The 52,825-nt window shown below is 42.2% G+C and overlaps 5 protein-coding genes across 9 annotated transcripts; 4 read left to right on the top strand and 1 right to left on the bottom strand.

Annotated features, from left to right (window-relative positions):
• Positions 1-322: 322 nt before the first annotated feature.
• Positions 323-5,608, top strand: LOC119736544 (alkaline phosphatase-like). Its single transcript, XM_038210558.1, has 8 exons — positions 323-521; positions 909-1,083; positions 1,286-1,458; positions 2,469-2,667; positions 2,884-3,027; positions 3,343-3,531; positions 4,624-4,758; positions 5,235-5,608. Exons 1-8 carry the CDS (start codon positions 384-386, stop codon positions 5,606-5,608), a joined length of 1,527 nt encoding a protein of 508 aa, XP_038066486.1. The 5' UTR covers positions 323-383.
• A 2,664-nt stretch (positions 5,609-8,272) lies between these two features.
• On the top strand, positions 8,273-15,706 carry LOC119738137 (alkaline phosphatase-like). Its single transcript, XM_038212882.1, has 9 exons — positions 8,273-8,427; positions 9,166-9,404; positions 10,080-10,254; positions 10,469-10,641; positions 12,477-12,672; positions 13,238-13,381; positions 13,974-14,162; positions 14,655-14,789; positions 15,125-15,706. Exons 1-9 carry the CDS (start codon positions 8,358-8,360, stop codon positions 15,391-15,393), a joined length of 1,590 nt encoding a protein of 529 aa, XP_038068810.1. The 5' UTR covers positions 8,273-8,357; the 3' UTR covers positions 15,394-15,706.
• Positions 15,707-16,508: 802 nt separating this feature from the next.
• On the bottom strand, positions 16,509-28,637 carry LOC119738135 (alkaline phosphatase-like). 4 transcript variants are annotated; one of them, XM_038212876.1, is made up of 9 exons: positions 28,413-28,637; positions 23,745-23,980; positions 23,154-23,328; positions 22,100-22,272; positions 21,140-21,338; positions 20,389-20,532; positions 19,380-19,568; positions 18,186-18,317; positions 16,509-17,627 (listed from the first exon to the last, which is right to left on the bottom strand). In XM_038212876.1, exons 1-9 carry the CDS (start codon positions 28,489-28,491, stop codon positions 17,275-17,277), a joined length of 1,680 nt encoding a protein of 559 aa, XP_038068804.1. In that variant the 5' UTR covers positions 28,492-28,637; the 3' UTR covers positions 16,509-17,274. The 4 variants fall into 4 exon arrangements, with proteins under 4 accessions (XP_038068804.1, XP_038068805.1, XP_038068806.1 ...); XM_038212877.1 differs by lacking the exon at positions 28,413-28,637 and adding an exon at positions 26,884-27,021; XM_038212878.1 differs by lacking the exon at positions 28,413-28,637 and adding an exon at positions 26,582-26,625.
• LOC119738136 (alkaline phosphatase, tissue-nonspecific isozyme-like) lies at positions 27,809-40,347 on the top strand. Of its 2 annotated transcripts, XM_038212880.1 has the most exons (11): positions 27,810-28,077; positions 30,949-31,272; positions 31,954-32,034; positions 32,148-32,383; positions 34,077-34,251; positions 34,945-35,105; positions 35,528-35,723; positions 36,733-36,864; positions 37,472-37,663; positions 38,020-38,169; positions 39,260-40,346. In XM_038212880.1, exons 2-11 carry the CDS (start codon positions 31,200-31,202, stop codon positions 39,454-39,456), a joined length of 1,593 nt encoding a protein of 530 aa, XP_038068808.1. In that variant the 5' UTR covers positions 27,810-28,077; positions 30,949-31,199; the 3' UTR covers positions 39,457-40,346. The 2 variants fall into 2 exon arrangements, with proteins under 2 accessions (XP_038068809.1, XP_038068808.1); XM_038212881.1 differs by lacking the exon at positions 30,949-31,272 and having other exon boundaries at positions 27,809-28,077; positions 39,260-40,347.
• Positions 40,348-41,680: 1,333 nt separating this feature from the next.
• On the top strand, positions 41,681-49,240 carry LOC119738697 (scavenger receptor cysteine-rich type 1 protein M130-like). Its single transcript, XM_038213625.1, has 4 exons — positions 41,681-42,647; positions 43,543-43,706; positions 46,818-46,965; positions 48,211-49,240. The coding sequence occupies exons 1-4, from the start codon at positions 42,539-42,541 to the stop codon at positions 48,711-48,713; spliced, it is 924 nt and encodes a 307-aa protein (XP_038069553.1). The 5' UTR covers positions 41,681-42,538; the 3' UTR covers positions 48,714-49,240.
• Positions 49,241-52,825: the final 3,585 nt, after the last annotated feature.

Here is a 52,825-nt window from a genome sequence, read left to right as displayed (position 1 = left end):
TCTTTAAAACACCTTGAAATTAAAACCACCAAACAAACTCAAGAAAAACAATATGCATTTTGAGACGCAATGTCCTACATATTACCGACTTGCTTTTATATACTACGAAGACAAACACTTTATATATTATACAGTCAAGCTTGCACCAAGCGTAAAATAACTGCAGTCAAGTCTAAATAAGTGGTTTTAAAGTAAATGTTTCTAGCTTAAATACAGTGTCTCATTGGTGGTGTTTGACTGAGAGTGTTTATTGCAAACCAAAATAAAAATCTCCGATTTTAGCTGTTGAAACGGATCCCCAGTATTGGTACGACAGAGGCCAGGATGAGCTGAATGCCGCCCTGACCGCGTCCGAAGGCCTGAACACTAACACGGCCGATGGAATGATCTTGTTCATCGGTGACGGTATGAGCGTGGGCACCGTGACTGGAGTCCGTATCTGGAAGGGACAGAAGGACGGATTCACCGGGGAAGAGTCGGTGCTGGAGTACGACAAGTTCCCACACTTTGGCTACTCCAAGGTACATTTGTCAGGGAAAAAAGTGCAGTGCTTTATGATCCCGAAATTGATTTGTCAATTTGCCGGATGAAAGTCAGGGGGCTCTGCTCGATTAGCTTGCCTCTAGCTGAATTTACTCGATAAATCAAGTTCTGGTTGGTAGACATACGAATAATGCATACATGCTGATGAAAATGAGCCATGTTTTAATCCTATTTCGCATTCTGACGAATTTAATATGACCCCAGCTGTGGATTCTTGGTATGGTTTTGCTTTCCCAATGCACATAAACTGACACAAACGATTCTTGAGTAAGCCAACGTTGTCATGAGCTGCATCAGTGCAGCAGTGACGACATCTGAAGTTATTTAGATTGAATACTACTTCTTTTCGTTGTTTCTTCTCCTAGACGTTCAACACCAACTCGCAGGTGCCTGACTCCGCCGGGACCGCCACGGCGTACCTGACGGGCGTGAAGACCAAGCGCCGAGTCCTGGGCTTGGACGCCGGTATCAACGTCGGTGACTGCGCGTCGACATTCGGTCACGAAGTCGACTCCATCCTAAAAATGGTTAAGAACAATGGTAAACAAAAATTCATTCAAATAACAGATGGGACTTGAAATACATGTATAACAAACCAAAACTTATAGCTGCGATTCTTAATGAATTTTACTTTATCATTTTTGGGGTTGTTTTGGAGGTTTTTTTTTTTTACCAGGGATGTAATATTTTTTTACAATTCACACGAGTTTAACGGTCGGTCTTGATGCTGCATCTCATGTAGGAATGCCAGTGGGAATCGTGACGACGACCCGAATCACACACGCCTCCCCGGGCGGATGCTACTCCCACGTTCCAGAGCGGGACTGGGAGGCCGACACGGAACTGCCGCAGGAAGCCGTGGCTAACGGCTGTAAGGATATCGCCAGGCAGATGGTGGAAGATAACGACATCGACGTGAGTGTAACATTTGCAAAACTCACGGCTCCGTTTCGCCCAGCTACAGCCCGGGATTTCAAGGAATCATGCTACGCTCAAACCAACTAAAATACATGAACCAATGTCCTGGTGTGACAGGATTTGGCTTCTATAGCTCTATAGCATTAATCAAACCACTATAATTGTACTTGAGTCAGTGTTGTTGTCGAGTCACCAACGTCGAGTCCGAGTCCGAGTCCCGAGTCACAAGCCTCGAGTCCCAGTGAGTCCGTATCTCGAGTCACAAGCCTCATGTCCCAGTGAGTCCGTATCTCGAGTCACAAGCCTCGAGTCCGAGTCACGAGTCACTTGTTCTTATAGTTGTTCAACAAACTAATTTTTTTTTTCAATCATCCATTCTGTCTTTTAAGTAAATCACAGTGTACTGTATATACTTTACCTTGTGTGTACATAATTTTGTTTAGACCCAAAAGGGTTTTCCTTTTAACTCCCATCCCTACAAAAATCCCTTCTTCTTCCCTTCCCTCCATGTTTTATCATCAAAACATTATTCCTCAATGATCCTTTCCCATCCCTACGTTATGTTTTTTTCTTTTAATGAACATACATGACTCGAGTCACGAGTCACCAAGCTCGAGTCCGAGTCATCATGGTCGAGTCCGAGTCCGAGTCACGAAAAATGTGACTCGAGTCCGACTCGAGTCCGAGTCCTAGACTCGAGTCCTACAACAGAGAGACGAGGCCGATAATTCGTAAACCCCGACTTGTGATATGTACAAAGATGTGGGTACAAACTAGATGGATTCAAAGATGTATCCTGAAGGCAATTATTCCGGTAATCTATTTGGCTCAAGAACACAAGCAGTATTAAACAACATTAACTTTCTTTAGGTCCTCAAGAGTCGAGGGTAATGCTTTTCATGGAGTCTTAGATAAATCTCAGAAAGCAATTGTGGTAAAGTATCTTCCTCAAGAACACAAGGGCCTAACTTCACTGTTTGACCTGTGATGTTTTTTTTTCAATGAAGGTCATGATGGGCGGAGGAAGATACCGATTTTACATGGAGTCTCAGACGGATCCTGATACAGGCTTGCCCGGTGCGAGAAAGGACAAGGACCTTATCGCCGAGTGGCAGCAGAAATACCAGAACCGAGCCAGTGCAGAGTACATCACCAAGAGGCAACAGTTGCTAGACTTGGATATAGAAAACACGGACTATCTGCTCGGTAAGGATCGATTAGAGCGCCACCGGAAGGTTACACCTCATTCGGGTCTGATTCGCATTGCATTGTGGGAACGGTCAACATCCCTTTCTTGAGCTTGGGTTACATGAATAATACCAATTCCAATATTGAAATTTGTTCCGGGTGTGATAATTATTAAGGACATCGTCTTTTTATTTTTATTTTTTTCTTGTTTTATACGTATCCTTTTCCCCACAGGGCTTTTCAGTTTTTCGGAAATCAACTTTGACATCGAAAGGACTCCCGACGAACCGACACTGGCCGAGATGACGGAGGTTGCCATTAAGATTCTGCAGAAGAAGAGCAAGAATAGCGGCGGACGATACTTTCTCTTTGTTGAAGGTGACTTCTTCATTTTTGTTGAAAATGTAAAATAACCATTTACCCAAACCATCAATGTTATTGAGACCAGACGCGCGCGGATATAATTGTCGGCCTAACTGTTATCTACTTTTCAGTATAAGTCCTCGTATCATTCGTCCGTAGACTTTCTGAATGCATTAAAAAAAGACAGGGGTAAACGAAATGATTGATACCTCCAATTGGGAGGAATCTTTCCTTCCTGAAATGGTTTTAGAAAGATACGAAATAAATCACATGTTTTTGGTTCTTAGGGTGTGAGTTAATTGTTCATTTTCGCACCTGTCCTTTTTTCAGGTGGTAGAGTCGATCATGGGCACCATTTCACCGAAGCCAAACACGCCATTACAGACGGATTGGCTCTGGAGGTAGCCATAGCAAAGGCCAAGCAACTTACTACATCCAACACCCTCATGGTTCTGTCATCGGATCACGGTCACACGATGAGCTTCGCCGGTTACCCGAAAAGGGGCAACCCTATCTTTGGTAAGCCTTGTTTTTGATTGTCTTGCTTTGTTGCTGGTTTGATCACTGTGTCGGGTTGGCTGGCTTGCTTGTTGACTGGCTGGTTGGCTTGTTGGCTGGCAGCATGGTTTGTTGACTAACGAACTTGTTGTCCGCCTTGCTGACTGGTTGGTTGGCTGGTTGGCTGACTGGTTGGCTGGCTGTTGGTTGGTTGGTTGGTTGGTTGGTTGGTTGGTTGGTTGGTTGGTTGGTTGGTTGGTTGGTTGGTTGGTTGGTTGGTTGGTTGGTTGGTTGGTTGGTCGCCTGGTTGGTTGGTCGCCTGGTTGGCTGGCTTGCTGACTGACTAGGTGACTGGCTGGCTGAGGTGACTGGCTGGCTGACTCCCCGGGCAACTGACTGGCTGGCTGGCTTGTTGGCTTGTTGGCTTGTTGGGTGGCTGCTGGTTAGTTGGTTGATTGGCTAGTTGGCTGACTGGTTGGCTGGTTGGTTGGCTGGCTGGGTGACTGGCTGGCTTGTTGGCTGGTTGGCTGGCTGCTGGTTAGTTGGTTGATTTGCTAGTTGGCTGACTGGTTGGCTGGTTGGTTGGCTGGCTGGGTGACTGGCCAGCCGGCTAGCTGGCTGGCTGATTGGATGGCTGGCATGTTGGCTGGTTGGCTTGTTGGCCGCCTTGCTGGATGGCTGGCTGTCTGGTTAGGTGGTTGGCCTGCTGGCCGGTTGGACGGCTAGTTGGCCGGCTGGCTCCCCGACTGTCTTGCTGGCTGGCTAGTTGGCAGTTTGACTAGAAGGTTGATTGACTGGCTGGCTGCGCGTTGTTAGCCTGTTGACTGGCAGGGTGGACTGGCAGATTGGTTGTCTGTCTGTTTAGGCTGGCATGCTGGCTGGTTAGCTTACTGGGTGGCTGGCTCGCGGACTGGCTGGCTCCCCGTCTGGCTGGCCGCTACTTGGTAGGCTTGCTGGCTGGCAAGCTGGCTTGCTTGCTTACTGGCTATTCCCAGGTTGGCCAGAAAACTATATTAAACGAAGCTCACTGAATTCCAGATGCTCCGAATTGAATTAATTAAATTATGGATTCGGCACATATATACATTTTCTCTTGCTGTCTATCCTCCTCAGGTAAAATCTTCGAGGATGCTTTCAAGTTGCCTTACACCACACTAGGGTACTACACCGGAAGGAACGCATACACACACCTGATGCCGACCTTCACACTGAAGAAGCATCGCACTGATATAACCAATGTCGACACAGGTACACAAATTTCCTCGTTTAGTTCCAGGTATAAGTACAAATTCCGGAGTTGTATCAAGTCATCATACGTTAAACACAAGCCATCACAAGACATCACAAGACAATCATTATCAGTCACAATTCATCAGGTGCCAAGTCAGGTGACGGGCTATTCGAATGCAACGTGACAAAACAATATCGATGCGTTATTCATACCGTGTTATTTTGTGAACTGACTTGTGGAATCGACCTGGGATTAACCTGCGATTGACTTGCTATTGACTTAAATTTGACTTTGGATTGACTTGAGATTAGAACTCAGTGCCGAATAATGATCAAGAGCGCAAGCACAGAATTTCGTTGTGGAGTGCGATACCAGAACAGCGTCTTTGGTCAGTGGGTTCAAACACCGCACTTTGTATTTTTGTGTGAGAATGAAAATTTCAAAATGACTCATTTTTTCGGTAACGGTATTATTTTTGATTTTGATACAACAGAGGCAAATGAGTACGAGCAGCAGTCCTTCGTGCCTTCTGTGTACGAGACTCACGGCGGCGAGGACGTGGCTATCTTTGCCACGGGGCCCTGGTCCCATCTCATCCACTCCGTCCACGAGCAGCACTACATCACGCACGTCATGATGTTCGCCGGCTGCGTCGGGGACTACTTCGACACCTGCCGCGACTCGCCGTACATCAGCGGAGCTCTGACGGACAAGGACGCGGACGTGCCGGCCAGATTTCGCGCCAAGTCGCAGGGTCAACCCCCTGTCCCTACCGAATCGAGCGCTTCACTCCCATCCCCGCTTTGGCAGACAATTTTCACTGTTGTACTTCTTTGGAAGTTCACAGTCAAAACTCTCATTGAATAACTATCTCCATCCTTAGAATGATTAATGCAACTACGAATATTTATATAACTGACCCAATTTACTAATGTTATAACGCACCAAAATATATTTCAGGACCTTATATAAGCACTGAGAACGTCATTAATGATACTATTGATAAACTGTATGTGACTGACAAACTTTCAACCAGCTGTGTACATTTGTATTATATTGGGTCAGCCTACATGTTTTAATGTCACATTTGTTGGAAATACAAAACATATCATTCACTGAATAAACACAGAAAACAATATTCAAATGCTGCATGTATTCCCGTTATCTGTTTCAAAATTATATGAATATTCACTTGTTCTGTAACCAATTAATTCTACAAAAAGGTTACTTATATGTTAATATTTTTTTTTAATCTTACTGCATCTCCATTCTTGTCAGAATTACCAAATAATCTATGCATTTTACACGATTTGACAGCAGTATAATTTATTCTACAATCCATTATCTTATTTTAAAAAAACAACTGCTTGTAAACCAGAAAGAACACCAAGCAGTATTATTACCCGCCCTTTTTGAAGTCAATGAATTTGTATATAAAACAATTTTAATGATGTTTGGGTAGCGGCAAATGTCACGTGGGTGCAAAGTGCCGGTGTAGCATGAGTTTAGGTTTTATGAAATACGGACCCATTGGTGGTATTGCGCATGCTCATATAGGAGAGGGACCGGTCACGTGAGAGGGTTTAACCAATAAAAGGGAATCAGAGTCCGATTTTCATACGAGTCCGATTTTCATATGACACCGGTGTGTTTTTGTGCTGCAACATTACAAAGGGTCGGTGCATATTGTGAAACAAAATAACCGATGATTTTGCCAAATGCCGATTATTCTTATAGAAATAACACTCTTTCGCTTTAATTCAAAGCTTTGATAAACATGGCGATTGTACATGTATAGTGACCGTTTTGCTGAAAATTAAGATTAGCAAGAAATATTTATTAATTTCTATATGTCGCCGTTTCTGACTTATTATTTGTGAGTAGTTCTTTTTGTTGCGGATTGTGAAGCGCTTGTAGGAAACCCCTTCCCCCTCCCCCTTTCTGATGTAAAAATAACGTTTCTTCAAAACAACATAATTGTACAACTATAAAAATGTACTTTCCTATAAGATGACACCATTGTAAACACACAATTTGTGCATTGGCTAGAGGTCACATAAGAGTGTCGGAATAATTCATTTCTCTAATAGAAAAATGCCAATGCATTTCACAATTCTCGCGTTGCAATGATACGCGAGAGGCTTTCCAAATCTTGGCATTGACTGAGGCTTCGGCTTTAGGCGTCTGTCTTCATGATTTTGAAACCCCACATTTGAGAATCTTGAGTTAAACGAAGCCTCAATTTTTTTTTTTGGATTGATAAATGGTTTATCAAATCAGCTTTCTCGCCACCTGTAGCGGAATTGTGTGAAGCTGTAACAATATATATTAAGAATGCATTAATTTAAAAATACTTTTCTGCCACAAAATAAAAATATCGTATCATCAGAATTGATAAAAACAAGTATAAGAAAGTTTTCGGTTGTCCCAACACTTCAGGTTTGTTTTAAGATTGTGGAGTCTGAAGCCCGAGATTAAGCCAAAACGCTGATGAAGCCGTGATATCAAAAACGGCCTAATATCAATATCCAAGCTTCCCATGGACCGTTTCACGGGATACCGCCATCTTTGTGATCACGTGGTAATCTTTGGGGGCATTTCATTGAAATGAAGTCCCATCATGTTGTGGATACAACGCAGAATGGGAGGCATTTTCGATGAAATGGTTCCAAAAGATTACCACGTGATTGCAAAGATGCACGGTATCCCATGAAACAGTCCACATCAACCTCGTTTCCAATAGTAAACCCTGGATAGGAAACGTTCTGTATCCTGATTCAAAACCGCAATTGGCAAGTAATGGATTTATAAATTGGTTGTTATTATTTCCAACGTGTATTACTTGTTTTTCACGTTCATTGTAATTATTACGTCCACTCCTAGGCCTACTCAGAAATAATCACTTCCTTTCATATTTGCTCATATGAATATGAAATGTGATATTAAAGATTGTAACATGTTAACTTAAAAACAATCGTGTATTCGTAACTCATGCCATGCTCACGCCGCGACGAATTGATTCCGTCTTTACCCCAGACACCTAATGCAAAAACAAACGCTGATGTAATTAGCACAGGACGGCACCAGACCTTTCCTCATTTACATACGTCTTCGAAAATTTTGGACATGCAAATGATCCGATACCAGGGTGAGAGAGCAGGTAGTGATGGACGCGTACTGCTCGACACCCTGGGAACGAGGTTGGCTGAGCTTTTAATTGTTACCATAGAGGGCGCCATTCGCAAAATTCAGCAAAACCAAATTAATCCCGTGATGTCTCGAGTATTTTGTACACACCCCCCAGTAAGAGATGACCTCAAGACTTGACATACCGACACTGAACAGACTTCGAATCAATTTTAAAATCGGATTTAAAAGCAGATAAAAGCAGATAAGATTTAGATGACAATGAGCTGGCCAATATTTATAGAAACTTTTGACTTGTTTGTTTACATAGTACATGTGTTTATCACTATCACGGTAATAGCAAGATACCACGTCAATTACCCCACTTTGCAGGAACTTTGACATCTCCAAGTTTGGACTGATTTTGGAGCCGAGTTTAGGCCTATCACTAAGCCAGTTAGACCGTCGTTTAGCTTCTTACGTCTCCATCATGGCGCTGCCCTGGCTTCGTTTCGGTCTTGTGGCGTCTTTGATATTCCTCGTACACCAAACAGCAGCAGGTAAGATTTGGTACACAGAGTTACCATTTCAAGCCTAATAGTAGGTCTGTTCGATTGATGATTGCATCAACTTGCATAGTTCAAAACGTAGTTTCTACATCAAACAGTGCTTTTGCCAAAAGTTGGCAACAATGATAGGTTATCAATTATAGGCAATTATAAGTTTGTTAATAAATGAAATAAACAAATCGACAAATTAAGAAGAGAATACGAGGTCTTTAAATCAGGAATATAAGTGCCTGTGTTTACTTTTTTTATGTTTTTTGTGTGTGTGTAAAATATAAAATGAGACCAAGCTCCACAAATTTGAACATGTTGTGCAGCTTTGCTGTGCAAATTCTGTCATTAGTCAAAATTTCAAACACTAGTGAATGTGAGCAACATTGGATGACCCGCAACAAGCGTTTCTGAGCAATACCAATCAAACGTAACAATAGTCCACTCGTCTTGTCCTATTTCACTTATTTACGGGAATCAAATTCGTTGGATAGGCATACGACCATTGGAGGCCTAAATGTTAGTATATTGCAAAGTTTTAGTCGAGTCAATCGGAAGTTCAATCACAATTGTCAGGGGGCGTAGGCTACAAAAACAAAGGATTTTATCATATACGGAGTTAACTTAGATAACTGAATATCTTGACTTGACACTCGGACCTTTGATTGACTTGTGAGGACACGACGACTTCAACCGACTCGATTTTTAACTCTCGTACTAATTGCTAAAATCTTTCTCTAGTTGGTGAAACGGATCCCCAGTATTGGTACGACAGAAGCCAAGATGAGCTGGTTGCCGCCCTGACCGAGTCCGAAGGCTTCAACAAAAACACGGCCGATGGAATGATCTTGTTCATCGGTGACGGTATGAGCGTTCCCACCGTGACTAGTGTCAGGATCTGGAAGGGGCAGAAGGACGGATTCACTGGAGAAGAGTCTAAACTCGTCTACGATGACTGGCCGCACCTCGGATTCTCCAAGGTACGTCATTCTCACCATAGAAGGAAAGGCCAGAATGCCAAAAGGAAGTCTCTTTGATTTGCCCTGTTGACTAGACTCCTTAGCTGCAGGTCCAAAATTGAATCGGCAAACATTACGGTTTGTCAGGCACTTTGACCGACAGTCTTTCTTGGCACATTGAGTTAGAGGCGTTGTTCTCCTCTTGATCTTAAGATGGGCGTGTGAGCTTACGAAACTCATTTACTGGCATATTGAATTCAGGCAAATTTACTTCTGTTTGGGGGCGTTTTTATGAATGTTGTGATGCGGAATTTGGCTCACTTCATCTTCATGTGCACATGACCGTTCTATCAGAGTGTGTTTTCAACTTTTCACTGCATACACAAAACATGGATTATTCAGTAATAGGCTCAACTTAGCGGGATTTGAACTTCAAACACACGGGGCACCGACCATTGCTCTACCAACCTTGCTCTCCATCATTATGTTCGTGTTTTCCAAATTTCTTAATATCTATTTGTTTTTCGAATGGCGCTCTTAAATCACACGTTCAACGGACAGTAAAAACTTGCAACAAAATATTCTTACTGTAAGCGTTGAGAACTGACTTGCCCAAATGACGAGAATATTTCCGGGTGTAAAAACAAACATTGTTATTTTGAAAAATTACTTTGTACTTCTACTTTGTCTCCGTAGACGTACAACACCAACTCGCAGGTGCCTGACTCCGCAGGGACCGCCACGGCGTACCTATCGGGCGTGAAGACCAAGCGCCGAGTCCTGGGCTTGGACTCCGGTATCACCGTTGGTGACTGCGCGTCGACATTCGGTCATGAAATGGACTCCATCTTAACCATGGTCAAGAACAATGGTATATACCTATCTATCAAGCATTTATTATAATGTTTCAATTTGATTTAAGGGCAACCGTGGTTATAAACAGCTTTTTCCATTATGCAGAATTTGAGACCCTTGCATATGCTGAACTTGCTGATATATCTCTAGCCTCTGATGCTTTCTTATTTGCATACGCGCATACAATTGAATTTAATAGCAAACTTGTCTGTTGGTCGGCTTTTGTTCAGGTATGCCCGTAGGTATCGTCACCACGACCCGAATCACCCACGCGTCCCCAGGGGGAGCGTACTCCCACGTACCCGAGCGGGGGTGGGAGGATGACAGCGAGCTAACGGAAGAGGCCAAAGCGAACGGGTGTAAAGACATCGCCAGGCAACTGGTGGAAGATACCGACATTGATGTGAGTATGGCTTCGGTAAAAAAATTAAGAATAATTTAACAACTGATGTCTTAAGTGTTCTTTTCTCTGTCAGCTAATGTCTTATGTTCATTTTCAACAACTATAGTGCTAGAAAATAGTACCCATTCGTAAGACAGAACACCTCCAAGCGCGGTTACCACAAACACTCTACATATAGTTTAATGTCTGCTCAGCAGAAAAGTAGCATTTCCAGAATAAAATGCCTTGGAGTTCGGACATATCGTTTTCTAGAAATGGCACATTTTCGAACTCATTGCGTCACAAAACATCATTTTTTTTTACCACCAAGTGGTCTTTCACTACGGAGCTTTTAAAGGGACATAGATGAAAAAAAAAAATTGAAAACATCTTCGTTAGAAAGAAAAAAATCTGCGTTCGAACGAAACAAAATCTGCGTTCGAACGAAAAAGCTGTTTGCTGTTTGCTGTAAGCTGTTTGCCCTCCCTGTGCTGCCCCACCACTTATGTGGGTGATTTTTGTGGGTCAAAACATTCTTTGCCCTAAAAACTGTTGTACCAAACATGTAAAACGTATCAATCATGATGGGACTCAAATCATGCTCTTGTAAGTGCAACAGTTTCTCCACATTTAACTGGTTATCCATGGGCCACCAAAAAACATGTCGGGCTAGCCATGGCTATCAGAATAGCCCAACATGTTTGTCGATTGCTATGAGTATGAGTAGGAATCAGTTAATTAGTGAATCCCGTATCTGAAAGTGAGGAAGCAGAAAGTACATGTACATGAACTAGTGTTAGACTAGTAAAATAGGCTTATTGAAAGCCAGAAATGATCAAACAATATATACATGTCAGTCGCTTCTAAAGTTTGGAACTATTACAAGGATTAGGAACGAACATTTATACTGTAAAGGATTCGTGGATAGACAAATTTCTAAAAATCACAATGACGACCAGTTATATTTTATTTACCTGAAAAATTTGAATGATAATTATATAGCCTTTTTTAATTATTTTTTTTAAACTTGCCTCACTTTATAAAAAGAAACCAAAAAGGCAAATTACTTTTAAAAATGTCTCATAAGTGTGTTGCCTCAGCATAGCATAATGGGTGGGACTGATGGGGTGGGGGGGGGGGTTGTGTTGTAGCTAGTATTGTAACAGGATAGGGACTCTTAAAAAAAGAAGGACAATTAGCTAGATCTTCATTGCAATGGTTAAACTTCATGACCAACTAACAGCAAGCCCTAGTAAGACCGTTTGAAAGCTCATAGACTGCTTTAAGACCAGTTATTGAAATCCCTGTACTTGGGCCACGGACCTACATTGGGCACATATGTCATGCATGTTGGACCTGAAAAAACATGACCAAATCACCCACATAAGTGGTGGGGCAGCACAGGGAGGGCAAACAGCTTACAGCAAACAGCAAACAGCTTTTTCGTTCGAACGCAGATTTTTTCGTTCGAACAAAGATTTTTTGCGTTCGAACGCAGATTTTTTGCGTTCGAACGCAGATTTTTTGCGTTCGAACGCAGATTTTTTGCGTTCGAACGCAGATTTGTTTTCATTCTTACGATGGATTTTTTTCAATTTTTTTTTTCACCTATGTCCCTTTAAAAGCTCCGTAACAGTAACAGTAATTACAAAACTCTTAATTCCATTGGCCTTAAACTGTGCAGATATACAAAAGCATATCAGTAACTTTTACTAAATTAATTTCAATAAAAACAGCAGGAAAATTAGCTAGTTTGGACAGAATCCATCCTTCGACGGTAAGAAGGTAAAAACTGCCGTTGTATTTTGGATATTTGCCCTAACCCCAGCGATGTTACTATTTGCTCGTGAATCAAGGTGCTCATGGGCGGAGGGAGAAACAGATTCAGGATGAAGTCCCAAAAGGACGAATCGGGTCTTCCTGGCTCCAGGGATGAGTTGGATCTGATAGCTGCCTGGCAGGATAAGTACACGAATAAAGCCAGTGCGGAGTTTCTGGCAACCAGGGATCAGCTGCTGGCCCTTGACCCTGATAGTACGGATTATCTCCTAGGTAAGCCGATTCATCCAGGCAGTCCAGAAAAAAAAACCTCATTGCCCTTCAAAAACGTTACTCTTAAAATTTTCAAAAACAATAAACAACATTGTGTTTGCAAATTGGATGTTGTGGTCACGTGGTGCCAACTTCCAGCAAATTGTTCTCTTCTGCACTTCTTGTTTATCGCTTGGAATGTAATTGGTGTAAAAGTGGCGACATAAAATGTTTAATACGGGAAAATATGAGGTTCGGCCGACGGTTATCCGCTGGTATGACGTCACAGGGCACGTTTTGTCTATACGACATGTGAACGCAATTCCGGGTATACAAAAAGTAGAAACTAATTTTACCGTTTAGGAGCGTTTTTTTTCAGGAGCTTTACTTCAGTCTACAAATAACAGATTGTAAAGCTTTTATTGTTAAATTACAGCAATGTAAATGTAAAAATAACATGGACTTCATGTACGTTTTGTTCTCCCAAAATAGTGGCGCACAACAGCGCCCTCGTTCGCCCAAAATATGACCCATATTTTTTTAACCATCTCATTGATTGAGATGCCCTTGCTTTTCTTTGCTGCAGGTCTGTACGCGTTTTCAGAGATGGCATATGACATCGAGAGGACTGCTAAGGAACCCTCACTGGCCGAGATGACGGAGGTTGCCATCCGGATTCTCAAGAGGAAGGCTCAGGAGAGGGGCACACGATACTTCCTCTTCGTTGAAGGTGAGACGACCTCCAACTTCATCTCTAACCCTATCGCCAGTTACTTGTATCTGGCTCTAACTTACACTCAAACTCAAACTGTACTTATTGCTCTGCCTCTTGCAGAGTTCGAAACGCTGAGTTTCCACCGTTTTTCTTCAGAACCTCACAGACTCACAAAAGATATTTGGTACATGGTGTTACTGTAATCTTGTTTATAACTCAGCCTCAATTAACTCGAACTCTAACTCCGACGGTAATCTATTTCTAACTTAAATTCGAAATCTTAAAGTAACATTTTGACTCCCAATATAACTCTAGCTGTAATTCTAACTGTACGTCCAACTCTTACTGTACAACTTGTGCTGTATAACTCTAACTTAATTTCCAATCAACAAGCTAGACTTATTCTACAATTATTGAAATTGAGCAAATTACAAATACAATTTTCAGAACTGTTTCCCCTTCGAGAGACACATCCTGAAAAGTCACGCCAAAAGACGTACAAGTGCATTCTGATATAACACGGTTGAAAGCAACTTTTTGTGAATTTTGCGATTCTTTAATTTTTTCAATTCTCTTTCACGATTTTTTTTTTGGCTTTCATTTTTAGGTGGAAGGGTCGATCATGGCCATCATTTCAATCAAGCCAAACACGCCGTGACAGACGGATTCGCTCTGGAGCAAGCTATAACTAAGGCCAAGGAACTGACTACCTCTAACACTCTCATGGTTCTGTCATCGGATCACAGCCACTCCATTAGTTTTGCCGGTTACCCTAAACGTGGAAATCCTATATTTGGTAAGATTTCTCCCTCCTTTATTTATTTAATGAACCATTAATCGATGAATGGTTCATTAACATATCAAGTGGGCGGGTTTAATAGTAGGTTGGCTGGTTGGCTAACGGGTTAGTTTGTTAACTAGCAACTGGGCTTGTTGAGGAGCGCGCAGATCAGGTATAGCAAGCAGGTTGGCTGGTTAACGAGCAGGTTGGCTAGTGCACTAGGAGGGTTGCTGGTTGGTTATGATTAGTAAGCATGTTTTGTTGTTGGACAATGGGCCGACTTGTTGTCAAGCGGGTTATCCGCGTTAACTAGCAGGTTGGCTGGTTGGCTAGCAGTATCAATTAGTGTGATGCACCTGATTATTTTACTGTGCCTTTACCTCATTATTTCATTTGCTTACGTAATTGTGGAACGAGTCCATGTGCTTTCTAATCCGAATTCATTGTATCCCTTGGAATTCGATTATATTATGACCCTGCCGTATTAATTCTTTCACCTGCTTATAGGTAAAATATTCTCCGACACGAAAAACTACCCATACACAACGCTCGGCTACTACACAGGAAAAAATGCTTTACTGCAAGTAGCGACATCGTTCAAGTTTAGCGGACATCGCCCCGACATTACTAACGTTGACACGGGTAAGATGGGTTATGTTTCTACCACCGATTTTTGTTTTGGGTTTAGGTAGTTGGATAATATTTTTTCCTGATAAATTATGGTTTGATCCATATTGATAAGTACATGTATTTGATACATTACATTTTTGCTGAATGCTGATAATTTTTTTTTTCAGAGGGAGATCGCTGGTTTAAATGTTCAGGATACTTACCTTAATACGATCATAGTGTAGGTTGGGGGCACGGGGGAAGGGGACAAACTCGAGCGAAGGGGTGCGTGCTAAGACAAGTGACACTTTTTGATCGGGGACTCAAATTGTGTACTTGTTGCCTTACATTTTTGTTTTATTCAACAGAGAAATCGAACTACGAGCAGCAGTCGTTTGTCGCCACCCTGACGGGAGCGCACAGCGGCGAGGACGTGGCCATCTTTGCCACGGGGCCCTGGTCCCATCTCATCCACTCCGTCCACGAGCAGAACTACATCCCGCACGTCATGATGTTCGCCGGCTGCGTCGGGGACTACTTCAACACCTGCCGTGACTCGCCTTACCTCAACCCCCGTCTGACGGACGAGGACGCGGCTGTGCCGGCCAGGTTTCGCGCAGGTCTCGGGCTGAAGTAGCCCTGGGTGGATCCTCGGGCGCGCACGGTCCGTCACCCCGTTTGTCAGTTATTCGCACTTTTGTTTGTCCCTTATAAATCATACCTTCTAAACACTTGACTTCATACTAACGATATATTCATGCATGATTATTCATTCTGTAAAATTGTGTCTTCAGACAAATAAGTAAACAGGTCTTACCATTTTTTACACTAATTTTTAATACAAAACAATTTTTCGAGATAACAAGCGACTAATTTGTATTGTGTATTTTTATTTCCAAAAGTTGTATTGCAATATATTATGTTACCATTATTTTCTAATCAGTATTTTTCAACGATGTTTTTTTTTCTTCTTGTAATGACATTTGCCAATTTCGAGGGGATGCCTCGTATGAATGAGTGTAAAAGAATATGCCAGAAATGTCATAAATAATGGTCTTGAAATTGAATTGTTTTGCTCACCAGGTATTAAATACTAATTGAAAAAAAATAACCGCATTTTGTAATAAAAACTATCCGGTTCATTTATCTTATTTCTTAAAAAGTGCAGCTGGAGTTTTGGTTTAATTATTTTTTTGTGTTCTTTTCTGCAGTTCCATCCCAGGGCAATGATTTTTGTAAGAGGGCGGTGTTACAATATGCCATGCCAAATTGAAAAAAAAAACACGCAAAGGTGTATTTTGCAGCAATTAACATTAAAGGGAAGAAATGATCAAATTATCACAAAATATCTCACTGGGTTGTTAGGGAACGACAGCCTAAAGCATCCTTTAAAGTTGCGGCTCCTGGTGTGCTGACATTTTCAAGAAAAAGTGTATTTTTCCAACGCTGGTCGGCCGACCAGCGTTGGAGAAAACTGGCTTTTTTCAAAAGTGCTCCTATTTTTTCATATTTAGTTCGTCTGCGGTTTCTTTGCAATTGATTACACACCTGAGAAGACTACAAGCCTGCTAGACTAATTCTCATGATCCCAAAGTCTACAAATTGCTCCGGTTCATCTTAAGTGGCGTCAGGGAACCAGACTACAAGAATATGATTGGTTTTCATGGTTTTTCCAAACTATAAATGCAAGGTCAAATAAATTATGTGTTTATGTGACGTGGTAACAATAAATGAAGGGAGTCGGAAACAAAAACACACACAAAACATCTGGTTTGCAGATTTTGTTGTCGTTTAATCAAAATTTGCAAATCTTTCAGTTTAATGTCTATCATGTGCGGCTTTTCAGATGTGGCGCTTGCCGGAGTTTATAAACTGATTTTAATACAAAAGTATTAAGTATAACAATGCATCCGTAGAAACCATTCATTAGAATGAGGCCATTGCGGCGAATTATTGTTTCACCTCTTAAAATGCAACTGACTAAATGGCATTTAAGCATTTCAAATTACCTCAAATCTTTCCGAATACTTTGCGGAAAGTTTACTGAAATGTTGGGAATGCTATCGAAGACATTGCTTCTTGAAACCATTCATCACAAAAGTGACAAAACAACAAATGTACTTTGAAAAAAATCCAATTGCAATTTTAGAAATTTATAAAGCGCATCGTAAACAAAATGAATTAAGTTAACTTTAACAGCAAAAGCTAATATTGTTAGAGTTCCGTATTAGATGATTGTATTGCTATATTAAATACTAAAATCATAATAAAATACAATAGCATCCTCTAAATTCTGAATGTAAATTGTATTCCTGTCATTTTCTCCAAGAACGTATTAATGATTACTGAGCAAAAACCTTCGACGTACATAATATTCTAGACATGTTTCTCACAGAGTTTTTCTTTTTATTCTTTTAGATTAACTGCCCTTTCTACTAAATTTATAAGGTATTGATTTCGGGAATTTTATTGCAAACATATTTTTGTTCAGGTATGTGACGGATATAAACGAATTTTATCACAGAACTTGATTCAGCTTTGCGAGGAGCAAAACTACGAGAACGGTTGGCCAACTCGGTGTCTGAGCGTACGCAGCTGATGTTCCTTCCGGGGCTATTTGGGTTGGTTGACCCGCCGACTTGCCGCGGATCCTCCCTGGCCTCGCTGCATCGAGGTAAGGTGAATCTCGGCAGCTCGTCTGGTAGTCTCCGAAGCAGCCGGCGAACATCATGACGTGCGGGATGTAGTTCTGCTCGTGGACAGAGTGGAAGAGGTGGGACCAGGGCCCCGTGGCAAAGATAGCCACGTCCTCGCCGCCGTGCGTCTCGTAAAAAGTCGCCACAAACGCCTGCTGGGTGTATTCCTTATTGTCTGCAGACAAATCACAGGTAAACGGAGCAATTCAAGATGGAGTCTGGTTCCCTAACCTGATGATCCCCTGTGGTCTCTATAGATCGTAGGCAGGAAACCGTCACATTCAAAATAAAACATGAAGCAGCAAAGCCCTGCCCTCGTCTGTGTACACATTTCAGGCACAACACATAAATGGGCTTTTCCCACTGATCATTAGGCCTACGCACGGTATCGAATATCGCAAATAGAAGCTTCGATGTAAAATGAACTCAACGTTCTGGCGACTGATAACAGGGATTTGTAGATAAATACAACCATCCACACCTGGAAACGGCCATGCTATCGCGAACACGTCCGTGTTTAGTAAACGACCAAACGGTAACGTGTTCGGAAAGCTTCGGACATTTTCGGAAACGAGCAGAATCCTACCCGGTTTAATCACAAGATAAAGACAACCGCTTATCATTGGTGCTCTATTTGATATCACCGAAATTACAAGGCCTCACGTCTTGCTAAATCGTGTGGCTGACAAAATCATGACAAATGGCCGGTAATAATATGTTTGCGTTAACATACCTGTGTCAATGTTGGTTAAATCTGGCCGCTTTTTCAATTCCCTTAGTCGTGCTTGCACACTGAACGCTTCAGGCCCAGTGTAAAAGCCGATGGTTGTGTACGGCAAACCGACATCGTCAGAGTTCACTTTACCTGCATATGGTAGAAACAAGAAGCAAAAACGGTATCAACTATTATTTTGCGTAGTGACAGGTTCAAAAATTCATAGGAAATAAGTGTTTAATGCTGATACTATTTGGGGGATATTTTACATTATCGGGGAGAATACAAACCGTCGTCCCAACAAGTATGTCATCGAAGCAAGACAGAACATGCGAATGATAGAACATCAAGTGAAAACAGGCAGATATATCATTTGGAGAGGGGGAACATCAAGGGCACAAATTCTGGGGGATGGGGAGTGTACCCATTGGATCATCTCCCCCCTCCCCCACACACACACACATATTTGTTTGTGGTGAAAAAAAACGAGTATCAGATTATTTTCTAACTTTCCAACAGACCAAAAGTATCAAATAGTAATGAAAAACAAAGCACGAACAGCACAAAAGCTCTAATGGTACCGTCTTGATGTATTGTGAGCAAGCCAGTTTGCATAAGATGCAAACGCCCCCTAGTGCCATATGGTGTCTAGCTCCCCCCATGAAAATGTAAGACAAATATGGGTCTTCACTCCTACCGATTACACACACAAAATCGTGGGGGCATGGTCCCGCTGTCCCCACCCCCACACCCCCCTCCCGGATCCGCCAATGAAAGCAGACAGGATCATTCCAAAAGTAACCTGCTGAACTATCACAAAAAGCTTACTTGGATTACAGATCGTACTGGTACTAAACACCCCGTGATATCAATTCATCTGGCTTGCTGTCATGTAGAAGAAAGCAATACAGAAATGAAGGTGATTTAAAACGATCAGTCAATGGACTGAGTTTGGTGAATAAAGAGTGGCATTGACGAAATCGTGTTTCGTGATCAAAAGGTTCCGCGTTGTTTTTCCACTTTCTTCTTGAAAAGTGTAATATCCGCTGAGCTGAAACCTAAACAGGTTAGGTTTTAAACGTTCTTCTTTGGATTTTGAGTGATGTTATTATTGGAAACGAACAACATGATTATGAAAATCAAATGGTCCCATATGCCTTTCACAAAAGAGGAACAGTTTTGGATGCAAACGTGTTTAGTTGTTGTAGTTACCAAATAGCGAGTGTCCTCGTTCTGGGTAGCCCTGGATGGTCATGGTGTGCGCGTGGTCAGACGACAGGACAATCAGCGTGTTGTCGTCGGTGATTTCCTTGGCCTTTGCGATAGCCTTCTCCAGAGCCAGCCCGTCGTCGATAGCTTTCTTGCCGTTATTTATATGTTCACCGTGATCAACTCTTCCACCTGAAGAGATGTGATACAAAACACAGTAAATTATGCGACCACAAATTGTCATAAACAGTCCAAACTTATAAAAAGCAGGAGGTCGTGGGTTCGAGTCCCACCCGAGTGATTTTTGTTCCAACTTTCACTCGGGAGGTAACACACTGAGTATACAGTGTTAATACGTCGGTGAAGGGCAAATCCTAATTTGATTTACATCACCCCGACGCAAAATGTCATATTATGAATAGTTAATGCGGTACCCGCTGCTATGTGAATCAGATTCGAACCAGCCAACCGATCCCGTTAGCTCGGTGGTCGAATGGTAAGACGTCTGCACTAGAAAGCAGGAGGTCGTGGGTTCGAGTCCCACCCGAGTGCACTCGGCAGGTAGCACACTGAGTATACAGTGTTTATACGTCGGTGAAGGGCAAACCTAATATTGAGTCCAAACCTCTATGCACATTTAGAGTTTTACCCACCATACAAACGGGAATAAATGATATTGCGGGCGTCGCCAGGATTTTTTTCGGGGGGGGGGGCAAAGCAAATTTTCCCCACAAATCCTTGTACTTTCTCTAGCATATTCTCAATTTATAATTTTTTCGAGGGTGGGCAGGGAGACATTTACCCACCCAACCCCCATTGACACCCCTGCAGACGCCCATTTTTTGTTGAATGTGTATTAAATCAATAGCAAATATGACTTCACACCTCTTCTTTTTTCCTCCACTTTTTTTATTTTTTATTTTTGCTTTTCCAAGCGCCCCCCGCCATTGTCCCCCCGCCCCGCCCCCCGGTGGCGTCCTTTACATATTAAATCGTTTCCATTTTCACCAACCTTCTACGAAGAGGAAGTAGCGACCATTTCCCTTTCGTTTCAGGATCTTGATGGCTGCCTCAGTCATCTCGGCCAGTGTCGGATTGCCCAAAATGTCATCGGCGGAGTCCAAGCCAAAGTTGAGGTGATTTCTGTCAAAGAGTCCTGCATTAATTAAAAGGACGGAAAATTCCAACAGTTTATCTGACTGGCGCGTCTCAGATTGTAATGTCCTCGCAGCATGCTCTCTGCAGTCAGCACCAATGGGCCCCTACACTCATCACAATACGCATGCGTGAGATTAGGCAAATCAAGTGAAATGTTGTCGTCCTCAAAACCTGGGCCCAATTTCATGGCTCTGCTAAGCACAGAGTTCTGCGCTTACGATCACCATTCTGTGCTTAGCACAGACATTCTATGCTAACCCTGTAAGGGAAGAATCCTTACTTACGGGATTTACGCATGCGCACAAGCCACACACGTTTTGATAGGACTTTGATCCAATCTTCAAAGAAGCAAAGTCCGTAAAATAGTCCGTTGCCTTAAAGGTCGCAAGTTCTAGGGGGAAAAGGGCCATACACCCCCAACATTTTTTTTTTTTTTTTTTTAAATTTATTTCATGATCAAACCTGCAGAGAAGGAACGACAACGACTTTTGAAATGATTGATTGATTGATTGATTTGATTTATCAATCGACATTTGACCTCTTCCAAACTGAAATCATTATCATCACCATCCACTTGCCCATTTTAAACATCATCTACAACTCACCCAGTAGAAAGTCAGTATCGTCCGTGTCCAGAGCATCGAGCTGTGATTTAGATACGATGTACTCCGCGCTGCCCATCTTGCCGTACCGGTCCTTCCAATCCTGAATCAAGTCACCTTGATTTCTGATTCCCCCGGTTCCCTCCTCCTCGTCCGGTATGTCAGGTGTCCGGAAGTACATTCGACCTCCTCCCATGATGACCTTTCGAGTTCCATCAAAAAGGGGGGGAAAGATTTGGAGACTTAGCTATGACATGAGCAGACTCCAGGCCATCTCAAGTTCTGCCACACTCCCAGGCAAATCACAATTTCTTCACAAGTCTGGTCACAAGTAAGTTATAATAGAGGATGAACAATGAAGATGAAAAGCTTGTGACTCGACTATAGGACTGGATGACTTATGATGATGAACGTGTGAGGACTTGTGATTGATCGGACTTCAACACTGGAACGTTTATATCACTACCATGTTTGTTTGGCAACTGGCGGACGCCGTAGTGCCGCTAGTGCCAGGGTTGTTGCCAAGTGCGTCACAAGGTCATTTAGTTCAAGGTCACGTGACAAGAAACTCAAGTCAGCTGCGTCAGAATAACTTTGTCACTCCTCGTCCAATGTTACTTTGTACACCATATTGTATTATTTGGCTCCTGATAAACTTGGTTGTTTTTGACATGAGATCAAAAATTCTTGCAAAACTTTGAGCATAAAATCATGATACCCTGATAGTTCGAAATCAACCACATCATTTTGGTCGACAGTCATCAAAAAAATCTTCCCCAGCCTCATATCAGTTCATGTTACCCACAAACCTTTGTCGGCTAATCAGCCTTTACCAGACCGTGGTGGACAAAAAAATGAAGCCCAATCTCCCAAATAAAAAACACGAAATAATACTTAGGTCACGCCCCCTCATAGTCTGGTGCCAGAAGTCTTGGAACCAAGGGTTACCAGTGAAATACTTACGTCGATGACTGGGCCGTGCATCAGCTGCCAAGCTATATCTCTACACCCATTAGCCTCTGCCTCGGGCGTCAGGCCGCTGTCTGCTTCCCAGTCCCTCTCTGGCACATGCGCATAGGCCCCCGCCGGGGAGGCATGCGTCAGCCGAGTTGTGGTTATTATGCCAACGGGTAGTCCTGGAAGTAGATTCAAAAACTATTGGGAGTTTCTGAACTCTGCGAAGTAAGAACTGTGTGTCTGTAGAGCGCAAAGCTTCAATGCTAATATTTGAGTTTGAAGCTCTAAATTGCGTATTAATGACGTCCGACCACTACCCTATCCCCACTATAAAGGGCAAGAACCCCAAACTAAGGCATGTGCCCCCTACCTCACTCAACTCCCGCTCAGAGTTGAAAAAAAGAAGAAAGTCTTGATAATGTTAGCAGACCCTCAGAATAGGTGTCCCTCGCCACCCCCACCAATCAATAAAGAAGAGGACCCTAATGCACTCAGCAAATCAGACCCCGTGAGTCGAGTACACCACTGGGTCTGGGTTTCTTCGGTGTATATTAGTGTTATGATGACAGCACATGGTCACTTTTGGGATTAATTAACAGAAATACAGTATTCTCGGTGTAAAAGATATCCTGAAGCCATAAGTCCCCGCTTTGAGTATATTCCCCAGGACAATATATTAATGTTATAGCGGAAAGAGTTTTCCATAAAATAAAAACAATTTGAATACGGGGAAAGCTTCAAAACTTAGAAAAAGATTCCCATAACCCCACCCCAAAGGAAATTATCCAAATGAATTTAAGCCTTTTGAAAACAACCATTCTCAGCCGCGAAATTGCGTGGTAACCAGGATCCCATTTCATTGAGATGCTAAACAGAAAAATAATAATTGCTCAGAAAATGTATTGCTGAGCAAATTTCAGCTGAAAACAAAATAGTTAGCAGGTAACCTTTTTATGTTATGCCTAAATTTTGTCTCTGTAACCTGTTTTGTTAAGCCATTTTTTCTGTGCTTAGTACATTCCTGTGCTGATAAACTCATGCAAGTGGCCTCATTAAATACCTGAATTCTTGGCCCTAACCAGGATGGAGTCGAGTTCATGACCGAATGTCGACGCGCAGTCACCGACGTTGATACCGGCGTCCAAGCCCAGGACTCGGCGCTTGGTCTTCACGCCCGTCAGGTATGCCGTGGCGGTCCCCGCGGAGTCAGGCACCTGTGAGTTGGTGTTGAACGTCTAGGAGAAGAAACAACGAAGTAGAAATGGAACTAGTATTTAATCTAAATAATCAGACGTCACTGCAACATGCAGCTCATGACAACGTTGGCTAACAATCGGTTGTGTCAGTTTCTATGCCTTGGAAAAGCAAAACCATATCAAGAATCCTAAGCTTGGGTCATATTAAATTCGTCAGACTGTGAAATAGGGTTAAAAAATAATTCCTCTGATGTCGGTCATTTTTTGTAAAACATGGTTCATTTTCATCAACAAGTATGCATTATTCGTATAATTTCCAACCAGAAGTTGATTCGCAGTTAATTCAGCTACAGGCAAGCTAATCGGGCAGAGGCCCCCTGACTGTCATCCGGCAAATTGACAAATCAATTTCGAGATGTAAAGCACTGCACTCTTTTTCCTGACAAAAGACATACCTTGGAGTAACCAAAGTGTGGGAACTTGTCGTACTCCAGCACCGACTCTTCCCCGGTCTTCCCCTCTGATTGCCCCTTCCAGATCCGGACCCCAGTCACGGTGCTCACGCTCATACCGTCACCGATGAACAAGATCGTACCACCGGCCGTGTTAGTGTTTAAGCCTTTGGCTTCGTTTATGGCTGCAGTGAGCTCGCCGTCTGCCATCTGAAACCAGTGGTTGGGATCCCCTTCATCTGTAGAAAGCATTTGTAAGAGGATTAATAACTTATTATTGCTGTCGTAGTCGTCGTTGTCATCTTTTGTCTTGAATCGTTCCCTTTCATGGCACATAGCATATAAATATTTCCAAAACGCATTCTTTTACTCGGATTATGATCGTACTGGTACTAAACACCCAGTGATATTAATCCGTCTAGCTTACTGTCATTTAGAAGAAACCAAGAAACGCGTGTAATTTCCAACGATCATCCAATCGACTGATTTTTCGAAATAATTAACACCCTCCTGTGACGTCACACTATTATCTTTACTCGCCATTATTTTACACGAATGGAGTGCAGCGCACCATTCGGTATCTTTACGAATGGCGCGCTGCGCTCTCCGTCAAGGAGACATTGACAAAGTTGCAAATTACGTACAGTTGTGTATTTTCAATTTTATTTCACACTCTTTTCAAAACCTTAATTGTCAGTCATTGTTACATATCCATTTCAAATAACCCATTACAATCGCAGTCTTTTATTAATTCGTACACATAACAGCCTCATCAATAAATAATAGGTGTGTACATAATTAATTTTTTTCATTAATAGTATGGCCTTACAATTTATCATGACATGAATACGAGACGAACAAGCAGTTAACCTTGACAGCACATGCATACATTTAACTTTAACTTGCACAGGTTTCCATAATAATTTGTTTTTCAGTATCCATTAAATTAATACACGAAATTTTAAATTTTATTCAACACATGTTTTCTTACTTGACTTCAGCAATTTTAACACGACATGAAAACGAGACAAAACTTTTGTTTAACTTCAACCAACACATTACCTTAAGAGTGCATGCATACATTTAAACCTGCACATATTTTCATAATCATTTTTTACAGTATCCATAAATTAATACATACAATTTTAATTTTAACCAAAACATGCTTTCATACTTAGCTTAAGCAGTTTTAACTTTAGCAAGGAAAATGTTTATATGTAACTTCATTTAACTATACTTGAAGTACAATTATTTTCAGAAATGGTGTACAAAATTGACAAAACCAAACAAGTGTGACGTTCACAGTGACGGTGAAATTCCTCGGAGAATCCTTAGTCGAGTCTGTACCTGTCCCCCCGGAAGGTGTTGTGGCGGTGCTGGTTGCAAGTTTCTTGGCTGATGGTGTACAGGCAACGGTACCAGATGCACGCCCTTGTATGACTGAGTTGATTTTGCGCTTGAGATTTTCCGATGTCCTCTTGTAGTTTCTTACGGTATTTGACCTGTGGCCAGTTACTTCGCAAATTAGCTGTTCGTCGACATTCTCCCTGTAGAGGCGTGAAGCTGCACTGGCTCGAAGAGAGTGATTTGTGCGGTAACCGGCGAGGCCACCTTGCCTGCACACCTCTGCAACAACTTGGGCCAGTTTGTGACGTCCAAGAGGCTGAGCAGCATACCAAACCTGCCCTCTCGGTTGCGCTAACGGACGTAAATAGAAGGCGTCTGGTCGTTGGTCTTCAGGGGGACAGTGACGCTCGTACTCCTCAAACAGTGTAACGATGCACCGCTCTCTGACCTTGCTCTCGTACGCGTCCACGACTTTTGGCTTAATGTGACGATGTTTCAAGTCTCCTTGGTTGGTTTTAGATGCATCCTCTGTGTATCGCAAGAACTTGTCACCATTACCGTCAATCAGGATTTGAAGTTGCGGAGACTTCCAGCGCAAGTTTCTGTGCTCCTGACCTCCACGTAGGGCAAAATTCAAGCCAATCGAATAGACCAGCGTGTTCAGAAGCTGGCTGGGACTGGAACTGCCCAGAATCTGCTTTTGCCACAGTGACTCCTCCTCTTCAACTGTTATCTCCTCAGCTTGCTTGCGACGTATTCCCAAACCCGCCTTCGCTCGTTCTTTCATGAGTCCATCAAGAGTGTTTCTCAGCTGTAGGAAGTCCGGGTCCGACAAAAACTTGTAGCTTTTGCCCCTGAGATCAAAATAGAGCTGAATACTGATGACAAGCTCATGAAGTGTCTCCCCTGGGTAGTCGTCACCATTCTTCTTTTTCACCTCGCATATGAATCTTGCCAATGAATAATTCACCTCATCCTTCGTCATAAAATTCAGATCCACGTTGATGGGGCTGATGTTCAGTGAAACATCAGACACAGCTTTCTGGTTGCGACACATCTGCCAATCCCGAAACAAATCGACAGCCCATCGGATTTTGCGCTCCGTACTCTCAGCAAATCTGTTGTGGAATATATAAACATATACAATTAACCGTTTGTAAAATAACAGGCAATTTGGAGGGTCCATACTCGCACTTAACGTTTATGTTTTCTAGTCTTGTTGGATTCTTTACTCATTTAACAGGACAATTCTCAAAACATTTGTTTTCGTTTCTTTCTTTTTTGTGATTTTTCCCCCCGAGTGCTGGACACAATCCCATAATCTCGCATGCACTTGGGATATTTGTTCTCAATAGGCACCACTACTTAGGAAGTACAAAAAAGGACGAGTAAAAACATTTGCGGAAAAGCAATTATGTCTATACACTGACAAGAAACAAGACACCAGTTAAAATAAGAAATAAAAAAGAAACAAATGTTAAGCTGACACCTACCTTCTTCTACCAAAGTCCAGCAGGTCTGAGTCTGCTTTCGGCTCCTTGAAGCGTTTAGTGTTTGCAACGTTGGCCAATGCAGTAGGCCTACATTTCGCTTTTTCTTCTTCTTCAATGACAAGGGTTGCCGCTATCAGCTCGTCGTCGGAAATGTCAGACACTATAGGCTCATATTTAGTTTTCACCTTGGGTTGAAGCTCATCAATATACAATAAGCTATCTGACAAGTTTGCTGAATCGTCACTAGTATCGGAACGAAATGTATTTTGTGTTAGAAAGATGCTGTCACTATCAGAACTCGCCATGTTTCCACCTTGGTGTTTAGAAGACAACTGACATGTTTACTGTTTAAATTCCCCTATTTGACATCGCACACTATTTGAGGACAGAGAATCAGACCACTGACCCAACAAGGTAGCTTACGTAACCACCAATACAGCTTAATTAACACTTCTATACCGGTGTCACGGTCTCACTTCTCCGGCGTGCTAGCTTCTCCAAAAGGGAAATTTCGCTTCAACACGCATGCATAAAATTGCGCAGTAGTGTACATTTTCGTCACTGTATTAGTGTGCTGAGTTTTTCGGGGCTTTACTTGTGTACGTAAGATATTTGTATGCATAGAATGTTCGTGGCGCGCACTATTAACTCCAAATATTAAAGACTTGAATTTGAAATGCACATTTATTTTAATTAAGCCGTGGTTGCAAATATAAGGACAACATGGACCACGAACGAGCAAGGAACACGGAGTTCGTTCTTAATTATTCCTCCATGAACACACACACATGCATGACGCTGGGAACACAAATCAGAATGCTTGCAAGACCATGGAATGACTTGACCCACAGGAAGTGTTACATAACACATTCTTGGGTGTCCCTCACTGTGTTCAGAAAACAGCCCGAGGAAAAGTAAGCACAGCGGACACATGAGCATGAATCGTGCTCATGTAACGTGCACTGTAACGTGCTCAATTATCCGCCGAATCAACCCGGAGAAGCTAGCACGCCGGAGAAGTGAGACCGTGACACCGGTGCTGGTTGACATACCAAAGTATTTGTTTGAATTCCCCCATTTGATATCGCCCACTATCGGGGCACAAAGAATCAGAAAGCTAACTCCGACAATGTATATAGATTACGTAACCACCACTATGGGGGGGGGGGGGACACACAATTGCATTGTCAACATTCCTTTACTGACTTTTCTTGATTTTAGAAAAACACAACATTCGTTTATGAACAATAGTGAAAATTTCTTGGAGGGTGTTAAGTAGGTTAATACACTCGGAAGCGCGCCGTTCGTGGGTGATGAATGGCCCTCGGGCTTCGCCCTCGGGCCATTCTCACCCACGAACGGCTCGCTCCTCGTGTATTATCCTTAACGGAATGCTTTGGACGAAACTGTGTTCGTGAGCTGGTGTATGAAGCTGGTGTATGGTTTTTCACTGTGTTCTCGAAATGTGTAATACCCACTGAACTGAACTGAAACAGGTTAGGTTTTGAGCATTATTTTGAGTGTTGAGTAGTGTTATTATTGGAAACGAACAAAACGCATGTAAAGTAAATGACTCTATACGCCTTTAACTTAGTGTTATCTGAAATGAGCTACCAACTCCAGTCTTCAATATTAAAGAAAACGAAGAATGTACTTCACACACAAAAATGCAGAAAAATTCCACTGTGCATTTTATGTCAGATTCGTGGAAATGTGAAACGGTCAGTCAGAATTACTGGCCATGGCAAATACTTATCTAGTACAAAACCACAACGATTGGTTTATGTTTTTCGATGAGAATACATTTTTAACATCGTTCGACTTTACTCACCAACAGTTTGGGACTCAATCTGGTCAAGAAGTAGAATTACAAATACCAGGAAACCTGTGCGGAGAAAACTAATCGCCATGACGAGACACTCAGCGGATAAACTCTTGGTCGAAATGGTGTATGTCGTATGAGCACCAGTCAAGACCTAACAACTAAATATCCATACAATTCCCTCGCAATGAATTCACACGCCAACTGAGCCTCCTCCATTTACCATTGAACTCCATGCCCAACCCACTTGGGTAAAATCCACTAAATTGCAATGATTAATTACTTTGGGAGAAGTTCGCTCACTCAATGATAAGGCACTCAAATTCAAACCTCGGACCTCCTAGTAGCTTCCAAACTGGAACTGGTGTTTAGCGCGGCCAAAGTTCGTGGTAGTCAAAAATAAAAACAAGACCTGATTTAGTTAGCCGCCATAATAAATACTTTAAAGGGAACAGTGTCCTGGGCTACGTCAAAAACGCGCTTTTTCAAGAAACGATATTTTTGAGAACAACCTTATAAATAGAGAATATAAAAGTCCACCCACCATACCTTAAAAATTGGCCGTTTTCGTGTTGTTCTACCGGTAAAAAAATCGGGGGTCAAACTTTTGACTCTCAAAAGTCAAGCGGTTGGAGTGCTGGTCGTAATTCCAGTCGCACGTGTTCATTACTTTCAGGTGTTCACTTAACATGAGGGGCTATTTTAAGTTCAAAAACTTCCAGCCATCGTTTTAAATTTATCAAATCACCGCAGCTTTGTCGGTCTGTTTTGGAGTTTACTGGCAAGCAAAATAACTTATCTATACCGCACTGCCGTATATACCGTGCGCGTCCGCCGTGCGGGCCGCGACGCCTGATGCATGCCGAGTGCGGTATCGGTGTGGTTAGCTAACTTTATCAAGATCAACTAAAGGTGATTTGGGTCGCTTAAAACAGATAATCTGTCACTACAACTTTGATAATTTTTTTCATAAATAGAAGCGTTATACCTAATCTGTGTACAAATTAGCCACTTTGTGTATGCTTCAGGTCGACCTATGAAAAAGTTTGCCTATCCCAAGGGCGGATTCAGAACACAATTTCTTTTTTTTGGGGGGGAGGGCAAAAACAAATGTGGTCCCCAGAAAAAGGGGTCAACAAAAATTACGGCGAGGAGTTCGGGGCCTGCTTAAGGACCCCGAATTTTTTTTTGGATTCTAGGTGTGGTGCGATCTGAGGCAATTTTTTACCACTTTAACTAAATTATTTTGAGGGAAATGATGGTGGTGTACGCAGTGCCTGCCTTTATTGCGACGTCACTTTAAAACAAATGGGTTCTTTGGGGGGGCATGGCTCCCGTTGCCCCCCCCCCGCCCCCCGATCCGCCCTTGGCCTATCCCCCCCCCCCCCCCACCGTCATACCTCAAAATTGCTCCAAATACAATAAAGCTTTCGCCATCCACCACAAGATACCTTTACCGTTTCACCTATTTACCCCTTTGTTTATCCAAAATCCACAAAAAAAACTCCTCGAGATTAATTTATATCTCAACTTCATCTCACAAACATCAGTTTGTACCATCACAATGCAATAAAATTGCTGTGTTCTATAAAAAGACTAAATTTGTTTGTATTCAATGTGCGGTTATCAAAAGGTGTTCGGTGTGACAGCAATTACCCTATTTTGGATATCGAAGTTCCTGATCCCTGAGTCTCACGTTTGATGTTGTTTCACCTGATGAAGTCGACTTTGCTGAACCAAATCTGTCAAGAGTCGAACGATTCTGACATGTGGCGTAACTAAAGGGGAGGGGTGGACGAGGGACAACCCCAACCTCCTGCTAAAGGTCGGTGCCCCGTCCCTCGGCCCCCCCCCCCCCCCCCCACTTGAAATTGGAGAAGGAAATACAGTTATAAACTCCAATCCTATAGAATGTCCCGTCCGGACAGCGAGTTCCACCAGTTTTACCCGCCGAATGAAATGTATAGAATCGCCACCGGTACAAAACTTCAACAACAATGCCAGAAAATTTCGCACTTTTTTTAAACCGATATGTTTTGTACAATATTATTAATCATAATATAATCATAAATATTAATAATAACAGGTTCTTATATAGCGCTTTTAACTAAGATCAAAGCGCTTTACATTATTATTACCCCTAATCATTGGGCCAATTAAACATTCCATATACCATCTCAGCTCCCTGGGGAGTATACAGCTCGATGCTGCCTGTTAGGCACAAAGAAGCTAATTCAATCACAATAACCATCACTGCCCTCATAGGTACCCATTTCTCCTGGGTGGAGAGAAGCAATGAGTGACAAAGTACCTTGCTCAAGGGCACACGCACCATGACCCCGCCAGGACTCGAACCACGACCTGCAGCTTTACCCACAGATCACGAATCAGTGCCCTTAACCACGAGGCCACAGCACTCCACAGCACTCCACAATAAGTGCTTCAATCATTTTATATTCCCCTTGAATTTGACGATTCCTTACTCTTCATGCCATCAATTAATGATTCACCCACAAGTAATTACCCCTAAAATCCTGATTTTCAGATTTTTTGGATGTCGCTGCAACGTCAGACTTTGTCTCCAGTGTACCCGTCAATCAACTATAGCCCCGCCCATAGACAAACTTTCCTCACTTGCTGCCAGCTACAGCGGCAACTCTAGAACTCGATACAAAGATCTAAAACTGAATCGAGCTCCGACAAAGGGTATTACCAAAGAGTTGCCAGTTGTGTTGGAGAGTATTTTCCAACTCGTCACGGCATTTTTGGTCCAAGCCGGCTCACCGTGAAGAAGACATGGCGTACATGTTTTGGAGTTTACTCCTTTGCATAGTCGTGGGATCTCACACGACCTATTCCTGGACCGCACGTAAGTTTTTGCTGGTCAAAGAGGACTAGCCTAGAGTCCTCTTGGTAACAATCTCACTCACTTACTGACTCACAATGACTGACTGACTCAGTGACTAAATTTCACTTGTGACTTAGCCTGGTTGTTGACGGTAAATATAGCTATTGTATAGGATTATTGAGCTGAACCTGCCCATTGTGTAGACCACATGCATGAAAAGACTTCCAGTGAATAGCCATTCTGAATCAACTGAGTGTAATTTTGTGTAGTCCGGAACCAGTTTTACTAGGCTTGCCGTGTTTCGTTTGAAACACAGACCAGTGACGGTGTTCGTTTGTGTTATAACCCCCGAGGACCGAAACCGGGAGAGAGAACAACAAATCCTTTCAGTCCTCCAGAGTTGGGTCTTTTGTTGGAAACGGTCCTCTGTAGTAAGTTTGTGTGCTTAGTCCATGGGAGAGTGTTATATTACAGGGACAAAGGCAAACACAAAGCATTGTCCTCGAGTATAGTAAAACAAGATTGTCTGTCATTAAGGTGTTACCTTTTTGTGTGCCGCACAGAGTTCAGTTTGATTGTTGCTGTGTTGTGATAACAAGAAGTCAAAATTAAGACTTTTTCCGATATTTTTTTTTATATAATATACTTTTTTTTTTCATTATGAAATATGTTTTGATTCCCGTTCGTCCTGTTTGTGCACAGCTGGCGGTGTGTGCGACGTGGACATTAACAAACCTCGGACGGCTCAGTTCCAGTATAACCTTGACCAAATCGAAATCCGAGGTAAGGATCGATATTTCTCAATTTTGCTCGGTCCACGTTTGAAATTTGAAACTTAATGTAATCAAGCGAGAAAAAAATTGTGTGTTTAATCTCAAATACTGCAACCAAATTAGATGCCGATCGGGAGTATTGGAGGGACCAAGCCCGGGACACCATGAAAGACGCCATTGACCTCGCCAAGAAACTTGACACCACGACCATGGCCAAGAACATCATCTTGTTCATCGGTGACGGCATGAGCCTCCCGACCGTGACAGGAGCCCGGATCCTGAAGGGTCAGAAAATCGAAATGCCCGGGGAGGAGAAGTTCCTGTCCTTCGAGCAGTTCCCTTACGTCGGAATGTCCAAGGTACGATACGAGTTGTCCGCTGTTTTTGGTAAAAAGTGTTAGTTGGACAAGCCAGTCTTTACACATTAAGGCATACAGGATCAATATGCATTTATCCTAAAATTACCCTGTAGCGAATTATCATCAAAAAGCTCACTTGGATTAAAGGGAATGTACAACATTGTCTTTTGCTGTAATTTTCAGAAATAAATGAATTTGGAGGATTAGTATGTTATAGAAAATATTGTTAAACTGATTTTTTTCACGTTTTGGGCTTGTAGACGCTGGAAAAACCAAGAAACCCTATCATGTTCTTGTAGTCTGGTTCCCTGACCCCACTTAAAATGAAACAGAGCAATTAATACACTTGGGGAATTGTAGGCTCAGAGAATCAGTCTAGCAGGCTTGTACCCCTTCACATGTGTGTAATCAATTGCAAAGAAAAGGCAGAATAACTAAATATGAAAACTTAGAAACACTTTTTGAAAAAAAGCCAGTTTTCTCCAACGCTGGTCGGCCGACCAGCGTTGGAAAAATACAGATTTTCTTGAAAATGTCAGCACACCAGGAGCCACGATTTTAAAGGATGATTTGGACTGTCAGTCCCTAACAATTCAGTAACGTATTTCGTGATAATTTGATCATTTCGTTTATTGATGTTTGCAAATGTTGTATCTTCCCTTGGATTAAAGATCGAAGTGGTACTCAAATTTTTGCCGGCTGGTTTGCTGTCATTTAGCCGAAATCGAGATGTGAGGTGATTTCCAACGATCAGTCAATTGATTTATCGTTGAAAATAAAGAGGGTGGGTGAATCGTGGTTTTTCGTGGTTTTAAAGCTCTCTCATGAGCTTCTATATAGCACTTGGTGGTCGGTCGGTCTGTCTGTCCCGAAAAATTACCAAAATTAGTATGGTGTTCCATATGTGCCGTCGGCGTCGCATTTTCATTTCTGGCAGGGATCATTTTGATCGATTTCGTGCAAGACTTTCATGCAACACGACCAGAGCTTATTGTGCACTCGCACTTGTTCATTGACTTCTCTAAAAGTGTCTTTTCCACCGATTTACTGAAACTTCAACAGGTTATGTTTTGAACATTCTTCTTTGGATTGTGAGTGATGTTATTATTGAAAACGAACAAAAACGAATGAAACCAAATATCATTTATGCCTTTAATTATGGTCGTCACTGAAAACGGCAAGTTAACCAGCACTTCAGGGACAGACCACACAACTGGACGGCAAACACCAAATATAACTACCTGGGTGCGGCATATACACAACTTACATGGGATCCTTTCAAATGATAGTTCTACCTTTCCTTATAGCTATGACTACAGATTTGCCAAAAATCTTGTTGCTGACGAAATCCGCAAAGAACCGTATCTCGTAAAAAGCTATTGGCGAGTCATTAATTGATCGTTTTGTCAGAAAACTTCACCCATCAGCACGGACGCACTCGCCATAGAAAATGATACCTGTGAGGTCATGTGTGTCAGTTGCCGACCACATAATCATCACTCAGGTATCTCTCTCATGCTTTATTAGCCAATTTTTAACAGTAAATGTCAACTTTTAACAAGATACAAATGTAGTGTTGAATAAACCATTTGGCTGACAGTCAGCACCACCTGATTCAAACATCCAATTTTCTAAACAAGTGCAAGGGGTGTACATACTTATTTGAATGAAAGATTCCCCATTTATGCTCCAGACGTACAACGTGGACTCTCAAGTTGCCGACTGTGCCAGCACGGCAACGGCCCTACTGACTGGCGTCAAGACCAAGAACCGCATGATCGGGCTGAACGGCAAGGCGATACCCGGTGACTGTACCTCGGCAGCTGGGAAAGAGGTGGATTCCATCCTGAAAGTGGCTAAAAACGCGGGTAAGCAATTAATTAGATTTCGCAATCTTTGCTAACTTTCCTGCTAACTTTTGAGATTTTGGGGGTTTTTTTTATAGGGAATGACCGCTTTATATCGCCATTTCATCCAAATGCACTTTTTTTTTTAACTATTGCGTCGTCCCTGCTTCGGCTTTATCTCGGACTTTAGAATTATTAAGAAGCCTATCTCTAAATTAATGGAGAATCTGATACTACGGATTTTGGCCTCATGTTATAAGATTCGATGTTTCTGAACAAAACAAAACTTATGGGGCCTATTTTTGGCCAATTTTCGGGGACGGACATATGCAAAATAAACGCGCATGCGCATCCGAAAACCGTCGTCAAGAGTGCAATGTTATGACTACGGCATGGCATTTGGTCAATTAGTCAATTATTTTTGGGCAATTTTCCGGGAACAAATAGACAGACAGACAGACCGACCACAAAGTGACAAGATAGAAGCAGAGCTTAAAAACCGCCAAAGCAACACAGAAGCTTACGAGTGTGTCTCCTGTGTTTTGCGTACGGTGCCGAGAAGAGCCAGTTAAATCGATTTTTGAACCGTGCACCCTGCACTGCTAATCTTCATGACAATGACGGACCACCGGAGTTGCAAAACTTATTTTGGTTTTCAATTATAAATTATTAGTAATACCTGTTTGTACAATATTTTTGTCACCGTGTTTTTAGGTTGGAATGTAGGCATCGTCACGACTGCCGCCCTCGTGAACAGTACGCCGGCCGCTGCCTACGCCCATACTCCGGAGGAGAAGTGGACATACACCGTGCCTGGTGGATGCGCAGTGCAAGACATTGCCACACAGTTCGTCAGGAGCGATTTCGATATCGACGTAAGACAGCTATACCAATACTTCTCCACCAGTTTGATTTATTTATTATCCTCATTCGAAAAACAAGTCAGATGCAACATTCATTCCCAGGGTCGGCTATATTTCATTAACCTTTCATAAACCCTTCACCCAGTATTAAAAAAGGGTCAAAGTTGAAGCCTCCATAGAATCATCTTCGCTTCAGCATCGGATCCTTCTAACTCAAGAATAAGTTTGGAGGTTTTGGGATAAACAAATTGAAATCCCTCGGCATCACTTACATTTAAAATCCCTGAAGCATGTACATGATGGGCACATAATATTGAGCCACAGCCCCAGGACAGGGATATGTAAATCTCCTTAAACCGAAAACGAAGACGAAGCCAAGGCTTAAAAAACACCTTTTTCAACACCCTGTACTATATGGACCCTTTCATTCACAGGTTGCCCTCGGTGGAGGGCGCTCATTCTTTATGAGGAACACTGACACCGACCCGGATTCCGGAACCAAAGGGAAACGAACGGATGGCGTGGACCTCATCGCGGAATGGAAGAACAAGTATTCATCCGGCACCTCGAGATATGTCACCAAAAAAGCAGATCTGTTGGCGCTGTCCTCTTCCACTAATTACGTACTTGGTAACGTAAACTTACAGTTCTAGAAGTAAATGCACATATCAATTGTTTCCTCAACCCCTCCCCGGGTTATACCCCATCCAAGATTTCACTTTTGAAGTGACCAGTCCCCACCCGTGGCGCAAGCACAGTGACAACCTCTAAATGCATGGGTGGGGGCGCCCTAGACTGGTTGCCTATCCATCTAGTTCGCTGATGGTAAAAACGTTTGTGAGTGACCAAAATCCCCATCCTTGGGCTTGAAAAACCTGACCAAACCCAGATATAAAACCTGGGACAGCGTTGGAAGGAGGGACAATGGAAACAATTGATAGGTGCATGATGCTTATCAGTTTTTATTTGACTCTGAGTGACATCCTATACTGTCCTCTGACTGACTGACTAACTGACTGAGTCACTGACCAAATAAAATGTACCAATTTCCTATGCCCCAAGTACACTTTCAAAAGCCTAGATAGTAGATCATGACGCCCATAGTCCTCTACGTGGACCTGGCATCCTAAATCCTCAAACCTAAATCATGACGCGAAACTCGTGAAGGTTGTCTCACTATACCAGTTACATTTTGTTGTCAAGTTATGTTTGACTGTTGTAGAGTTGTTCGGCTAATAAAAGACTGTCCAACTATATGACTTACCAACTGAAGCTGTCACTGACTGGCTTAACAATTTATTGTCAAACCTTTGCTTTGGGTTCCTGCTCGGCTAGGCAAACCTAGCCTTGTATGGATCAATTTAAAGAGAGTACAGCTTAGCAAAGGTTTTGCAACTCAAGAGAATATTGTGTGTGCTTCTGAAAAGAACAAGAACAAGAGAGTATAGACTTGACGTTTCGGCCAAGATTCATCCCAAATCTTATCGGGAAACACTTCTTCTCTAGCCTACCTCTGGTTCTTCACAAAACCACATTTACACCTAGTATCCACAACCAAGATAATGTCCTATAACGTACAAGTGCAAAAGAATGTTTAATCGAAGGCGGAAACGTGAACGTTTCATCTTTTCAACTGCAGGGATGTTTCATCCAGATGACATGTCATACAACGACAGGAAGTCGTCCAAGGAACCGAGCCTGACAGAAATGACTGAAACGGCACTGCAACTTCTACAGAACAAGAACAAGCAATACTTGCTCGTTGTGGAAGGTTTGTGCTTCGCAAATAATTCTAGTCAACACCAAAAGTATGGGCTTTACATGTGCCAAAGAAGATAATAAAAAACAGACTCGGTCAGCTTCACACAGTTAAATACACAAAAAATGTTCAGTAACAACTTTTGATCTCATAGCCAAAATAAGAGTGTAAGACTGCATCGCGTGTCGAAAAGGACGAATGAGAATCCTTTCCGTCAAAGTACAGTACCTAGACTCCAGTGTAAACAAGATTTAAATATTGGCATGTAGCTTTATGAACGTGAAATCTTATTTGGATTGTTCTATAAGATATGCATGGTAAATTCTTTTTATTTTTTTGTATAGCGTGCTCTGCACTGTGTGTCTATTGACCTATCTGACAACAACATTTAGGAAACATTACTGAGACGACAAAACGCTCGTGTGCAGGTGGTACACACGCACTCCGTGCTCCGTCGACCAATAGGATTCTCACATTACACGCGCGTCTCAAATTAAGAACGCGTGCGACTTGTGCGTGAGGCTGGCACTCCCTCAATAATTGCGATAGCCGGAATGGTCTATAGAAGTGGTTGGTAGGTTTTTGTTCGCTATTCTTACTTTCCGTTCTCGCTCGGCAGGAGCACATATCAACACGGGACACCGCGAGAACAAGGCCGGCCAGGCACTCCACGAGACACTGGCCATGGACGCGGCCGTCGAGAAAGCGATGGTCATGACAAGCGACGATGACACCATGGTGATTGTCACCGCAGATCACGGCCACACCATGACCATGGCCGGCTACCCTTGCAGGGGACAGCCCATTCTAGGTGAGGACCCATCTGAGAACCGTGTACCATTCTACACCATAACTGTGACTGATATACCCTAGCAGATCCACCCCATTTGGGGTAAGGGCCAATCAGAGAATACAAACTTTTCACCACCCTACAAAACAACCGTGGCTTCTTCTTGCAAAGTCTTAGCCAATTTACGTCTTGACCCACTGTAGCTGCACTAAGTTGTTACCCATGTAGAAGCAAGCCCAATCGAGGTTGATTATACAAACCATTAACTACTTTATAGAATTTGGGGTGAAAACTGAGATTTGCCTTGTCTCCAAAAGTTCTAGAAATGCAGTTGCATTTCATGTCTTATAATTAGCTCTTTGAACCAACTCCAACAGGAAAAGTTTATGCGAAAGAAGATTTTGCACAATACTGCGACGAACTGCCCTACACGCAACTTGGCTATTCCAACGGTCCATCAGCCCCTCAAGTACAGCAGTCCCTAAAGGATGGCAAAGGGCGCCCTCGTCTGGACAGCGTGGACACAGGTAAAAGTGGACAACAGTGACTTACATGTTCTGGGGATATAATACTTTTTTATATAGGGCTACAAGTTTGGACATGCTGTGTAGCCTACAAGCAAGTTTTGCTTACACTCTCAGGGTCCTGCAGAACTCATCAAGAGGCGATGGGGAAATGAAACAAAAGTTCCAGGGGAGAAATACAAAAAGGGCCAAAGAATCTTGAAATTAGCAAGTTTTTCTTCTTATTATGTCAAGCTAAAAGGGAGGTCGAAAGAAACTTCTCCCGACCAATCAGTAATGTAACGTGGATATTATTTTTGATATATTATAATGGCAAATAATTAAAAGCAAATATTATTGCTCCACGTTGAAACCGCGGAGAAAGAGCAGGGATGTGTGATCGAGCCCACAAAAATGTGTCACAAATCGCCAGAGCTACTTGAGTAACTGGTCTTCTATCAGAATTTTACACGATGGAAATTGGTACGAATATGTCAACCTTGTCACCACATGTATTATGATGACACACCGAGTGATATAACAACATAGTAAGTGTGGAGATGGGCTCGCCATTACAACCTCATTCCCAACGTAGCCTGTCCGTTGCTTCCTCTGTTGGTTTTACAGATATTCCATTGTCACTGCTCCGCTAGTCTATCAAGCCACATTTCTCCTATCACAGTGTGTTAGAGAGACACCATGGTGTTCTGTTCTCATCCATACACTGTTGCTATACCTAGATGTGCAATACTACAACCCAGCTTTTTTTCCCACACATTCCACGTGCTGCATCTCTTTGGAATTCCTTACCCGCTGTTTGTTTCCCTACAACCTATGATCTGTCCTGTTTCAAGAGGAATGTTAAATCCTACCTTCAGTTTTCCTGAGTTTTATTTCCCTTGTAGCCCTGTACCTTGAGCGGCTTTAGCCTTGTTCAGGGCGAATATGTATAAAATAAAGAAGGGAAATTTGCTCCGGCAAAAACTAATCAGTACAAAAAGCAAGCCTCATTTTGTGCAATTCGTCACATGATGTTGCTATTACAACCATTTTTTTACCTATCCCTTATCTTCTATGTCTTTTCTTTACCTCTGTCTTGCTGATGTACACACAGAGGACCTGGACTACCAAGCCCAGTCCTTTATCCCGTTAGCGGCGGCAACACACGGTGGGGAGGATGTCCAAATCTTCGCCAGCGGTCCGATGTCCCACCTGGCCCAGGGAGTACACGACCAAACCTACATCAACGCCTTGATGCTGTACGCCGGCTGCTTGGGACGACACAGTCACGCTTCCTGCAAACAATACTGATTTTATTTCAACCAGTCCTTGAAAAAAATAACATAACTTGACTTGAGCAAATTTTCGGGATCCGGCTTATCAAACATGATAACTTTTTGTTTATAATATTTCCAGCGCCGTGTTTGAAACTTGAGATCAACTCTCTGCTCGCAGTAAGAAAAAAATATTATTTTTTTTACTTGCTTCATAAATTCCTGTTAATGTACCCTTAAGGAGACATTTCTTTCGTCATTAGTTATACCTTAGGGAGACACCGGACATTACCAAGACTTTTTTAATGTCTCTCTCATGTCACAAATCCTTTTAGAGGCAACATTTTGCCGTCGCAAACAGGCTACATCGATTGCTCGTGGTCCATAACATAAATATAAAAGAATTTGTGGTGGTAGGATAAGGTAAAATTGGGGTATAGGGTCATTAAAGTTGGAATTATTTTGTGCACAATCCTATGGGAATGTTTCCCTAAAGTACCATTTCCCCGTAATAATAATCATTATAATTGTTAATGTTCTGCTTTCATGCGGTTTGTTTTAACAAATAAAGCACATGTCCTTCATGTGTCCATGAAGGACAAAGTGTTTTATTTGTTTGCAACAATTTGCAGTCGATCATTTCAGAAGCAACTATACGTTTGTTGTTATAACAAGAATACTTTAAAAATACGAAATTAATTCAATAATTTTCGAGGTATAGGCCTATCAGTGCAATGATCTTGGGGAAAGCAAACAAAATAAAATCCTTTAACATGAAATAAATACTTGTTGACAACATGTATAAAACTGATATTTTTGGTGTACATGTAATTGTAACATGAAGAAAAGTCAGGCACGTACGAACAAGTTAACAATTAGTCAATTATGAATATGAATGAGTAGAGTCATGAACATGTACGGGATAATGAGCCAAATTGAGGTTTCGCTTGCGCATTAGGCCAACTCGCCTTAATATATGTGCATTTTTTTGATAAACAAAACACGTCATGCAATCCTAGTCCAAAGATGAATGGCTAGCTTTCAGCATCACGTGGGTTTGTTTATCCAAAAAATTGTCGCAGACAAATGATTTCTTACACGAAACTTTGATTTGTCTTATTATATACACCGCTTAGCGACAGAATTGACTCGTTCATGGAGAGCGCCCCCTACGCGCCTGCATGGATTGGAAGAACGGTTCGGTGGATGAAAGTGGGAAACTGTGTTGCGATTGTGCAGTCCTTTAATACTGTAAAAATTATATTGGTGTAATGGATATGCACTCCACTAATAGAAATCTCAACGAAGCCGATAATCAACTGCGTAACATGGGAATTGAATTTGCCTTAGTTGACTTGGGAATTGAAGGGTGTATCCTGCACTATTTAAACATGTCAGCCGAAAACCCAAGTCATATCACCGCACCGGCTCAAAATAAAAACCCCAAATAATCTGGTCAAGTTTCGAAGATCCCACGTGCTTAAAACCATCCGCACGAAGGCCTCAGAAGACATGAAACTGAACACTTTCCGGCCTGCAGCATTATACTGTTCTCATTTCGTAGCCTTCGAAAGGCGCACGGTGAGAAATCGCAGAAATATGCCGCAGAGGTTACATATACGGCTTGAAATTGAATAATCGTGGGCATGTACACGACCGTTTAACACCTGCATTGGACTGCAGGCACGAAGGATGTGTGCTATCCATATAAAACAGTCATAGGCTTATTCACTTCCAGAATATCAACTTTACAAATTAGAACGATATGGAAACCCTTGCTTTTTTAAAGGGAAGATACAACATTTGCAAACATCAAAAAACGGAATGATCAAATTATCACGAAATACCTTACTGAATTGTTAGGGACTGACAGTCTAAAGCATCCTTTAAAATCGTGGCTCCTGGTGGGCTGACATTTTCAAAAAAAACTGTATTTTTCCAACGCTGGTCGGCTGACCAGCGTTGGAGAAAACTGGCTTTTTTCAAAAACTGTTCTTAATTTTTCATATTTAGTTATTCTGACTCTTCTTTGCAATTGATCACACACCTGTGGAGGGGTACAAGCCTGCGAGACAATTCCCGAAAGTGTATTAATTGCTTCGTTTTAAGTGGGGTCAGGGAACCAGACTATAAGAACATGATAGGTTTTCTTGGTTTTTCCAGCGTCTACAAGCCCAAAACATGAAACAAATCAGTTTAACAATATTTTATATAACATACTAATCCTCCAAATCCATTTATTTCTAAAAATTGCAGCAAAAGCAAATGTTGTACATTCCCTTTAAGCTCTGACAGGAGCTTCTACTGTACATGTCACTTGATGGTCGATCTGTCTGTCCCGAAAATTGACTAAAAGTATGGTGTTCCTAATTGTGCCATCGGCGTCGCATTTTTTTCGGCGTCGCCCTTTTCAGCTCTGGCTGGGATCATTTTGATGCAAGACTTCTTGCAACACGGCCAGGGCTTTTTTGTTTGCACTTGCTATAGTTTATCCTATATCCCTTTTCAACTGATCTGAATTAACATAGCTCATATATACACTTTAAAACAAGAAGGAAAAATGGCCCTATATAGTCAGATTGACCAAGACTCCGCGTTCTATTAGGGCTAACCCTTTTCCGGGTTTATAAAGGACAATTTTCCGGCACAAAATGACACTTTTTGCAAATGTTTTCGGGTCAAAATAGAAAGTGGTATTTTTGACTCGGAAAGGCCCAAAAAAGAACGCAGATTCCGGGTCAATCTGAAAAGGGGATTTGTAGAGTGAATACTTATAATTGGGAATGCCGTCATTATGATTTGTAATTGTCCCTATTCGTTATTATGAACCGCATTGTTGTTAGGATTTAATACCGGACCATAAATTGATAAGAGTATTATGATTCGTTATCACATCATTTACTTTGAAGATTACCGCGTAAACGTTATGTTGGCTCCAGTCAGTATCAGGCAGATGCAGCAACATAGCGTATTAAGCAAACTTATTATTTAACAATGCCAAATTGCTTTGGCGTATTCGCCATAAGACTAGAGGTCATTCAATTAGTTGTATCGCAGTTGAATAACAGGTGAATGGACACATTTTTGTTTCGTCTGGAATTGTTCTGAAGGTCAAAAAAATGAGCACATTTTGGAAGATTCGTGATGGGAACAACATTAACAAGAAGACACTTCTCGTTTCGTTACTTCTCTTGTTTTCTGTCACACCAGCAGTGAAGGCCAGCAAAGGTATGAATAGTATAATTCTTGTGTTATTATGCAAACAGGGAATACTTAAACGACGGTAGAGTCCAAAATTTGACTGCTTGAGCTTCGGAATTTGAAAATCGAAAATTAGTTAGATGTCACAACTGATGAAAGCATTTCATTGGACCAAACTGTGTCTTCCTCCAGATCTTATGAAAGTCGAGATTTCTCATAAATTATGAATTAATGTTCGTTGTCTTTTAGCAACGGTTTTGGCAGTTGTTTTACACATGGCTAGCCAAGCTTTCTGCTGCTTTAATGTCAATTATCTATACTCTCTCTATTATAATAATTATTCCCTATTCAACTTACGATTTTAAAGTTTGACTCTTTGAATTTTCTTGTTTTATTCGAACGTTTATTTTTATTCAGATTTGATTGTTGCATGTATTCAGGAATATTAATTCAATAATTTAAATCAGAATTTTTAACGTCTAACTTGTGTTTACGGTCACACTATGCTACTTATTTTCTATAGTGCCATGAATATGAAATAGCAAGATCATAAAACTTGTGTGGATCTTGTTAACATAAGCTTGCGTTTTACGTGTCCAAAGGCCGCCGACCTTTGACTTACATATTAATACCGTGCCTGTCCTCTATCAGTTAAAGGCCCTATTGTTAATGAATACGGGCGCAAATTTTGGGTACAAAAAAACCCCTAAGACGTGAATCCCACGATATTGATATGAGTTTACATTTTGCTTAATTTATGAAGTTATTTAGAAACTTATTTATTTTTAGATTGATTAAATTTAGCTTCTAAATTGCATCAATAAACGTGATGTTTATACTGTCGAAAAACACATTGCCTGTGATGACAGTTTTCTTGTCAGTGATAACGTGCGTCGATTTCTACACCTATTTCAATTCGCAGACGGTGATTTGCGTTTCGGAGGTTCCTCTAGGCACTACGAGGGCCGGCTGGAGATATTCTACGACGGCGAATGGGGCACGATATGTGACGATGATTTTGGCATCTCGGAGGCTAATGTGGCGTGTCGTCAAATGGGATACGAGTATGCGCTGGATTATACAGGTGTAAGTTGCTCAGTGTGGAAGACGGCCAGCAAATATACTGCCAGTGTGAATACCCCTACCTCTCAAGATCAGGACAAATACTCACAACTCAGTCTCCAAGGTGTCTGAGACACCCGTCTAATCGTAGGCCCTATTTCGTCATTTTTCATTTTCTGTTCATTTTTTGTTCGGTGGGGGGGGGGGGGGGGGGTTAACCCGATGACTTTTTGAAGAAAATACCATCCAAAGATTATCACCCCCCTGGTTACTGGCCTGCACCTTAAGCATCGTCAATCAGAGAACCAGACTATAGTATGGTTCCCTGATTGACGATGTCCTGACGTCTCTTAATAGATGGTCGGTCACGTAGGCGTCACGTTCCAAAATAGAACATGACGCGACAAAGCCCAACCCTCGTCCGTGTGCATATTTTGAATACTGATCCAGGGCATTCATAATCCACTGGAATTAAATCGGCAAATGCGAGCTTCGATTTAACAAATTCAAAATTTTCAGGACTGATGACAAGTATATGGTATAGGCATATTTTGTAGCAAAATCAAGAATTCTGTGCCCGGATATATCCCAAATATCGTAAACGTTCCTGAGAATGAATGGAACTTGTTTCGCTCGTACCCCCGCCCTGCAAACAGGACGCTGGGAAACTCTGATGAGCTTCACAGAATCTTGTGAAGGAAGTGGCCCATGACCTATGTATAAAGCATCTGGCTGCAGCTGTTCAAGACCGCCGTTAGACAATGTGCGCAAATGCTATCCGAAAACTTCCCATAGAATTGCGCACATTCCATACCGGATGTGACTTCTGTTTCATTGCAGACCATGTGGACAAAATTTTGAGCGTCGCATAATGCAATCCGACCGGTCGTGATTCGAAACGGAGCCCGAGCGAGTGACGGGAATTGTAAATTTACAACATAGATAGGTTTTACAGAATTTCCTACATTATTACGCTTTTCAACGAGAAAAAAAATCTCTAAACTGGAATAAAAGAGTAATGAATCAGTCTTACGGCCGTTTCAAACCTTGCAGAGTCATGAACTTGATGACGCGCAGGTCACTGGTCACGCAAAATCCAACTAATCAGAGCGTGAATTCATCAGAGTATCCCAGCGTCCTGTTTGCAGGGCGGGGGGTACGTGAAGAATTCTGCTTTTTAATGGAAAAGTATTGACTCCTAAAGTATGCTTCTTGAGGTCTTGGAACCACACTAAGTGAGGTATTGGGCTGGAAAGAGCGTTTTGAACGGAAGCACTTGCCTTTTTTGAGAATTTGAAAGTCTTAAAATTGAATAAACCTGTACTATCACACATGCACTTAGCAATTTTTAAGAACATTTAGGCCTTTTCGGAGATTGTACCTATTTTTCTTTTCAGAACCATTCTCTTAGTTTTAGAAATTATTCCAACATGGTGTTTCCGCAAACCTTTCATTCATTCATTTATGCAGAAAATACAACTTTGGGGTCACCTTTTCAAAAGAGAAATCCAATCTTGCGCCTTCGGATCCTAAACCTGAAAATGCCACCGTGTGACTCCAACTCAAGCCGCTCTTATTGTCAGATCTTTGTACGATGATTCTCTGTTCATTTCCATAAACAACAAAATTGTCGACGCCACAAAACCCTGATATTGCCCTTTTGACAAGAAGTAAACTCCGCCCACAGAATGGGGATCGAACTACTAAGCCTATTAAATTGTTTTGGTGGACGTGTGAGAATAAAATCTAAGCTTCAGATGTGACATTTCAGAGTGGAACGTTTGTTTTGAATGTCAAGACTAATGTTCCAATCACATCTTGAATCCCCTGTCCAATTTGCAAAAAGAAAACAAAATCCCACCTCTTGCCTCTCATCATAATGAAGAATCGAATCCCCAGAGGGAAACACTTCCGTCTCTTACATAGTGCCGTCGGTTCATAACTTGGGCTGTTCGTATTTGCTGGAAAACATGTGTGTGTATCCTGAATACGGTCGCAAACGTAAACCCGATAGTACCAAGCACTGGCCTCACCATCTTGAGTTTCACTCCAGAGAAAAAGACAAATATTGCTGAGAATGTTTGTCTTGTCTCAGGTTAACAGGTGTCTGGTTCCGAGCCGAAATAACATTTTGAGAAAGCAGGGGATGACATGCTGGCGTCAAATATTCGTCGGCGTCAAATATTTCGCCTGGCGCTGTTGTAAGACTATAACACTAATACTATGGCTTCGGGTTGAAAATCAATCTTGCTCTTCAATAAACGAAATCATGAAACTTCAGTTCCCTTTTTTCCTAAGATAAGGCTTACTGGGGAAAAGATCGGTTTGTGATAAAACGAAGCACCACAATTAGCATAATTATATGAAAAGTATTGCAAAGTGGTCACAACTCTCGACAAATTTAACGAACAATTTGTCACCACGCATTACTTTTGGGTCGAGAAACGATAAAAAGTGTCTACGGAGCAGAATAGTCAGTGATTGGATCCCAGACGCGCTCGTGTGAAAAGTGGCAGGGAAATCGCGAGACTTGTATGTTCTATGTGTGCACACCAGAAAATAGGCAGAAATATCCGTCCGCCGAGCTCATGAATGAAAGTTATACCCTCAAAATATTCTATATTAGAGAGTTCTAAGAGCCACGGAATTGGGAAATTGAAGAGATATGGCAATGAGCCTTTGGCCCGGGCCTGGGGCTTCCAATTCCGAGGATTTTGGGTGCAATTGGGCCCGAAAGTGGCGCTATTTAGCCATGTTGTGGAGGGATCGTTTTTCAATATGGCTTCTTTTCCGCTTTAGGAAAAATAGGGGTCGTCTGCTTTCGGTAGAATTTTCTCAAAACGTTAATAGTCAACCCACCAAATATTGAAAAGAAAATGAAAGATAACACATGTTGATCATCATTTTTCTGTGCAGCCTAAATACCTGTGAGATTTTTGAGTATTTTTAAAAGAATTGTGAAGCATGGGCTTTTAGCACTGGTGTCTATGGGATTTTTATACAGGAATGCATCCCTATATATATTTTCATTTTATATTTGAACTCTGGCATACCTGTTGCGCATGCGCTGAAGCAAAACAAAAGAGATACAGTGTTTTAACCTTTACTGTTCTTTTTTTCCTACCCACCCAAAAGGGTTCATACTTTGGCCCGGGCAGTGGTCCCGTAATGCTGGATCGCATATACTGCTGGGGTTCAGAAAGCCGTCTCGTTGAGTGTTACCACTCCCTCTGGAAAGTCACCGACTGCACTCACCAGGAGGACGTAGGAGTCATCTGTTTTGGTATGTGGCCACAAATCATGGGGTCATTTTCTTTGAACATTATAATGCTCAAGAAACAGTGGGCGCCATCTTGCCCCGTGAACGCTGGTACATGTTGCTTATCTTAGAAGGTGAAAAGTGCGTGAACTAGTGAAATGTCCTTCACTTCGTTTTTGGTACTATGGTGCCCTCTATTGTTCAAACATGTGGGGGTCAATGTCACTCCTTTATCCACTGCAAAATCGTTGATTTGGCTTGTCCAAATGCTGGCCTGTCAACGTATTACAAGTCAATTAAAGTGGAATAAACGAAATTTCAAATGGAGTAACACAAGGTATATGAGGTCTTCATTATGTCATGCCAAAAGTTAATATCTCTATGCTAAACCATGCCAGAGCACTAGAGCAGACATTAAGAGGTTGCTTTTACAAAGTAAGCCCTTTTGCATTACTGGCACGTGTTAGTCATAGCGTGGTTGATTCCGGCTAAAGATATCACCAACATCAGACGATCCTGTATATAATCCTGTTTGTTCCTGCTTATAATCCGACGCAGTTCAAACTAAAGTCCAACCTGTCCTCTGTCAAAAACAACGTCACCAACTATCTTCATTAGCGGTCAAATCAATTGGGTATTATTAATCGGCCTTGAAACGAGGCTTGTGGGTCCCAGCTCAGAGACGCAGGTGTAAAGGCCAGTTCAGTATTGCATCGTCTGTGGATATAGGTTGGAATTTCTTATTCGTTCTTTGCAAGCTGCAATATCGCCATATTGAATCGCCATATTGAATGCACTGAACCCCAAGGGGCACCTTGGGGTGCATCGTATTTTCATGGTGGTACTGAAGGCAACCGATATATTGTTTGGGTGCAATTCAAGATTTTAAATGGGTGGGGGGGGGGCACCCGGGGGCACGGGCCTCCGCTGGGGAGCCGGATGGGGAGGGCTGCGCAACCCCCACCCCCACCCCCACCACTAGTTACGCCACTGCTTTTGTCCATACTATAACATAATTGCAACAGCTCCCATTGGTTTTGTACACGTTTTCTAATCGAGGACGTCCTCATTTATTCACAAGGATGTTTCACATTGTGTGTCCTCGATTTACACCATAAACATGCACACATTTTGCGCTTTATAGAATACCGGTGATGTGCATAGAGGGTCTACTAAGTTCCATAGGGTGCTCTAGTATAATACACATTGTCGTCATTTTGTCAAGCCTTTTGACATAAGTTTCCCTTTTTCATTTTTTTTTTGACGTAGATGAGAGTGTGGTCCTCGCGCCAGTTTACATCGTTGCTATCAGCCTCTTAGCGATTATGATACTGCTGTCCGTGACTTCTTGCCTTTGGATAGCTGTGAAGAATCGAAAGCGTTCCAGATCTCGGACGAACCAGCTGTCCAACGACACCACGTCTCGACAACGGGGGAGGACGGAATCGAACAGCAGTATCGATACTCCCGGGCAGCAGCGCGAGCTATTCGGACCCTATCCGCTTCTATCGATACCGCAACTGCCCGAGTATTCGGAGACCGGTGACGCACCGCCGCCATACGAGGTGGCGATAGCTGAGCGCTCGGACTGCGTGAACGAGGTCGAGGAAGGCGGTGTCGATAACGAAGGTTTTTCAAACGAGAACAACGAATCGAATTCGAATAACCGATCACAGGAGAATCGACGAAAGGCCACAACGGAGCCGCCATCAAATGTGATTGAATCCCTCGGAGAGGGCGACATTCTCAACACGGACAACGAATCTGAATAAACCACTATTCTGTAAAACATTTCAAACTTATATCCTTGTACTCTATTACACGTAATCTCTGTGCACACTGATATAGGCCGTATTTTATATTTATCAAGGAAAGTTATTCAAAATGTCTTAAAATCGTTTATATTTCAATTGAGGTTTTTTTTAGAATAGCATGGGGATTCTTTGACTGATTTTGAATATGTTCTATTATGTACATATATTCTTCTTAATATTAAGATCGTTTTAATTTAGATTTTTTTAGCAACGAAATCCGCCAACTAATATTTACCAAAGAAAAATGTGTACATGTGTTAAAAAAAAATTGTTCTCTGAAATTAGTAAAAAATGTTCAGCCCAGAAATTTCTGATCCAAATTCAGTTTTGTTTTTAGCCCCACATGTATTTTGATATGTAACTGAAAGAACAAACATAGAATAGCATTGTACATCAGATGTGATTTATGACATTACTGATAATTACATTTCTGCTTGTTTCATGGGTAATGTTATTATTTTCAATAAAGGTCGTCTGATATTGCCCTCCATCGTCCATTGATGATAATAACCCTACAATCATTCGCTCACTTTGCCCGGGCAGGCAAGGACGAGACTTGCCGTCCTCCAGGGCATTGACAGCGCGCAGTGACGAAGGACATAAAATCTGATCGGATCCCGCAAAATGAGCCTCAACGAATTTTTTTTGACTGATTATTAGTTTACATGTCCAGTAGAAAGACTTTACCTTGCTTGTCGTAGGACATAAAATTTGAACCTTTTTTTCTTTCTTGATAATGATATCGTCGGATGGAGTGCTTAATTGAAAAGGATGGCCGAAAACCGCCGCGCATCATTCAATCGAGAGTGTTGTATGTGGGTTCCGAGATGAATTTAGTTTTACTTTATTTTTTACTTTACTTTATTTCATCTCATGGTACATGTAATTCAAAAATATTCATATGATTGTTGTAAATACTTTCAGTATGTTATAACGATTAAGATAAAACAATTAATTAGTATTAATACCAAATAAAATTGGAATAAAATAACGCTTGTACCATTTTCGATATTGCCAAATGACTTTAATTTGATGATTATTTCAAGTCGGCCTAAACTCGGGAAGCTTAACATTTTGTGTAAAGGTTTCCCCATCGATTCGAAGAGATGTCTCACGAACATGACCTTGTATTATCCCAGGAGCCAGTCTCCGCCGATTGACCCACTTATCAAACCTTTTTCATTCCGAACTCTTAATCTTGGGTGGCAGTCCTGAAGCGCTACAAGCACCTGAACTAGGCCCTGAAACGCGGGGTACCGGTCTCGCACCAGCCGTTGTTTTGTACGGCTCGTGTTTCCCTTTTTTATTACGTTACTCATTCCCACCGCGAATTTCCGTCTTCAGCTGTGGCCGTCCGGAGGAAACATTAGCTTCCCAAGCCCCACAAGGTAAACACTCCGAAGCGTTGCCTTGAACATCTCCAGCTGAAACGCAACGCCCGCCCAGGAAGAAAAAAAATCGTTAAGCGAGTGCGAGGAAAAAGCGAGGAAAAAGGAGAGAATTCAATATCATATGAAGACTATAATTTGTTTTGGACGTGTTTGTGGAGGGGCGAATTCGGTCACACGCACGCCGCAGCCGGCGCGAGGTAAATCGCGAAAATATTGCTCCGTCATGAAGGACCTTTCCTGGGTGTGAAGAATGTTGATTTTTCCTTTAAACGACGTTTTGATCAACTTGCTTGACCTAATCTCTGTCTGCGTGATTGCCTGTAGATAATAACTTTTGCTGGATGGAAACAGGTTGACACAGTTAACAAGGAGAATCCCTTTTCCCCCTGTATTTAGGGCGTTCCAATTCTGTCACATTTAGTTCGATAAATAGCTGTGATGAACTATGTTAAATGAGACCTAGTTTTTAAGTCACTGTATTTTGTCTTCTTCTTTAATTTAAACAGGTCCAAAAAAAATCAGGTCCAAAATCAGTATTGATGGGAAGAGAAGAACCCTCATTTGAACAAGGAAATGTGGAAACGTTTACCAATGCTACCTAGTAGGCTGATATATTTATCAAATTCTCCACTCTGTGTGGTATTATTAGAAAGATCGTTCAGGGGTACGGGTTCAATGAATACTGTAGTGAAGTCGCCGTCTTGAGACGCCGGCTTCGACACTAAGCCACCGCCTTATCTTAAAAGCAAAATTCACGACGAGTAACAAGTCGCTTGGGCCAGAACCCATTACTGATGCATAGGGAGATACTGGGATTAAACCCTCTTTTATCCCGGTGACATTTCCACCGAAGCAACACGAGAAAGCCTACAGGACGTGAAAGTCTTTGCAGGAAGAACAAAGAAGACCGACTGCCTTGTGATACTTAAAAAAAAAATTTAAAAAAAGGGCGGCTTACTCATGGACTTACTTCAAGGTAGCTATAGTAAATGACACATTGCGTGCGCGTCTAGCGCGGTGTACACGCGGTTAATTTGCATAAATCATGAATGTGCACCATTGATCTCCATAGTCTGTGTATATGGAGATCAATGATGTGCACACACCTGTGCGCGTGATAATCCGCAACGGAGCTTGAACGCACGACGACGCAATGGAGCTGCAGCGTCCTTCCCTCATAGTTATGTTTAGAGTTTACCACCGGCGGTATATTATAAGGGAGAGTACATCATTTGTAATTTGTTCATAATGTTCGTTGAAGCAACCAAAGGGCTCAAAATCTAAAGAAGGGTGCTTAACAACTAACGTTACCTGGTGAAGTTTTATCTCTGTGAATACTGCATATTCCGAGAAATACAATATTCTAGGATCTCTATTTCAAATCAAAAGTTGCCCAATCATTTTTTGAATTGCGCCCGAATTCAGCGTCCGAGACACGTTCTAACTGAGCCGATTGCAGCTACGCGATGTCGCGCACTGAACCGACGAATTATAGCAACCACGCGCGTGTGCATCGCGTCAACACTCTTGTGCGCGCTTCGCCGAATAAAACAAACGAACTACAAACGGAATTTCATAGATTTCTTCAAAATGACAGCTTGCCAGAAAGAGTAATTTTAAAGTGGGTTTAGTCCCATTACTATCTTTAAATCAAATACTTTTTAGATGAACTGTACCTTTAACCACTTTCGATATTCAAGTGCACGCGGAACACACCGCATGCGCGTAGTACTAGTACGCAAGTACACAAGACTTATTTTACTTTTGCTCGTACCCCCCGCACTGGAAACAGGACTCTGGGATACTCTGATGAGCTTCACAGAATCTTGTGAAGGAAGTGGTCTATGACCTATGTTGGAGCATCTGGCTGCAGCTGTTTAAGACCGCAGTTAGACAATGTGCGCAAATGCTATCCGAAAACTTCCTAGAATTGCGTACATTCCATACCGGATGTGATTTCTGTTTCATTGCGGACCATGTGGACACAATTTTGAGCGTCGCATGATGCAATCCGACCATTCGTGATTCGAAACGGAGCCTGAGGGAGTGACGGGAATAGTACATTTACAACACAGATAAGTTTTACAGAATTTCCTACACATTACGCTTTTCAACAAGAAAATAAACATCTCTAAACTGGAATAAAAGAGTAATGAATCAGTCTTAACGGCCGTTTTAAACCTTGCAGAGTCATGACCTTGATAACGGGCAGGTCACTGGTCACACAAAATGCAACCAATCAGAGCGTGAGTTCATCAGAGTATCCCTGCGTCTTGTATGCAGGGCGGGGGTACAAGCGAATATTTCATTCTGAGTGTGCACAAAGCATAGGCACAAAGCCGTAGCGTCTTCGCGTGCGCGTCAGGCCTGGCGTCGTCGGCAATGCTTTCGAACGGCGCTCCCGGTGGTCTCCCCCTACTCTCCCTTTCGTACCGTTGAGGGGGGTACTTGTGCACGGAGCCCATTGTATACTGACAGAAAGATTCTGCAGTTCTTGGTGAATTCCTGTCGCTATAGAACAATAGGAAATATCATCTTTATCTAAAGGGGATTTTCCAATCATCGGCCTTGTCTCCGGCTTCGACTTGGTCTTAAATTCAAAACATGCGCCGAAAATCATGCAGGCGAAGCCAACAGTTGAGGGGGGTGGGGAGAGACTAACATCACGCAGCTTGGTGA

This window comes from Patiria miniata, unplaced genomic scaffold, assembly GCF_015706575.1.
Source record: "Patiria miniata isolate m_02_andy unplaced genomic scaffold, ASM1570657v1 HiC_scaffold_3, whole genome shotgun sequence".
Lineage (NCBI taxonomy): Eukaryota > Metazoa > Echinodermata > Asteroidea > Valvatida > Asterinidae > Patiria > Patiria miniata.
This window is presented reverse-complemented; position numbering and strand designations above follow the sequence as displayed.

Excerpts from the sequence above, each read along its gene's own strand:
- LOC119736544 (XM_038210558.1), top strand. The coding sequence starts at position 384 with ATGATCTTGTTCATCGGTGACGGTATGAGCGTGGGCACCGTGACTGGA. Across the intron at positions 2,668-2,883 it reads AAACACGGACTATCTGCTCG|GGCTTTTCAGTTTTTCGGAA; the intron begins GTAAGGATCGAT and ends TTTTCCCCACAG. Across the intron at positions 3,532-4,623 it reads AAGGGGCAACCCTATCTTTG|GTAAAATCTTCGAGGATGCT; the intron begins GTAAGCCTTGTT and ends TATCCTCCTCAG.
- LOC119738137 (XM_038212882.1), top strand. The coding sequence starts at position 8,358 with ATGGCGCTGCCCTGGCTTCGTTTCGGTCTTGTGGCGTCTTTGATATTC. Across the intron at positions 10,642-12,476 it reads TGGAAGATACCGACATTGAT|GTGCTCATGGGCGGAGGGAG; the intron begins GTGAGTATGGCT and ends TCGTGAATCAAG. Across the intron at positions 13,382-13,973 it reads ATACTTCCTCTTCGTTGAAG|GTGGAAGGGTCGATCATGGC; the intron begins GTGAGACGACCT and ends TTTCATTTTTAG.
- LOC119738135 (XM_038212876.1), bottom strand. The coding sequence starts at position 28,491 with ATGGCGATTAGTTTTCTCCGCACAGGTTTCCTGGTATTTGTAATTCTA. Across the intron at positions 23,981-28,412 it reads GATTGAGTCCCAAACTGTTG|ATGAAGGGGATCCCAACCAC; the intron begins GTGAGTAAAGTC and ends TGCTTTCTACAG. Across the intron at positions 20,533-21,139 it reads CGATACTGACTTTCTACTGG|GACTCTTTGACAGAAATCAC; the intron begins GTGAGTTGTAGA and ends TAATTAATGCAG.
- LOC119738136 (XM_038212880.1), top strand. The coding sequence starts at position 31,200 with ATGGCGTACATGTTTTGGAGTTTACTCCTTTGCATAGTCGTGGGATCT. Across the intron at positions 36,865-37,471 it reads ATACTTGCTCGTTGTGGAAG|GAGCACATATCAACACGGGA; the intron begins GTTTGTGCTTCG and ends CTCGCTCGGCAG. Across the intron at positions 37,664-38,019 it reads CAGGGGACAGCCCATTCTAG|GAAAAGTTTATGCGAAAGAA; the intron begins GTGAGGACCCAT and ends CAACTCCAACAG.
- LOC119738697 (XM_038213625.1), top strand. The coding sequence starts at position 42,539 with ATGAGCACATTTTGGAAGATTCGTGATGGGAACAACATTAACAAGAAG. Across the intron at positions 42,648-43,542 it reads AGCAGTGAAGGCCAGCAAAG|ACGGTGATTTGCGTTTCGGA; the intron begins GTATGAATAGTA and ends TTCAATTCGCAG. Across the intron at positions 46,966-48,210 it reads CGTAGGAGTCATCTGTTTTG|ATGAGAGTGTGGTCCTCGCG; the intron begins GTATGTGGCCAC and ends TTTTTGACGTAG.